This window comes from Coregonus clupeaformis, unplaced genomic scaffold (assembly GCF_020615455.1).
Source record: "Coregonus clupeaformis isolate EN_2021a unplaced genomic scaffold, ASM2061545v1 scaf0843, whole genome shotgun sequence".
NCBI classification, from domain to species: Eukaryota; Metazoa; Chordata; class Actinopteri; order Salmoniformes; family Salmonidae; genus Coregonus; species Coregonus clupeaformis.
The window spans coordinates 125071-197159 of record NW_025534298.1 but is presented as its reverse complement, the minus strand read 5'-3'; the positions used below and the strand labels follow the sequence as shown (position 1 = coordinate 197159).

General features: G+C 45.4%; 3 protein-coding genes and 1 pseudogene across 5 annotated transcripts in view; 1 reads left to right on the top strand and 3 right to left on the bottom strand.

The window, feature by feature from the left end:
* LOC123485767 overlaps window positions 1-6548 on the bottom strand; it is a 31142-nt pseudogene extending 24594 nt beyond the window's left edge.
* Window positions 6549-24342: 17794 nt separating this feature from the next.
* LOC121551889 (pentraxin-4) lies at window positions 24343-34509 on the bottom strand. Its single transcript, XM_045216891.1, has 6 exons — window positions 34372-34509; window positions 32590-32745; window positions 30571-30669; window positions 29571-30180; window positions 29244-29384; window positions 24343-25599 (listed from the first exon to the last, which is right to left on the bottom strand). Exons 1-6 carry the CDS (start codon window positions 34507-34509, stop codon window positions 24923-24925), a joined length of 1821 nt encoding a protein of 606 aa, XP_045072826.1. The 3' UTR covers window positions 24343-24922.
* Window positions 34510-40663: 6154 nt separating this feature from the next.
* On the top strand, window positions 40664-58852 carry LOC123485766 (lipopolysaccharide-induced tumor necrosis factor-alpha factor homolog). The gene is made up of 5 exons (XM_045216890.1): window positions 40664-40765; window positions 56251-56311; window positions 56520-56636; window positions 57014-57209; window positions 57379-58852. Exons 1-5 carry the CDS (start codon window positions 40664-40666, stop codon window positions 57491-57493), a joined length of 591 nt encoding a protein of 196 aa, XP_045072825.1. The 3' UTR covers window positions 57494-58852.
* Window positions 58853-64571: 5719 nt separating this feature from the next.
* LOC121551622 (ubiquitin carboxyl-terminal hydrolase 7-like) overlaps window positions 64572-72089 on the bottom strand; it is a 73879-nt gene continuing 66361 nt past the window's right edge. For all 3 annotated transcript variants that reach the window (XM_045216892.1, XM_045216893.1, XM_045216894.1), the window contains exons 29-31: window positions 71711-71782; window positions 66803-66893; window positions 64572-64927 (exon numbers count right to left, since the gene is read on the bottom strand). In XM_045216892.1, coding sequence (XP_045072827.1) covers window positions 64821-64927; window positions 66803-66893; window positions 71711-71782 — 270 coding nt within the window. In that variant the 3' untranslated portion in view covers window positions 64572-64820. The remainder of the gene's footprint in view (window positions 64928-66802; window positions 66894-71710; window positions 71783-72089) is intronic.

Genomic DNA, 72089 nt, shown 5'->3' with positions numbered 1-72089 from the left:
ATATACACACACCCACACAGGCCGTCAGATACACACCCACACAGGGCGTCATATACACACACCCCACACAGGGCGTCGGATACACACACCCACACAGGCCGTCAGATACACACACCCACACAGGCCGTCAGATACACACCCACACAGGGCGTCATATACACACACCCACACAGGGCGTCGGATACACACACCCACACAGGGCGTCGGATACACACACCCACACAGGCCGCCAGATACACACCCACACAGGGCGTCATATACACACACCCACACAGGGCGTCAGATACACACCCACACAGGGCGTCAGATACACACACCCACACAGGGCGTCAGATACACACACCCACACAGGGCGTCAGATACACACCCACACAGGGCGTCATACACACACCCACACAGGGCGTCGGATACACACACCCACACAGGGCCTCAGATACACACACCCACACAGGCGTCATATACACACACCCACACAGGGCGTCATATACACACACCCACACGGGCGTCGGATACACACACCCACACAGGGCGTCGGATACACACACCCACACAGGCCGTCAGATACACACCCACACAGGGCGTCAGATACACACACCCACACAGGGCGTCAGATACACACCCACACAGGGCGTCAGATACACACCCACACAGGGCGTCAGATACACACACCCACACAGGGCGTCATATACACACACCCACACAGGGCGTCATATACACACACCCACACAGGGCGTCAGATACACACACCCACACAGGGCGTCATATACACACACCCACACAGGGCGTCAGATACACACACCCACACAGGGCGTCAGATACACACACCCACACAGGGCGTCAGATACACACACCCACACAGGGCGTCATATACACACACCCACACAGGGCGTCATATACACACACCCACACAGGGCGTCGGATACACACACCCACACAGCGCGGATACACACACCCACACAGGGCGTCATATACACACACCCACACGCGTCAGATACACACACCAACAGGCGCCCCCACAGGGTCATACACACACCACACAGGGCGTCATATACACACACCACACAGGGCGGATCTACACACACACGCACAGGGCGTCGGATACACACACCACACAGGGCGTCATACACACACACAGGCCCCACACACGGCGTCGGATACACACACCCACACAGGGTCTACACACACCCACACAGGGCGTCATATACACACCCACACAGGCTCCCGGGTCATATACACACACCCACACAGGGCGTCGGATACACACACCCACACAGGGCGTCGGATACACACACCCACACAGGGCGTCGGATACACACACCCACACAGGGCGTCAGATACACACCCACGGGCGTCATACACACCCACACAGGGCGTCGGATACACACACCCACACAGGGCGTCGGATACACACACCCACACAGGGCGTCAGATACACACCCACACAGGGCGTCAGCACACACCCACACAGGGCGTCATGATACACACCCACACAGGGCGTCAGATACACACACCACACACCCACACAGGGCGGTATACACACACACACAGGCGTCAGATACACACACCCACAGGGCGTCATATACACACCCAACCCACACAGGGCGTCATATACACACACCCACACAGGCGTCGGATACACACACCCACACAGGGCGTCAGATACACACCCACACAGGCGTCATATACACACACACCCACAGGGCGATCGGATACACACCCACCCACAGGGCACACACCCACACAGGGCGTCATGATACACACACCACACAGGGCGTCAGATACACACCCACACAGGGCGCAGATACACACACCCACACAGGGCGTCGGATACACACCCACACAGGGCGTCATATACACACACCCACACAGGGCGTCATATACACACCCACACAGGGCGTCATATACACACACCCACACAGGGCGTCGGATACACACACCCACACAGGGCGTCAGATACACACACCCACACAGGGCGTCGGATACACACACACAGGGCGTCATATACACACACCCACACAGGGCGTCGGATACACACCCCACACAGGGCGTCATATACACACCCACACAGGGCGTCAGATACACACCCACACAGGGCGTCATATACACACACCCACACAGGGCGTCAGATACACACCCACACAGGGCGTCAGATACACACCCCACACAGGGCGTCAGATACACACCCACACAGGGCGTCAGATACACACCCACACAGGGCGTCAGATACACACCCACACAGGCGTCGATACACACCCACACAGGGCGCCGTATACACACACCACACAGGGCGCGGATACACACACCCACACAGGCGATACACACACCCACACAGGGCGTCATATACACACCACAGGGCCATAAACCACACAGGGCGTCGGATACACACACCCACACAGGGCGTCGGATACACACACCCACACAGGGCGTCATATACACACACCACACAGGGCATCATATACACACCCACACAGGGCGTCATATACACACACCCACACAGGGGTCAGATACACACCCACACAGGGCGTCATATACACACACCCACACAGGGCGTCGGATACACACACCCACACAGGGTCGATACACACACCCACACAGGGCGTCATATACACACCCCAAGGTCGGATACACACACCCACACAGGGCGTCGGATACACACACCCACACAGGGCGTCGGGGATACACACCACACAGGGCGTCATATACACACACCCACATAGGGCGTCGGATACACACACCCACACAGGGCGTCATATACACACACCCACACAGGGCGTCACACACCCACACAGGGCGTCGGATACACACACCACACAGGGCGTCAGATACACACACCCACACAGGGCGTCGGATACACACACCCACACAGGGCGTCAGATACACACACCCACACAGGGCGTCGGATACACACACCCACACAGGGCGTCATATACACACACCCACACAGGGCGTCATATACACACACACCCACACAGGGCGTCATATACACACACCACACAGGGCGTCGGATACACACCCCACACAGGGCGTCAGATACACACACCCACACAGGGTCCGGATACACACACCCACACAGGGCGTCATACACACACCCACACAGGGCGTCATATACACACCCACACAGGGCGTCATATACACACACCCACACAGGGCGTCGGATACACACACCCACACAGGGCGTCAGATACACACACCCACACAGGGCGCGATACACACACCCACACAGGGCGTCATATACACACACCCACACAGGGCGTCATATACACACCCACACAGGGCGTCATATACACACACCCACACAGGGCGTCAGATACACACCCACACAGGCGTCGGATACACACCCACACAGGGCGTCGGATACACACACCCACACAGGGCGTCAGATACACACCCACACAGGGTTATGGATGAAGACCGTTATAGAAAATAAAATAACTGTGGAACAAACAGCTGACTGGAGTGGGACGGCAGGGCATTTGTGTGGTCGAGTCCGTTTCTTGGCGTAACATGGACTCTTAACAACATAATGAAACTTTGTTGCTCCTTGCTGCAACAAGAAAATAGCAAACGGGTCTTCGGTTGCCTAGGCAACACCCGCCACAATGCAGCAGCATACAATAGAAATAGAATGAAGAGAACAGGCTTGGAACCTCTATCCTGGCAATTTGACTGGTCAACTCATGGGTACACTCACAATGGCTGTCTGGTATTGTGATGCAATATTTCCATGTGGTAATGTAGAATGTCCATTCAAATGATGTTAGTGATGTGGCTCATGCAATGGAATGTATTTTTGTAATATCAGTTGAATCAACAAATCACGCCACATATTTTACTTCCCTGCTTTGCTCCCATGGGCACCCTCGCAATGGCCACCAGTCCATCCATTATACTATAAGTTAAAGGCTTTGGATTTTCCATTTATATTTTGAGGTTGGACATTAGCACGTGGGGCGCACCGATTGGTGTCACCTCGTTAGTCAGAATGTGTTACACCTGTGATGGTTGCCATCCATTAGTGGGAAGGTGTTTCACCTGTGCTGGCCCAGGTGCTATTTTCATATTTAGTTGTCTCTCTCTCTACTTGAGAAACAACCTTTATCTGATCCCCCTGATTTCACTTTGCTCCAGCTTTTGGTTTGCTTCCTGCCTTTAAGTTTGGTCTGTTTTTTCATATTGGTTTGCCTGTTCCTAGTAAATGTAGTGGAATACAAAGTCCCTCTTCTCTGTGTCTACAGAAATACTAAGTATCTACACACACAGGGAGAGAGAACACGAACACCCCGCTCATGGTGGGTGTTAGGTCCTAGCTGTTGTTGCTAGCAAACATTCTTTGACACCCCATGGGTGTTTTCAGAACCCCTCCTAAAACCACCTGTTTCATTTTTTTGGTTGTTGTCAGTGACTCTTTGTTAGTCTTTTTAGCCGGGAACGCAATAATTCATTGACTTGAATGAGGACCCGTTTCTATTCATTCTGTTTCTATGAGCAACACAAAAAACACATGCATCAGGATGGCGGAGGACAGGAGAATATGAGTTTTTTTTGTTGTTGTTGTTATTTGAACGGCTTTACGGTGACCACGAACCAATTCACCATCATCCAAAATTCCATGACGGTCACAGCCCTAATCTCCACAAGACAAATGAACACCCCAACACACACACACACACCCCCTGAGGCGCGTACCTTTCCGAGCAGCGTAGTCCTCCGGCGACAGAGCAGATCACACCAAACACCTTCACCACTAGGGTCTGCAGGACACACAAGAGAGATCAACAGAAAAATCAAATCAACACACTGCGACCCCTGACCTATATATAATATTTTGTTCAAGCACCCAGTGATCAGTTTGACTGTGTGTACCTGGAGTCGCACTCACACGGAGGTATCTTCACCTTGGCCAGGTAACACTTTATCTGGAGGTACGCCACTTCCTGCTGCTCCTGGCTGAGGGAAGGGAGGAGGCGAGAGATAAAGGAGAGTGGGGAAGGGAGGAAATTTGTGTTGTACTGTAGAGTAACATGGTGGTTCACATTTTACATTTGAGTCGTTTAGCAGACGCTCTATCCAGAGCGTAACTTACAGCTAGTGAGAGCGCATACATTTTTTTCATACTGGCCCCCCGTGGGAAACGAACCCACAACCCTGGCGCTGCAAGCCCTGCTCTGCCAACAGAGCTACACGGGGTTCACCCCACACCTAGTGCCAACAGAGGAAGGCAGGGGTCCGATTAGATGTCACTTTATGGCTTGGGGGTAGAAGCTGTTTAGAAGCCTCTTGGACCTAGACTGCTCCCGGTACCGCTTGCCGTGCGGTAGCAGAGAGAACAGTCTATGACTAGGGTGGCTGGTCCCTCTCGACTGCCTGGTATGAGGTTGGACGCAGGGAGCTTGGCCCCAGTGATGTACTGGGCCTTACGCACTACCCTCTGGTAGTGCCTTGCGTCGCAGGCCGAGCAGTTGCCATACCAGGCGTGGTGATGCAGCCAGTCAGATGCTCTCGATGATGCAGCTGTAGAATTTTTGAGGGATCTGAGGACCCATGCCAAATCTTTCAGTCCCTGAGGGGGAATGGGCTTTGTCGTGCCCTCTTCACGACTGTCTTGGTGTGCTTGGACCATAAGTGATGGTGATGTGAAGACACCAAGGGAAACTTGGAAGCTCTCAACCTGCTCCACTACATCCTGCCGATGAGAATGGGGGCGTGCTCAGTCCTCTTTTTTTTCCTGTAGTCCACAATCATCTCCTTTGTCTTGATCACGCCTGAGGGAGAGGTTGTTGTCCTTGGCACCACACGGCCAGGTCTCTGACCTCCTCCCTATAGAGACTGTCTGTCAGAAGTCGGGTGATCAGGCCTACCACTGTTGTGTCATCGCAAACTTAAAGATGGTGCTTTGAGTCGGCCTGGCCATGCAGTCATGGGTGAACAGGGAGTACAGGAGGGGACTGACGCACCTTGAGGGGCCTACGGTGTTGAGAATCAGCGTGGCGGATGTGTTGTTACCTACCCTACCACCTGGGGGCAGCGGGTCGAACCACCATAACGATGGTATGCACACATGACTGTAAGTGGCTTGGAGCAATATACAATGATATACTGCTATGTATTGAGATATGCTAATACATGCTAAAAAAGTTACGGTTTATACTACAGCTGTTTACGCCCCTGGTCTGTTTACTACATAGCTTACGTCCCCTGGTCTGTTTACTACAGCTAAGTTTACTTCCCTGGTCTGTTTACTACAGCTGTTTACTTCCCTGGTCTGTTTACTTTCGCAGGCTTACATTCCCTGGTCTGTTTACTACAGCTGTTTACTCCCTGGTCTGTTTACCATAGCCGTTTACATCTGGTCTGTTTACTACAGCTGTTTACTTCCCTGGATCTCAGTTTACTAGCAGCCGCCTTACGCCCCTGGTCTGTTAGCTTCAGATCTCCTGGCTAGAAGCGACTCAGGTTTTCTCACACCTTGAGCACTTACCTCAAAACAAGGCCACAAACGCACGTCTCTCTTACCTCGAAAAAACGCCTACCATAACAGCCCCCACCATGACGAAGGCGGAGTTTAGCACAGCCCAGTGAGGATGAGAGCGAGATGGAGAGACCGCCGCCACCTCCGGTAAAACTTCTCGACTGTCTGGGAGGGGCAGAGGTCAAGGACCGCAACAACTCAATCACACGCCACCACGCCTGCAAGGTCCAGTCCTCTCCCCACCAACCACCTCTATGGCTTCAAACAGATCTTTTGTCTGAAGGGCTAAATATCTAAATTAGGTGGGGATGATTGGCAGTGCATCCAGATCAATGAGGTATTGATTAGATATTTATTAGGATCCATGAACTGATTCCGCAATGGCGAAGCAACCAGATTACTGAGGTCCAAATATAATGAAAAAATACTTTACAATTTCCATCCATTTAAAAAACATTAACATGTAGCGTGTGTGCAGCCATCAGTTACATATACAGTGCATTTGGAAAGTATTCAGACCCTTGACTTTTTTCTACATTTTGTTACGCCACTAGCCTTCTTTCTAAAATGGATAAAATTGTTTTTTTTCCCCCTCACTTCAATCTGCCACACAATACCCCATAACACAAATCAAAACAGGTTTTTTAGAAATTTTTGCAAATGTATAAAAAATTTAACTTTTGATACAATTATTTACATAAGAGTTTGCAGTCCCTTTGGCAGCGATTACTGCCTCTAGTCTTCTTGGGTATGACGCCACAAGCTTGGCACACCTGGTATTTGGGGAGTTTCTCCCATTCTTCTCCCTGCAGATCCTCTCAAGCTCTGTCAGGTTGGATGGGGAGCGCGCGCTGCACAGCTACTTTCTGGTCTCTTCAGAGATGTTAGATCGGGTTTAAGTCCAGGCTCTGGGCCACTCAAGGACATTCAGAGACTTGTCCCGGAGTCACCTCTGCATGGTCTTGGAAGGTGAACCTTCGCTCTAGTCTGGAGGTCCTGGAGAGCTCTGGAGCAGATTTTCATCAAGGATCTCTTTGTACTTTGCTCTGTTCATCTTTCCTCTTCGATCCTGACTCAGCCTCCCAGTCCCTGCCGCTGAAAACATCCCCACTAGCATGATGCTGCCACCACCATGCTTCACCGTAGGGATGGTGCCAGGTTTCCTCCAGACGCACACTTGGCATTCAGCCAAAGAGTTCAATATTGGTTTCATCGACCAGAGAATCTGGTTTCTAATGGTCAGAGTCCTTTAGGTGCCTTTTGTCACCTCTCCTGACCAAGGCCCTTCTCCCCGATTGCTCAGTTTGGTCGAAAGGAAAGCTCCAGGAAGAGTCTTGCAGGTTCCAAACTTCTTCCATTTAAGAACGATGAAGGCCACTGTGTTCTTGGGGACCTTCAATGCTGCAGAAATGTTTCGCTACCCCTCCCAAGATCTGTGCCTCGACACATTCTTGTCTCTCGAGCTCTACGGACAATTCCCTTCGACCTCATGGCTTGCTTTTTGCTCTTGACATGCAATTGGCCAACTGTGAGACCTTATAGCAGACAGATGTGTGCCTTTCCCAAATCATGTCCAATCAATTGAATTTACCACAGGTGGACTCCAATCAAGTTGTAGAAACATCCCCAAGGATGACCAATGGAAGCAGGATGCACCTGAGCTCAATTTCGAGTCTCATATCAAAAGGGTCTGGAATACTTATGTAAATAAGTGTATCACCTTTTTTATTTGTAATACACTTGCAAACCTGTTACGCTTTGTTTATGGGGTATTGTGTGTAGATTGTTTTTAACTTAATCTGTTCTAGTACAAGGCTGCAACGCAAAACAAAAATGTGGAAAAAAGTCAAGGGGTCTGAATACTTTCCGAATGCACTGGGTTAGTCAGTACACACACAGGGTCATGGGGGAGCGCCATGAGGTATTGATTTATTTGTTTTAAAAACCAGGGTTTAGCTGTTCATTTGCTCTTATATAAGGTGGAAGGGAGTTCCATGCACTCATGGCTCTGTATAATACTGTACGTTTCTTTGAATTTGTTCTGGACCTGGCTACTGGGAAATTACCCCGTGTGGCATGTCTGGTGGGGTAAGGGGTGTGTGTGTCAGAGCTGTGTGTAAGTTGACTATGCAAACAATTTGGAATTTCCAACACAATGTTTGTTATAAAAGAAGAAGCATGCAGCCAGTCTCTCCTCAACTCTTCCCAGCCAACAGAGACTGGCATGCATAGTATTAATATCAGCCCTCTGATTACAATGAAGAGCAAGACGTAGCTTGCTTGTTCTGGGGCCATGTGCAGCTTAACCAGGTCTTTCTTTGCAGCACTTGACCATATCACTGACAATAATCAAGACAAAACTAGAGCCTGCAGGACTTGCTTTGTGGAGGTGGAGTCAAAAAGCAGAGCATCTCTTTATTACGGTGACAGACCTCTCTCATCTTTACAACCATTGAATCTATAACGTTTTGACCATGACAGTTTACAATCTAAGGAAACACCAAGTAATTTAGTCCCTCAACTTGTTCAACAGCCACACCATTCATTACCAGATAGCTGAGGTCTAGAACTTAGGGAATACGGTACCAAAATACAATGCTCTTAGTTTTAGAGAGAGATGTTCAGGACCAGTTTATTACTGGCCACCGATTACAAAACAGACTAACTCTCTTTGTTAAGGGTTTCAGTGATTTCATTAGCCGTGGTTGCTGATGCGGTTTTTGGTGAATCATCAGCATACATGGACACACATGTTTTGTTTAATGCTGGGGCAGGTCAGTGGAATAAGAACACGAAAAGAGACAGGGCCTAGAGAGCTGCCCTTCGGTAATACACTTCACACCCTACATGTTTGACATTAGAGAAGCCTCCATTAAAGAAAACACCTCCGAGCTCCATTAGATTGATAGCCTGAATCCACAATATTCTAAACTCATTTTGGAGACAAATGTCAATGGCTGAACAAAGACAACACTGAACTGGACCTGGTCTCTCTAGGGATTGACTCCCACAATGTGTACCAATGTTCCAGCATTACAGCCTGTACTTAGACCAATGCCAGCTTAACAGAGAGAAAAGGGCGGAGTTGGGGCGCCTGAAATCCATCCAGAGACCCGCCGTAAACAAACCTGTAAGCTAGCTAGATTGTGTATTTGGGGGTGAGTTTATGCACTATGAAGATAGCTCTACAAGCTAACAACCACTGGCTGGCTGTGGCCAAAATTAGCCAGAAGCTTTCTGCCTTGACATTGTGTGTCCACTGTCATGTTTTCGAGGGATTGATTTTTAAACTCTGCTCTACCCAAACTCTTGACGTGTTGGGAGAGTGGTCTGGTCTGCAGAGTGCCCTCCCGGAATTGGCCAAGAAAATCCAACATGATCTGGGGATTCTCAGAAACTAAACTGAACATGACTGACCTGGTTGGTAGGAGTGAGAGGAAGGCTAGTCTCTTTTGGCATGACCACCGCTGTAGGATGGGACCACAGTGGAACACAGACCACCGCCGGTAGGATGGGACCACAGTGGAACACAGACCACCGCGAGGATGTGGGACCACAGTGGAACACAGACCACCGCTGTAGCATGTAACCACAGTGAACACAGACCACCGCTTGCAGGATGGGATCGCCACAGGGAACACAACCACCGTGGAGAATGGGACCGACAGTAACACAGACCACCGCTGTAGGAGGGACTGGCAGCAGTGGAACACAGACCACCGCTGCAGGGATGGGACCAGGCAGTGGAACACAGACCACCCTGCAGCATGGACCACAGTGAAACAAGGACACCGCAGGTGGACACCACAGTGGAACACAGACCACCGCAGAATGGGACCAAGTGAAAACACAGACCACCAAGGCATGGGACCACAGTGGAACACAGACCACCGCTGTAGGATGGGACCACAGTGGAACACAGACCACCGCAGGATGGGACCACAGTGGAACACACTCCACCGGCTGAGGATGGGACCACAGGGAACACAGACCACCGCAGAGATGTGGGACCACAGTGGAACACAACCACCGCCAGTAGAATGGTTGACCACTGGGACACACACCACCGCTGTAGAATGGGACCACAGTGGAACACAGACCACCGCCTGTAGGATGGGACCACAGTGGGAACACAGACCACCGCTGTAGAGATGGGACCACAGTGGAACACAGACCACCGCAGGATGGGACCACAGTGGAACACAGACCACTGCTGTAGGATGGGACCACAGTGGAACACAACCACCGCTGGGATGGGACCACAGGAACACAGACCACTGCTGTAGGATGGGACCAGTGGAACACAGACCACCGTCTCTAGGGATGGGGACAAAGTGGAAAACAGGCTACACCACCGGGCTGTAGGATGGGACCACAGTGAACACCGCTGCAGAATGGGGACACAGTGGAACACAGACCACCGCTGGTAGGGATGGGACAACAGTGGAATACGTGACCACCACTGTAGATGGGGACAACAGTGGAACACAGACCACCGCTTGTAGAATGGGACAACAGTGGAACACAGACCACCATGGATGGGGACCACAGTGGAACACAGACCACCGCCGCAGGATGGGACCACAGTGGAACACAGCCACCGCAGGATGGGACCACAGCGTAACACAGACCACCGCAGAAAGATTGTGCACAATCACACTGTTAATTTCTACACAAACAACGAAGCTGACATGACAGTTAAGAGTATGGAACACCTTCTGAACTGGGGGTCAGAGTGTGGAAGTATGGTGACAGTTCTGTGATGGGGTCAGTGTGTGGAAGGATAAGTGGATAGTTCTGTGATGGGGTCAGTGTGTGGAAGATATGACAGTTTCGTGATGGGGTCAGTGTGTGGCGGATATGACAGTTCTGTGATGGGGTCAGTGTGTGGAAGGATATGACCTTATTGTCCGGGGGGGATACGCCACTAATCTGTGTAAGATGTGGGGGTCAGTGTAGTGGGTTTTAAAGTGATATGACAGCTCTGTGATGGGGTTATGTGTGGATAGGATAAGGACAGTTCTGGGTGATTGGGTCATGTGTGGAAGGATATGACAGTTCTGCGATTGGGCCATGTGTGGAAGGATATGATGTTCTGTGGGTCAGTGTGTGGAAGGATAATGATGTTCTGTGATTGGGTAGTGTGTGGAAGGATAAGGCAGTTCTGTGGATAGTGTGTGGAAGGATACTGATAGTTCTGTGATGGGGTCAGTGTGTGTTGAAGGATATGACAGTTCTGTGATGGGGTCTGTGTGTGGAAGGATACAAGTGACAGTTCTGGTGATGGGGTCAGTGTGTAGAAAGAATATGACAGTTCTTGTGATGGGTCAGTGTGTAAAAGGATATGACAGTTCTGTGATGGGGTTACTCAGTGAAAGGATATGACAGTTAAGGGATGGGGTCATGTGCGTGGAAGGATATTCTGTTTGACAACGAAGTACTTGACCCCAGCCAGGCTCTCTTCACAGCGACCATCTATGCAACAGGCAATGAGTCCAGTCAGAACCCAATCAGGTTGACATGACCACCCACCGACTGATCTCCAAACACTTGAACCCCTGAGGAGGAGAGGGGGAAGGGAGGGGAGAGAGAGAGAGGAGACGTCTGTCAGTGTGTGTGGGGATGGGGGGTGGGGGGGGTGGAGGGGGTGGGGGGGGTGTGGGGGTGGTGGGGGTGGTGGGGGGTGGAGGGGGTGAGGTGCAGGGGTGTGGTGGGGGTGTGGGGTCTCTACTCACTATGAAGCTCATCTCGTCTCTCCTCCTCCAGAAACAGCTGGTTCTCACTGCTGTCATAGTCCAGACTCTGAAACACACACAATAACGATTTACTGTACACAATCTATACTGCTCACTGAAGAAAAACAACTATCTATATAGAGATGATTTACTGTAAACAAGCCATACTGCTCATTGAAGAAAAAACAATCGCATCTAATATTGAGATGATTTACTGTAAACAAGCTTATATACTGCTCACTGAAGAAAACAACTATCTATGGAGATGATTTACTGTACACAACTATACTGTTATGTGAAGAAAACACTCCTATCTAGAGAGATGATTTACTGTACACCAATCTATACTGCTCATGGTGAAGAAAACACACTCATCTATAGAGATGATTTACTGTAAACAAGCTTATACTGCTCATTGAAGAAAACACCCATCTATAGAGATGATCACTGTAAACAAGCTTATACTGCTCATTGGAAGAAAAACACCTATCTATAGAGATGATTTACTGTAAACAAGCTATACTGCTCATGATGAAGAAAAGCCACCTATCTATAGAGATGATTTACTGTAAACAAGCTATACTGCTTCATTGAAGAAAAACACCCATCTATAGAGATGATTTACTGTAAACAAGCCACACTGTTTCATTGAAGAAAACACCTATCTATAGAGATGATTTAATAAACAAGCTTACTGTTTATTGAAGAAAACAACTATCTGAGATGATTACTGTGAATCAAGCTTTATACTGCTCATTGGAAGAAAACACCCATCTATAGAGATGATTTACTGCAAACAAGCTATACTGCTCATTGAAGAAAAACACCTATCTATAGAGATGATTTACTGTAAACAAGCTATACTGCTCATTGAAGAAAACACTATCTATAGAGACATTTACTAAAAGCTTATACTGCTCATTGAATGAAAGCACCATCTGTAGAGGTGGTAAAACTGACACACTTTGGACTCTTGATACAGTAACAGCTAAACAAACAGATTTCATGTAAAGATAGCACTCATGTTTTGGAAACTGATTTGTGTGACAGACAGGGCTTTACAGCATATGAATATGATGTGGAAACATTGTGTTACTCTATTTTATAGAACTTTGCTTGATTTTGATTAGCTACGTTGAACACCTATTCAGACTAGGGTCCAAGGGGCCTGGAGACGCAGACGGGTTTACCTCTCTATTTGAAAGTGACAGCAGCTTGCGTGTGAGGGATCTCCTTGGGGGCAGCTCCTCACTGGGTCCTGGAAGGAGGGGAAGGATGCATTGCTTAAGTACTAAAACAGCCCCAAGGGGGGGCATCTCAATAGTGCTTTTTCACCCTCTCCTTGCCCAGTCCCCTTCACATAGTATCTCGAAGTGAACACAGATGTGGAGGGAAGCAGAGCCATGCAGGAAGGGAGTTTGATAGGTGGAAGCAGAGCCACAGGGAGGGGTTTGACAGGTGAGTGCCATAGAGTGGAGTTTGATAGGTGGAAGCAGAGCGCACAGGGAGGGAGTTTGATAGGTGGAAGCTGGCAGGGCAGGGAGGGAGTCTGAGTTAGTGGGTGCTGTTGATTTAACAGGGAGTGGAGTTTGATAGGTGGTAGCAGAGCCACACAGGGAGGAGTGAGAGGTGGAAGCAGAGCCAACAGGGAGGGAGCTTTGATAGGAGGGCTTGGTGAGACACACAAGGGAGGGAGCTCGATAGGTGGAAGCAGAGCCACAGGGAGTGGAGCCTGATAGGTGGAAGCAGAGCCTACAAGCAGGGAGGGAGCTCGATGAGGGGAGGCAGAGCCATAGGCAGGGAGGGAGTTTGATACAGGAGGAGCAGAGCCATAGGCAGGGAGTAGGAGCTTGACAGGTGGGAAGCAGAGCCATACAGGGAGGGAGTTTGATAGAAGGAAGCTAGAGCCATACAGGGAGGGAGCTTGATACGTGGAAGCAGAGCCATACAGGGAGGGAGTTTGATAGTGGAAGGAGCCATTTCACAGGGGGAGGGGAGAGTTTGATAGGTGGAAGCAGAGCCATACAGGGAGGGAGTTTGATAGAGGGAAGCAGAGCCATAAGGGCAGGGAGGGAGTTTGATACAGGGGTGGAAGTGCAGAGCCAACAGGGAGGGAGTTTGATAGTGGAAGCAGAGCTATTCACACGGAGGGAGTTTGATAGGTGAAGTGCAGATTATGCTGTCAGGGAGGGAGTTTGATAGTGGGCAGAGCCATACAGGGAGGGAGTTTGATAGTGGAAGTGCTGAGCCACACAGGGAGGGAGTTTGATAGGTGAAGCACAGAGCCAACAGGAGTGGGAGGAGTTTGATAGGTGGAAGCCAGGGCCATACAGGAGGGAGTTTGATAGGTGGAGCAGTAGCCACAGGAGGAAGTTTGATAGGTGGAAGGCTTGTTTCACACAGGGAGGGGAGCTTGATAGGTGGAATTTTTGCAGTGCCACACAGGAGAGGGAGTTTGATAGGTGGAAGCTAGAGCTCACACAGGAGGAGTTTGATAGAGCAAGCTGAGCCACACAGGGAGGGAGCCTTGATAGGTGGGAGGTCACATAGGTAGGGAAGTTTGATAGTGGCTGCTATTGCCACACAGGGAGGGAGCTTGATAGGTGGAACCAGATCATACAGGGAGGTAGTTTGACAGGTGGAAGCGGATCTACAAGGAGAGGGGAGTTTGATAGGTGGGAGCAGAGCTCATTGCGCAGGGAGGGAGTGATGTGGAACACACAGGGAGGGAGTCTGAGAGGTGGGCCACAGGGGGGAGTATTGATAGAGAGAAGCAGAGCCGTAGGGCAGGGAGGGAGTTTGATAGGTGGGGGAGAGGCCATGCAGGGAGGGGTTTGATAGGTGAAGCAGAGCCATACAGGGAGGGAGTCTGATAGGTGAGTTATTTCATTACAGGGAGGGAGTTTATAGGAGACAGAGCCATAACAGGGAGGGAGTTAGATAGGAGAAGCAGACCCACACAGGGAGGGAGTTTGATAGTGGAAGCAGGCACAGGGAGGGAGTTTGATAGGTAAGTTACAGGGAGGAAGCTTGATAGGTGGAAGCAGCAGGGAGGGAGCTTGATGGTGGAAGCAGAGCCATATTTTCAGGGAGGGGTTTTAAACAGATGCCACAACAGGAGGGGAATTGAGGTGGAAGCAGACCACAGGAGGAGTTTGATGGGTGGGAGCAGAGCCTTGAGGAGATTTTATAGGCGGTGAAGCGGGCATCAGGGAGGGAGCTTGACAGGTGGAAGCAGAGGCTTACAGGGAGTGGGAGCCTGACAGTGGAAGCTGGTGAGCCGCACAGGGAGGGATTTGATAGGTGGCAGAGCCATCACAGGAGGGAGCGACAGGTGGAAAGCAGGCCACAGTATGTAGGGAGTTTGAGTAGGTGGAAGAGACCACACAGGGAGTGGGAGTTTGATAGGGTGGAAGCAGAGCCATGCAGGGAGGGAGTTTGATAGGTGGAAGAAGCTATTTCGCAGGGAGGGAGTTTGATAGGTGGAAGACAAAGAGGGGGGGAGTTTGAGTAAGCAGGGAGGGAGTTTGATAGGTGGAAGTGAAGGGAGTGGGAGTTTGATAGAGGAAGCAGAGTCATCAAGGGAGGGAGTTTGATAGGTGGAAGCAGAGCCATACAGGGAGGGAGTTTGATAGGTGGAAGACAGAGCCACACAGGTAGGGGGTTTGATAGGTGGAAGCAGAGCTTCATACAGGTAGGGAGCTTGATAGGTGGAAGCAGAGCCACACAGAGGAGGGAGTTTGATAGGTGGAAGCGGCCGTGCAGGTAGGTTTGATAGGTGAGTGGAGCCTACAGGGAGGGAGTTTGATAGGTGGGAAGCAGGCCATGGGGGGGTTTGATGGTGGAAGCAGTGCCACAGTGGGAGGGAGTTTGATAGGACGAAGCCAGAGCCATAGGCAGGGAGGGAGTTTGATAGGTGAAGCAGACTATACAGGGAGGGAGCTTGATAGTGGAAGCATAGAGCCACGGGAGGGGAGTTTTGAGTAGGTGGGAAGCGAGAGCAGGCATACAGGGAGGGAGTCTGATAGTGGAAAGCAGAGCCATCAGGAGGGAGTTTGATAGGATCTTGGGCAGCGCACAGGGAGGGAGTTTGAGAGGTGGAAGCAGAGCCATACAGGGAGGGAGCTTGATAGTGGAAGCAGAGCTATCAGGGAGGGAGTTTGATAGGAGAGAAGCAGTAGCCACAGGGAGGGGAGTTTGATAGGTGGAAGCAGAGCCACCAGGGAGGGAGCTTGATAGGTGGAAGCAGACCACAGGGAGGGAGTGATAGGTGAAGCAGAGCCACACAGGGAGGGAGTTTGATAGAGGGGAAGCAGGAGCCATAACAGGGAGGGAGAGTTTGGGAATCGCCGCACCGCCATATGTAGATTTAGACTATTGAGACACAGCCCTAGGGTAAGCATGCAGAATAACACCATTAAGTGGATCACTGCAGAATAACACCATTGTAGATCAATGCAGAATAACACCATTGTAGATCAATGCAGAATAACACCAATGGAGATCAATGCAGAATAACTCCATTGCTGGATCAATGCAGAATACCACCATTGTGGATCAATGCAGAATAACACCATTGTAGATCAATACAGAACAACACCACTGTAGATCAATGCAGAATAACACCATTATGGATCAATGCAGAATAACGACCAATGTGGATCAAATGCAGAATAACACCATTGTAGATCAATACAGAATAACACCATTGTAGATCAATGCAGAATAACACCATTGTAGATCAATGCAGAATAACATACCCATTGTGGATCAATGCAGGCTAACACCACTGTGGATCAATGCAGAATAACACCATTGTAGATCAAACAGAATAACACCATTGTAGATCAATGCAGAATAACACCATTGTGGATCAATGCAGAATAACACCATTGTGGATCAATGCAGAACTCTTAACACCATTGTAGATCAATACAGAATAACACCATTGTAGATCAATGCAGAATAACACCATTATGGATCAATGCAGAATAACACCATTATGGATCAATGCAGAATAACTACTGCAGACCCGGTTCCATAGGGCAGTGATCAAATGTAGTGCACTACTGCAGTGGAACACAGACCACCGCGTAGGATGGGACCACAGTGGAACACAGACCACCGCTGTAGGATGGGACCACAGTGGAACACAGACCACCGCTGTAGGATGGGACCACAGTGGAACACAGACCACCGCTGTAGGATGGGACAACAGTGGAACACAGACCACCGCTGTAGGATGGGACCACAGTGGAACACAGACCACCGCTGTAGGATGGGACAACAGTGGAACACAGACCACCGCTGTAGGATGGGACAACAGTGGAACACAGACCACCGCTGTAGGATGGGACAACAGTGGAACACAGACCACAGCTGTAGGATGGGACCACAGTGGAACACAGACCACCGCTGTAGGATGGGACAACAGCGTAACACAGACCACCGCTGTAGGATGGGACCACTGAACATCCAGACCACCGCTTAGCATGTGCACAATCACATCATATTTTCTACACAAACAATAGTTGACATGACAGTTAAGAGTATGGAACACCTTCTGAACTGGGGTCAGTGTGTGGAAGGATATGACAGTTCTGTGATGGGGTCAGTGTGTGGAAAGGATATGACAGTTCTGTGATGGGGTCAGTGTGTGGAAGGATATGACAGTTCTGTGATGGGGTCAGTGTGTGTGGAAGGATATGACAGTTCTGTGATGGGGTCAGTGTGCTTGGAAGGATATGGCAGTTCTGTGATGGGGTCAGTGTGTGGAAGGATATGACAGTTCTGTGATGGGGTCAGTGTGTGGAAGGATATGAGAGTTCTGTGATGGGGTCAGTGTGTGGAAGGATATGAGAGTTCTGTGATGGGGTCAGTGTGTGGAAGGATATGACCGTTTTGTAGATGGGGTCAGTGTGTGGAAGGATATGACAGTTTTGTGATGGGGTCAGTGTGTGGAAGGGATATGAGAGTTCTGTGATGGGGTCAGTGTGTGGAAGGATATGACAGTTTTGTGATGGGGTCAGTGTGTGGAAGGATATGACAGTTCTGTGGTGGGGGTCAGTGTGTGTAAGGATATGACAGTTCTGTGGTGGGGGTCAGTGTGTGGGAAGGATATGACAGTTCTGTGGTGGGGGTCAGTGTGTGTAAGGATATGACAGTTCTGTGGTGGGGGTCAGTGTGTGGAAGGATATGAGAGTTCTGGATGGGGTCAGTGTGTGGGAAGGATATGACAGTTCTGTGATGGGGTCAGTGTGTACTGCAGACCCGGGTCCAGAGGGAGGTGATCAAATGTAGTGCACTTTACAGGGGATAATAGGGTGTAATTTGCAGTGTTTTCCATTTTAGCGGCTAATCAGCCGGTTAATTTTTCCCCACCCCGAGAGGCGCAGTGGTTCAAGGCACTGCATCGCAGTGCTAGCTGTGCCACTAGAGATCCTGGTTCGAATCCAGGCTCTGTCGCAGCCGGCCGCGACCGAGGCCCATGGGGGCGTACAATTGGCCCAGCGTCGCCCAGGGTAGGGGAGGAATGGCCGGCAGGGGATGTAGCTCAGTTGGTAGAGCATGGCGTTTGCAACGTCAGGGTTGTGGGTTCGATTCCCCACGGGGGTATAATTTTTTTATTAATAACAAACAAAAATAATGTATGCACTCACTAACTGTAAGTCGCTCTGGATAAGAGCGTCTGCTAATTGACGTAAATGTAAATGTAAATAAATATTAACTTGGCTAGTTCTCATGAAAAGGGATACTTGGGATTTTTGCTCTACTTCCCAGAGTCAGATGAACTCGTGGATACCATTTTATGTCTCTGTGTACAGTTTGAAAATACGTTTCTAACCAGCATTAGCGCAATGACTGAAGCATATGGTACTTACTAGCATGCTAGCAGTTACCATAGATTTCCAGTCATTGTGCTATGCTAGTTAGCAACTTCCTTCAAACTGTACACAGAGACATAGAAATTGTTTCCACGAAGTTCATCTGAATCTGGGAAGTAGACAAAGGGCATCATTGCCAAAATCCCGAAGTATCTCTTTAAAACGCTCGATTCGCTAGTCCTTCGAGCCCTCTCCCGCTAGAATGAAAGCTATGCATCTTCTAGCGATCTATTGATAGGATAGTTGCCGGTCAATCACAAAGCGAGCAATGATAGGGAAACGCGGTCTGCTGTCTGCCCCACCTCCCGGTACAATTTGTGCGCTGTGGTTGGTTGCAGTAGATTTCTTTACACGGAGGGAGAGCGATGATGCTCGTGAATTTGCACGTCCATGTAAGGATGAGTCGAAATCCACGACTTAGCCTAATTCTTGTTTTTTAGTGCATCCATTTATTTCATTTTGCGTGTTTCACATAACCAGCCACGCCGTAGTGGTGACTCATTGTAGGCTATCTACTGTGCTTTGATTGACAACTTAACAGAAGGGGTTGACTAGTTTATGAAAGGTGTCGAACTCACTGAATAAAGTCGATCTCCTACGTACCTTTGCCATTCAGAAATCATGCAACGTTGATGGTTACTGGTGTTTTTAAATCATTGATGAAGGATTTTGAGGCTGATTCCTTGACCTGTCAATGTTTTTAAATAGCTGTTTTATGATTGTGTTATGCTCCTGTGATTTCTATGGCTGTTTACTAGATTCCTTGTAGTTTTTCATGATGAATCATCACTGCAGGACCAATAGGTAGTGGAGAGCCTCATTCTGGTCCAAATAGCTCTTTGGCATCAACTCAACTCACTTATTTCCCTCATTAAAATGCAAATCAATTTATAACATTTTTTACATGCATTTTTCTGGATTTTTTTGTTGTTATTGTGTCTCTCACTGTTCAAATAAACCTACCATTAAAATTATAGACTGATCATGTCTTTGTCAGTGGGCAAATGTACAAATCAGCAGGGGATCAAATACTTTTTTCCCTCACTGTATAAAGGAAAAATATTGCAGTTTTGGTGCAGGTGCAGCCAACTAGCGCAAAAATAATATTGAGATATTGTCAAAACGATACATCGTCAAAAGTAATATCCCGATATGTAACTGTATCGATTTTTTCCCCCATCACTAGAATTCAGACATTTTCAGTCATTTAAAAATGGTAAAGTTGTGTCTTTCTACACAATACCAAAACAAATGTTTCCAATCTGGGAGGTAAACTCAATAACGAATTAAATCATTTCTCTGGTGTATTTCAGATGGAATCAAGGCATCAGAATGTACCAGTCTACTAAAAGAGAGCTCCTTCGGCAAAACATTTCGAACCCAGGGGGAAGCAAGCTCACCCCTGCCCCCAGGACCCAGGGGAGCAAGCTTCACCCTACCCCCCAGGACCCAGGGGAGCAAGCTACCCTACCCCCAGGACCCAGGGGAGCAAGCTCACCCTACCCCCCAGGACCCAGGGGAGCAAGCTTCACCCTACCCCCAGGACCCAGGGGAGCAAGCTTCACCTCTACCCCCAGGACCCAGGGGAGCAAGCTTCACCCTACCCCCAGGACCCAGGGGAGCAAGCTTCACCCTACCCCCAGGACCCAGGGGAGCAAGCTTCACCCCTACCCCCAGGACCCAGGGGAGCAAGCTTCACCCTACCCCCAGGACCCAGGGGAGCAAGCTTCACCCTACCCCAGGACCCAGGGGAGCAAGCTTCACCCTACCCCCAGGACCCAGGGGAGCAAGCTTCACCCTACCCCCAGGACCCAGGGGAGCAAGCTTCACCCTACCCCCAGGACCATGGGGAGCAAGCTTCACCCTACCCCCAGGACCCAGGGGAGAAAGCTTCACCCTACCCCCAGGACCATGGGGAGCAAGCTTCACCCTACCCCCAGGACCCAGGGGAGAAAGCTTCACCCTACCCCCAGGACCCTGGGGAGCAAGCTTCACCCCTACCCCAGGACCCTGGGGAGCAAGCTTCACCCCTACCCCAGGACCCAGGGGAGCAAGCTTCCACCCCTACCCCCAGGACCCAGGGGAGCAAGCTTCACCCTACCCCCAAACCAGGACCCTGGGAGCAAGCTTTCACCCTACCCCCAGGACCCTGGGGAGCAAAGCTTCACCCTACCCCAGGACCCTGGGGAGCAAGCTTCACCCTACCCCCAGGACCCTGGCTGGCTACTTTTCCTATTTGGCCGCACTCTATGTCCTGGTGGAAAACACTGCATTAGTGACACACACAATGTGTTGACATCCCCATTCCCACTAGCCAATAGGAGGAAGTAAAACTCAGAATGACAGTAGATGAAAATAACAGGGCAGAACATGCTGGATTGCCAAACCCAGGAATAGCTTGAACTAAAACTGTGCATGCAGGAAAATCCAGTTTCAGTCGGTAAAAGATTTTCCACACTGCTGTAGCTTTATAAAGCCCATGACTCAGACTGGCTGGCTGTTGGTTAGTCGTCTTGTTCACTGTCAGGTCATTTTGCAACGGTTAAGTCAAGTTTTCAGACCGCTAAGTCAGGCTTGTAGGCCTGCCGCAGTGTTAAATATCGTTAAGGACTGGGATGTTTTTCAGGATAAAAAAGAAACGGAATGGAGCTAATCACAGGCAAAATCCTAGAGGAAAACGTGGTGCAGTCTGCTTTCCACCAGACACTGGGAGATCAATTCACCTTTCAGCAGGACAATAACCTAAAACACAAGGCCAAATATACACTGGAGTTGCTTACCAAGAAGACAGTGATTGTTCCTGAGTGGCCGAGTTACAGTTTTGACTTATATCTGCTTGAAAATGGTTGTCTAGCAATGATCAACAACCAATTTCACAGAGCTTGAAGAATTTTGAAAATAATAAATGGGCAGATGTTGCACAATCCGGGTGGGGGGAAAGCTCACAGAGACGTACATTGCTCGTGCTCCACGCAGCCAGTTTGGTCAGCATGTTAGGCAGCAGCGGACTGACAAGATGTCACATTGATAATGAAAGCTGAACATTACCTCTTCTGACGTCATATCTCTCCTCTAGATCCACGTGCTCAGTCTGCCTATGTGAAACATACCCCCATCCCCAGACAACTACGGAACAAACACAGCGCAAATATGTAAAGATCAGTGTCTTCAGAGATCATATGTGTCTTCCATTTAAACTGGTAGGCCTAGCTAACATTTAGCATCACCAAGTTAACGTGTGTAAAAGAACAAACTATGTCTGTGTGTCTTCAATTTAACATGTAACATGTAGGCATAGTTGATAGCAGTCCGTTTTACTGGCCAAGTGAACGTGTGTGTAATGCCTGTGTCATTTAAGTAACATGTATTAACATCTAGCAGTCAGTTGTACTAACTCAAGTGAACATGTTCGCTTTAATGCCTGTGTAATTTAAGTACCATGTATTAAGCAGTCAGTTGTACTAACTTACATTGTCTGTGTAACTTAATAGGAAGTGGTGAATTCCTTAATAAGCAGAATCTACAGGCTAAAAGGCTGATGCCGTTAAGAAAATAGTTGTCATTACATTAGGTTATATTCTGAAACTCTGGTTTGAAGATTAAGATTTTCTCTAGCTATTTTTCTTACGTCTGCCAGTCTTTAGCATATTGTTAAATGGGCATTGATTTGTCAAACTTGCTTGTCTGAAAAGTATCCTCCAACTCCATCCTATGACGTTTGCATTTGTTGTTGTTAGCATTCGCAAACGCCTGCATGCAACACATCACAAGCGGGGCACTCTTTTTTACTGAACTGCAAATTAACTAAATCATTAATCTCACAGCAAATCAAAACATAACGCAATGTTTTACTATTAGAAAATATCATGCACACTTAGCTGGCACATAGCGGTAACGTTAGACAGTTCGGCTTGTGTTGGCTAGTTTAGCTAGCATGCTAGCCCTACCTGTCTGGTGAACCGGATTTCTTCGGAGCCGTTGAGAAGTGGGGTTCTCTCGCCGCCACCGGACTCGTCACCTCGGCTCGACCACGATACTTTCTTCGTGATATTGGCCATGATTACTCCCGGTAGTTCTCCACTCTCACAATCAGTGAAATAGTTATTATTTTGCAGTTGTGTCTGGCGAACTACCTCTCATTCAAGCTTCCTATGGGAGGATCTCAATTCGCATTCTCCTCGCGTCCTCTCTCCTCGTCTCCTTCTCAAAACCCATTGGAGGAGAAAGCCAGAGGTCCCGCCCCTCTAACGTTTTTCTCCAATGGGTTTTGAGAAGGAGATACGGAGAGAGGAGTGAGGACGCAAGGAGTTAACAAATAAGATATACCCCCATGACTAAAATTATAAGCGAACTCGTGATGGTTTCTACCGGTGGCACACAGGGCCAAACATAGCTGTTGTTCGCATGGATTTCTGGGAATTGTAGTTCTCTAACTGACAGCTGAAACTAAAAACAGAAGAAGACGCATCTTTGCCGATATATTACAGCATAAGTGAATAGGTGAATGGTGCATTCATAAGGTGAATGCACCTATTTGTAAGTCGCTCTGGATAAGAGCGTCTGCTAAATGACGTAAATGTAAATGTTAATAAGTGCCAGGCAATGATATCGATGTCATATTATGAGGAACTGATGGTTTACATGTTGGTGGTTCATTATTGAATAATCTAGATATTTTTGGCAGTCTTACATCAAGGACCTTGGAAATTGAAATGGTTGAAGTAGGCTACAGAAAAAAACTATGCTTTTCCCTCTCAAATTAAATAACATACTGACAAGACAAAACCATGCATAACAAAGACATACAAACGAACTGAGTGAATCAATGTTTATAGATAAAGGATAATTTGTCTCATGAATTATGACTTATATTTCCAGTAGAGTGGAGAGCAGCTCCAACTGATATAATATTGATTTATTAGCATGATAATAACCTGCATCAGATGTCAGTTGGTCAACTAGCCGCTAGTCTGTTGACTTTATAACAGAACAATCTGAAAGTTAACAGTCTGTCTGTCTCTCTCTCTCTCTCTGTGTCTGTCTGTCTGTCTGTCTGTCTGTCTGTCTGTCTGTCTGTCTCTGTCTGTCCCTGTCTGTCTGTCTGTCTGTCTGTCTGTCTCTCTGTCTGTCTGTCTGTCTGTGTCACTTTCTGTCTGTCTGTCTGTCTGTCTGTCTGGCCCTGTCTGTCTGTCCCTGTCTGTCTGTCTGTCTGCCTCTCTGTCTGTCTGTCTGTATGTCTGTGTCTGTCTGTCTCTCTCTCTGTCTGTCTGTCTGTCTGTCTGTCTATCTGTCTGTCTGTCTGTCGCTGGGTGACTATATATAGGATATTAAATGGTCTTTGTTTAGCCATATAACAACATTGCTTTAAGTAATAATTGATGGCTTTCATTCACATGCTCCTTTTTACAGTGTGTCAGTGGCATTGTTAAAGGTTAGAGAAGTGTTAGGGTTCCTCTTCCAGTATAGGTCCACATTAAGTCCCAGGGCCAGTCTTCTATCTCCCTGGTAGTTCATTGATTGATATTACAACATTTAGACTGCTGAATCCCAAGTCAACCCCTCAGGCCAGAGGTGTCAAACTCATTTCCTGGAGAGACAAATGTCTGCTGGTTGTTGATGTTGTTTGTTTTTAATTCATGACCGATTAAGACCTAGACAACCAGGTGAGGGGAGTTCCTAAGAAATCAATGAACTTAGTTGATCTATCAAGTACAGAGGAGTAAAAACACACACACTCTGCCCTCAAGGACTGAAGTTTGACACCACACTTTAGATCTAGGAGTGCCTATAGGGACCAGGGACGAGCGGTTAGGGTGGGTTTGGAATCAGATGCTTCAGCTACAGTGTTCCAGGCACTCGCAGGCTACCTGCTGCACCCCCCCATGAACCCCGTCTACGTCCCCCAGCCCCAGCACCACCCCCCGGGGTACCCCCCTCCCCGTAGCCACCCCCGTCACCTCCCCAGGACTCAACACCCGGTCCCACACAGTGAACCCCGCCAGGCGCCCCACGAACCCCTCGGTGGGATCAAACCCTCCCCCCTGGCTGTCCTGCTCTGCTCCCAGCACCACTGACCCCCCTGCCGGCACCTCGTACCCCTTCCTGAACCGTGACCCTGCGGAGGTCAGGCGCCGGTCGGTGTAGTGCCAGAATCGTCCCTGGATAGAGGACCAGAGGACACAGAGGTGGTGCCAGCACCCGTCCAGCACCGAGTCCACAGGGAGCTCACGGTACACAGGGTCTCCCACCACAAAGTCCAGGGTTGCTCGGCTGGGGGTGGAGGAAGAGTATGAGGAGGATGAGGAAGAGGAGGAGGAGTTGCGTCCGTATAGAACTAGTTTGTTGTCGTTGTCTTCCGTGGCGTAGGAGAGGAGCGTTCCGACGTACCCGACGTCGACGCGGAGCCACAGGCACACAGAGAGTTCTGGAAGAGCAGGGAAGCTCCGGGAGAAGGTGACGTAGTTCTCAGAGGAAGCTGACGGGAACAGGAGCATGGAGTCCACATTACAGACTGGAAGAGAGAAAGGAGAGAGACAACATAGTCAGTGAATACTGGAACAAAAAACACTGCAACACATCAGACCTGGGATACCTCTAGTTTTAACTACACTTTGTGGCATCAGACCTGAAAAAAAAATGACTACTTTTTAAAACTATCTGAATACAGATCTGAGAAAGCAACTACTTAAAAAAAAAAAATAATGGAATACGGACCTAAGGAAGTGACTATGAAACGATTGGATTGGCTGACTTCAACTAATGGCAGGGCTGTCTCTGGAATTGCATAGATATAAATTGAATGAATAGAACACACACAATCTCCTATACTATTCCAATCTATCTGACAGTCATATTTGATCTACACAATACATTTCTATCTGAACGTTCTGTAAATGTCCATTCTCCTGAATGTCCATTGCCCCAGGTGTGTATAATAACTCAGAATACAATCGAACAGGATTTTCCACCTACCTTGGCTGTAGTTGATTAAAGAATACAGTTTTGGGATATTTTGTTTCCTTTCGACACTTGAATAACCATATTTTGTTACTCTCACCGTTCTCACTAACGCTTTAACATTAAACTGTTCTTGTGCCTGTGTAATAAACTCTAATTACATTTGGAGTAACATTTTGTTATCATGTTGTTACACAATACTTTGGTAATTGCATCCTAATTACATAGTAATGAGCTGAGAGTTTATTTTTATTTTTGCGCTACTGTACACGAGGAACAATGACTGTTCCTTATTCCACTTCTGTAATAACTCCATTATGATGCAATTATAAAGCAATTTCCAAAAGTCCTATGCGACAACAACGTTGCTATTGGAATAATCACAAAGTATAACATGTATAAGAACTCGATGTCAAGAGTTGCAGCATTACTTTATGTCACTCATAATGAACATATATTTGTCAGCCATTTTGAAGCTGCAGAAGGGATCCACTCTAGTGCTGAGGTGATTCCATGTCCCTCGTGTATTTAATTCAATCTATAGGCTATATTAAGATTACTATCTGAGAGCCCTCCAAACCATGTGCTAATTATCATATATTTACATATATTTAGACTAATTCAACTAACTCTTCTAGTTTTTGTTCTCCATGAAATATTTGGCAGCCATCAAATAACTTGCATATTTTTTTTATGTATTCAAATACTATTTGGTTTTCTGAGAGGTATTTAAAATACTTTTAATATTATTAGTTTTTCTGAGTCCTGTATTTGAATATCAAATAAACTAGTTTGAAACGCTTTATGAACTATATTCGACTACAAAGAGTTTTTGAAAAGTTGGTATTTTCAAATAAACTACAAAATACAACACATTACTGATGTCACTGAAATCCCAATACTGATGCAGACTGGGAAGAGGAAGCCTGCATCTCAAATTGGAAAATACCAGAATACTGCAACCCTGTGAACAACACGACCTCCTGCTGTTACGACCATCCCCTCATATCCTCCGACCTCCTGCTGTTACGACCATCCCCTCATATCCTCCTACCTCCTGCTCATATCCCCAGATCTCTCTCTCTCTCCCTCTCTCCCTCTCCCTCCCCCCTCCTCCTCACATCCACAGGTCAGGACAAGATATTAAAAGCAGACAGTAAATCATGGTCCTCTGTAGCTCAGCTGGTAGAGCACGGCGCTTGTAACGCCAGGGTAGTGGGTTCGATCCCCGGGACCACCCATACACAAAAAAAAAATAATGTATGCACGCATGACTGTAAGTCGCTTTGGATAAAAGCGTCTGCTAAATGGCATATTATTATGAAGCCTGAAGTCTACTTTAGTCCAAGGGGGTGGTCCCTACAGGACTGTCAGTGTAACATCTTTATTCTGAATCATGTTTTATAGGTCAAACACACCATGATGACGAACAGCTAAAAGCAGAGTGGGGCCATCCAATCCCAGTCTTGAACTGTTTTTGCATTCAACAACAGCAAATGAGGAGGCTATAGGAAAAACCCACTGGCGCCCAGGCTATAGAATGGTTGGAGAGAACTTCATCTATCAGCCATTTATCAAATTGTCAACTGCAAACTGACTGCTGTTAAAACCAGCTGACTGATCATGAATATGTATTTATTGGCTAAGGCAGTGTGTATCAGTTTCTAGAGTTACAGAATATTGTGTTTCTCTAACTGGGTTTATGAATCTTAGTTTATTCAACGTGAATAATAGAGTTCGATTGATTCTTCAGATGTGAACATAACTCATAACTCTCAGATGGTCCAAACTAGACTATATCCTGTTTCCTACATCTATCAACACTTAACTCTCTCTCTCTCTCTCTCTCTCTCTCTCTCTCTCTCTCTCTCTCTCTCTCTCTCTCTCTCTCTCTCTCTCTCTCTCTCTCTCTCTCTCTCTCTCTCTCTCTCTCTCTCTCTCTCTCTCTCTCTCTCTCTCTCTCTCTCTCTCTCTCTCTCTCTCTCTCTCTCTCTCTCTCTCTCTCTCTCTCTCTCTCTCTCTCTCTCTCTCTCTCTCTCTCTCTCTCTCTCTCTCTCTCTCTCTCTCTCTCTCTCTCTCTCTCTCTCTCTCTCTCTCTCTCTCTCCTCGTCTGTTTATCTCATTTAGAGAGTAGAGGACCTTGTAGTCCCAAGATGTGTAAACTAGTTTGGGATTAGGCAAATGTAATGGTTCAACTCCCCTCCCCCTCCAGACTGAATGGAAACACACAACAACGCCTTTAACAGATATGTGTGTGTGTGTGTGAGTGTGTGTGTGTGTGTGTGTGTGTGTGTGTGTGTGTGTGTGTGTGTGTGTGTGTGTGTGTGTGTGTGTGTGTCTTTCTGGTCTCTCGTGGCTCAGCAGATGTTGTTTACGGATGTAAAACAAATCCCTTTTAGTTCTAATGAAGTTGTTTCCTAAAATAAACCATTCTATGGGATACTATGTAATGCCACACCATGTTACACCTCATAATGGGATCCTATGTGAGGTTATTTCATGTCACACCACATTACACCTCATTATAGGATACTATAGGATGTCATTTAATGTCACACCACATTACACCTCATTATAGGATACTATAGGAGGTTATTTAATGTCACACCACATTGCACATCATTATAGGATACTATGGGATGTTATTTAATGTCACACCACATTACACCTCATTATGGGATACTATAGGATGTAATTTAATGTCACACCACATTACACCTCATTATGGGATACTATAGGATGTAATTTAATGTCACACCACATTACACCTCATTATGGGATACTATAGGATGTAATTTAATGTCACACCACATTACACCTCATTATGGGATACTATAGGATGTAATTTAATGTCACACCACATTACACCTCATTATGGGATACTATGGGATGTTATTTAATGTCACACCACATTACACCTATCTATGGGATTCTATGGGATGTTATTTAAAGTCACACCACATTACACCTATCTATGGGATACTACAGGATGTTATTTAACACCTCTCTATTTTATAGTTCTTTAAATGGCACCTCATTACTGGATGCTGTGTTGTGTTGCTGACAGAGGGCTTCCAGAAGATTCCTGGAACCACAGGACTTCCAGAATCCTTCAACCAGAATTTATGGAAAACCTGAGAATTTTGGGAAAGTTACTGGAGTTTTGCTATCTTATTATTGACATCTGGAGTTACTTACTGGTAGCTTCTCTCCTGGGGATGTGCTGCAGAGGGATCTTATGTCTCACTGGAAGCTGAAGAAGGTTCTGGATTAGTGGTTCCTCTCCTTTCCTCTCCTCCTCTTCCTCCTCTCCCCTCCTCCTCTCCTCCTCTTCCTCCTCTCCCCTCCTCCTCTCTGTCCGCTCTTCCTCTCCACTCCTCTCTGTCCGCTCTTCCTCTCCCCTCCTCCTGTCTGTCCGCTTCTCTTCACTCCTCCTCCACACCTCGTCCCCCCTCCTCCTCTCCATCTCTCCCTCCTCTCTCCTCTCCTCCACAGACTGTGGTTTTGCCCCCTGTTGAGGACGACCAGGCCGGGGGCTATCCTGTCCTCTCTCCGCCAGCCTCCTCTTCTCCTCCTGGGACTGAGAAGGAGGCTGTGTGGGGTGGGGAGGTGGATGTGGAGGCTGTAGTCTTGTCCTCATCCTCCTGTCTTTGGTGTGTTTCGGCTGAGAGTGGGGTTGGGGTTTGGGCTGGGTCTGGGTCTGGGGCTGAGAGAAGGTTGGGGGTTGGGGCTGAGGCTGAATGTTAGCCTGAGGCAGGGGCTGGTAATATGTCTGGGTGTGTCCGGGCTGGGTCTGGGTGTCCTGTCTTGGGCTCTGTCCTCTGGAGGCCTGGGTTCTCCGTGGGGGTGCTGTATCCTGGGGGGTGAGGTTGGAGGTGAGGGGGTCTCCTGTCCTCTCTGATCCCCTGGAAGAGACTCCATTCCCCTGTAGTAGCTCCCCCAGCCTCCCTTCGAGCCGGCTCATCCGGAGATCCTGCTCGCTCAGGGACTCCTGGAGACCTCTCAGCCCGACCAGAAGCTCCTCTCGCTGGGCTTCCAGGGAGTCGAGACGCCCCTCCTGGCTGTGGAGCGCCAGGGTGAGGCTGGAGAGAGACTCTCCCTGCTCCTGACTCCGTCTCTGGGTCTGCTTGCTGCTCTGTGCAGAGGAGAGGAGAGAGAGAAGAGAGAGGAGAGAGAGGAGAGGAGATAGAGTTGAGAGAGGAGAGGAAAGAGAGGAGAGGAGAGGGATGAAAAAAGAGAGAGGAGGGGAGAGAGAGGAGTGAGAGGAGAGAGAGGAGAGAGAGGAGGGAGAGGAGGGAGAGGAGAGAGAGGAGGGAGAGGAGGGAGAGGAGAGAGAGGAGAGAGAGGAGGGAGAGGAGAGAGAGGAGGGAGAGGAGGGAGAGGAGAGAGAGGAGGGAGAGGAGGGAGAGGAGAGAGAGGAGGGAGAGGAGAGAGAGGAGAGAGAGGAGAGAGAGGAGAGAGAGGAGGGAGAGGAGAGAGAGAGAGAGAGAGTGTACCTGTCCCTGTCTGTTGTTGTTTAGTGTACCTGTCCCTGGCTGCGTCTCTCCAGTGAGGCCAATCTTCCCTCCATCCTCTTGTTCTTCTTCTGTAGTTTACTGCTCCAGTCTTTCAAGCCGTTCAGCTCCTGTGTTTTGGTATTTTTTTTTTATAAATGTTCCCCCACACAAAAAAACTACAGAAAATGTTTGAAGCAAATCAGGACAGCAACAAGATAAAACAATGACAAGACAGGACCCAAATTAAAACAAAATATAACCATAATAATAATATTACCATAATATATATATGACATAATAATATAACATAAATATAAATATATACAGTGGGGAGAACAAGTATTTGATACACTGCCGATTTTGCAGGTTTTCCTACCTACAAAGCATGTAGAGGTCTGTAATTTTTTATCATAGGTACACTTCAACTGTGAGAGACAGAATCTAAAACAAAAATCCAGAAAATCACATTGTATGATTTTTAAGTAATTAAGTTGCATTTTATTGCATGACATAAGTATTTGATACATCAGAAAAGCAGAACTTAATATTTGGTATAGAAACCTTTGTTTGCAATTACAGAGATCATACCTTTCCTGTAGGTCTTGACCAGGTTTGCACACACTGCAGCAGGGATTTTGGCCCACTCCTCCATACAGACCTTCTCCAGATCCTTCAGGTTTCGGGGCTGTCGCTGGGCAATACGGACTTTCAGCTCCCTCCAAAGATTTTCTATTGGGTTCAGGTCTGGAGACTGGCTAGGCCACTCCAGGACCTTGAGATGCTTCTTACGGAGCCACTCCTTAGTTGCCCTGGCTGTGTGTTTCGGGGTCGTTGTCATGCTGGAAGACCCAGCCACGACCCCATCTTCAATGCTCTTACTGAGGGAAGGAGGTTGTTGGCCAAGATCTCGCGATACATGGCCCCATCCTTCCTCCCCTCAATACAGTGCAGTCGTCCTGTCCCCTTTGCAGAAAAGCATCCCCAAAGAATGATGTTTCCACCTCCATGCTTCACGGTTGGGATGGTGTTCTTGGGGTTGTACTCATCCTTCTTCTTCCTCCAAACACGGCGATTGGAGTTTAGACCAAAAAGCTCTATTTTTGTCTCATCAGACCACATGACCTTCTCCCATTCCTCCTCTGGATCATCCAGATGGTCATTGGCAAACTTCAGATATACCTGGACATGCGCTGGCTTGAGCAGGGTGACCTTGCGTGCGCTGCAGGAATTTAATCCATGACGGCGTAGTGTGTTACTAATGGTTTTCTTTGAGACTGTGGTCCCAGCTCTCTTCAGGTCATTGACCAGGTCCTGCCGTGTAGTTCTGGGCTGATCCCTCACCTTCCTCATGATCATTGATGCCCCACGAGGTGAGATCTTGCATGGAGCCCCAGACCGAGGGTGATTGACCGTCATCTTGAACTTCTTCAATTTTCTAATAATTGCGCCAACAGTTGTTGCCTTCTCACCAAGCTGCTTGCCTGTTGTCCTGTAGCCCATCCCAGCCTTGTGCAGGTCTACAATTTTATCCCTGATGTCCTTACATAGCTCTCAGGTCTTGGCCATTATGGAGAGGTTGGAGTCTGTTTGATTGAGTGTGTGGACAGGTGTCTTTTATACAAGTAACGAGTTCAAACAGGTGCAGTTAATGCAGGTAATGAGTGGAGAACAGGAGGGCTTCTTAAAGAAAAACTAACAGGTCTGTGAGAGCCGGAATTCTTACTGGTTGGTAGGTGATCAAATAGTTATGTCATGCAATAAAATGCAAATTAATTACTTAAAAATCATACAATGTGATTTTCTGGATTTTTTTTATTTTTAGATTCCGTCTCTCACAGTTGAAGTGTACCTATGATATAAATTACAGACCTCTACATGCTTTGTAAGTAGGAAAACCTGCAAAATCGACAGTGTATCAAATACTTGTTCTCCCCACTGTATTTATATATTTTAATATAAAATATAACATAATATATAACATACATGTAAATATAACATAATATATATATATCTATATATAATATAATCAAAATGATATTAATAGTAACCTGTGTGGTGGTGTCTCTGAGTTTTGTTAGTTCCTGGGTGAGGTTTCTGTGTTGGTCGGACTGGGTCTGAACTCTGACCTCTAGGGAGGTCGACACGTTAGACATCTGCGACAGAAACTCTAACCGGCTCAGGGTCAGTTCCTGGAATCGACGGAACTGAGAAACACACACACGTACAACACAATTTCTTGGACATACACTATATATGCAAAAGTATGTGGACATCACTTCAAATCAGTGGATTCGTTAATTTCAGCCACACCCGTTGCTGACAGGTGTATAAAATTGAGCACACAGCCATGCAATCTCCAAAGACAAACATTGGCAGTAGAATGGCCTTACTGAAGAGCTGTGATTTCAACGTGGCACCGTCATAGGATGCCACCTTTCCAACAAGTCAGTTCGTCACATTTCTTCCCTCCTAGAGCTGCCCCAGTCTACTGTAAGTGCTGTTATTGTGAAGTGGAAATGTCTAGGAGCAACAACGGATCAGCCGCGAAGTGGTAGAACACACAAGCTCACAGAACGGGACCGCCGAGTGTTGAAGCGCGTAGCCTGTAAAAATCATCTGTCCTTGGTTTCAACACTCACTAGTGAGTTCCAAACGGCCTCTGGAAGCAACATCAGCACACGAACTGTTCGTCAGGTTCTTCATGAAATGGGTTTCCATGGCCAAGCAGCCGCACACAAGCCTAAGATCACCATGCGTAATGCCAAGCGTCGGCTGGAGTGGTGTAAAGCTCACCACCATTAGACTCTGGAGCAGTGGAAATGCGTTTTCTGGAGTGATGAATCACGCTTCACCATCTGGCAGTCCGACGGATGAATCTGGGTTTGGTGGATGTCAGGAGAACGCTACCTGCTCCAATGCATAGTGCCAACTGTAAAGTTTGGGGCTGTTTTTCATGGTTCGGGCTAGGCCCCTTAGTTCCAGTGAAGGGAAATATTGGCATTCTAGACGATTCTGTGTTTCCAACTTTGTGGAAACAGTTTGGGGAAGGCCCTTTCCTGTTTCAGCATGACAATGCCCCCGTGCACAAGGCGAGGTCATACAGAAATGGTTTGTCGAGATCGGTGTGGAAGAACTTGACTGGTCTGCAGAGAGCCGTGACCTCAACCCCATCGACTATGAGCCAGGCCTAATCGCCCAACATCAGTGCCTGACTTCACTAACGCTCTTGTGGCTGAATGGAAGCAAGTCCCCTCAGCAATGTTCCAACATATAGTGGAAAGCTGTCCCAGAAGAGTGGAGGCTGTTATAGCAGCAAAGAGGGGACCAACTCCATAGTAATGCCTATGATTTTGGAATGAGATGTTGGACGAGCAGGTGTCCACATACTTTTGGTCATGTAGTATACCTTACTTATGGATATATATTACTCTCTTGGAAACATTTACATTTCTTGGACATCTTTTAACTTCGAAAATGATATTCTATTTTTTTTTTCTTGTAATAAAACAATAACACATCAAGGGTGACACACAGACAGACAGACAGACAGACAGACAGACAGACAGACACACACACACACACACACACACACACACACACACACACACACACACACACACACACACAAACACCCACACACACACACACACACACACACACACACAGACACACACACAGACACACACACACACACACACAGACACACACACAAATATACACACACACAGACACACACACACAGACACACACACACACAGATACATACACATGAACAAACACACACACATGAACACACACAGACACTGACACACACAACCATACACACTGACCTGATCGTCTAGTCGTCTGAGTCTCTGGTAGATGGGCTTCCTGAACTCAGCAGCACCCTGTCCCCTACAGGCCTGAAGCTGGAGGACAACCAGGAGAATCAGGGCCAGGGCCCTCCGGCCGGCTCTGAGGCTGGGCATAGTGCAGCGTGGCTGGGTTAGGGAAGGGCCGGGGTCTGGGTGTCTAGAGCTCCGGAGGTTGTTAGCTCTGAGAGCTACCGAGGCTAACTAATAGAGGGGCGGTGCAGGGATGGGAAGCCCCTTCATTGCTGTACACACACATCTGTTTTTTTCCCACAATGCATCACTGGCAGGGAAGCATGATGGCTTTACCAGAGACCTCTCTCATACACACACAGTCAAGCACACAGACACACACACACAAACACACACACATGAACACAAACATGAACACAAACACACCATTCAAAAAGAGGTAAGTTAAATAAACTAAAAACAACAAAAGTACTAATTAATCAATTATATTTTACAAATCTAGGTCAGATTTTCTATTTTTGATTGTAGTCAGTTTAGCTGTATGGATAGATATTTACATTTTAGTCATTCAGCAGACGCTCTTATCCAAAGCGACTTACAGTTAGTGAGTGCATACATTTTCATGCTGGCCCCCCGTGGGAATCGAACTCATAACCCTGGCGTTGTAAACGCCATGCTCTACCAACTGAGCTACACAGGACTACAATTTTAGTCAGTTACAGTGGGGAAAAAAGTATTTATTCAGCCACCATAATTTGCAAATAAATTCATTAAAAATCCTACAATGTGATTTTCTGGAATTTTTTTTCTCATTTTGTCTGTCATAGTTGACGTGTACCTATGATGAAAATTACAGGCCTCTCTCATCTTTTTAAGTGGGAGAACTTGCACAATTGGTGGCTGACTAAATACTTTTTTCCCCCACTGTAGATATTAGTCAGTTAGCTGTAGTTATATGGATATATATTAGTCAGTTAGCTGTAGTTATATGGATATATATTAGTCAGTTAGCTGTAGTTGTATGGATATATATTAGTCAGTTAGCTGTAGTTGTATGGATATATATTAGTCAGTTAGCTGTAGTTGTATGGATATATATTAGTCAGTTAGCTGTAGTTGTATGAATATATATTAGTCAGTTAGCTGTAGTTATATGGATATATATTAGTCAGTTAGCTGTAGTTGTATGGATATATATTAGTCAGTTAGCTGTAGTTGTATGGATATATATTAGTCAGTTAGCTGTAGTTGTATGGATATATATTAGTCAGTTAGCTGTAGTTGTATGGATATATATTAGTCAGTTAGCTGTAGTTATATGGATATATATTAGTCAGTTAGCTGTAGTTATATGGATATATATTAGTCAGTTAGCTGTAGCTGTATGGATATATATTAGTCAGTTAGCTGTAGTTGTATGGATATATATTAGTCAGTTAGCTGTAGTAGTATTGATATATATTAGTCAGTTAGCTGTAGTCGTATGGATATATATTAGTCAGTTAGCTGTATGGATATATATTAGTCAGTTAGCTGTAGTTGTATGGATATATATTAGTCAGTTAGCTGTAGCTGTATGGATATATATTAGTCAGTTAGCTGTAGTTGTATGGATATATATTAGTCAGTTAGCTGTAGTTGTATGGATATATATTAGTCAGTTAGCTGTAGTTGTATGGATATATATTAGTCAGTTAGCTGTAGTTGTATGGATATATATTAGTCAGTTAGCTGTAGCTGTATGGATATATATTAGTCAGTTAGCTGTAGTTGTATGGATATATATTAGTCAGTTAGCTGTAGTTGTATGGATATATATTAGTCAGTTAGCTGTAGTTGTATGGATATATATTAGTCAGTTAGCTGTAGTTGTATGGATATATATTAGTCAGTTAGCTGTAGTTGTATGGATATATATTAGTCAGTTAGCTGTAGTCGTATGGATATATATTAGTCAGTTAGCTGTATGGATATATATTAGTCAGTTAGCTGTAGTTGTATGGATATATATTAGTCAGTTAGCTGTAGTTGTATGGATATATATTAGTCAGTTAGCTGTAGTTGTATGGATATATATTAGTCAGTTAGCTGTAGTTGTATGGATATATATTAGTCAGTTAGCTGTAGTTGTATGGATATATATTAGTCAGTTAGCTGTAGTTGTATGGATATATATTAGTCAGTTAGCTGTAGTTGTATGGATATATATTAGTCAGTTAGCTGTAGTTGTATGGATATATATTAGTCAGTTAGCTGTAGTTGTATGGATATATATTAGTCAGTTAGCTGTAGTTAAATGGATATATATTAGTCCATTAGCTGTAGTTGTATGGATATATATTAGTCAGTTAGCTGTAGTTGTATGGATATATATTAGTCAGTTAGCTGTAGTTGTATGGATATATATTAGTCAGTTAGCTGTAGTTAAATGGATATATATTAGTCAGTTAGCTGTAGTTGTATGGATATATATTAGTCAGTTAGCTGTAGTTGTATGGATATATATTAGTCAGTTAGCTGTAGTTGTATGGATATATATTAGTCAGTTAGCTGTAGTTGTATGGATATATATTAGTCAGTTAGCTGTAGTTGTATGGATATATATTAGTCAGTTAGCTGTAGTTGTATGGATATATATTAGTCAGTTAGCTGTAGTTGTATGGATATATATTAGTCAGTTAGCTGTAGTTGTATGGATATATATTAGTCAGTTAGCTGTAGTTAAATGGATATATATTAGTCAGTTAGCTGTAGTTGTATGGATATATATTAGTCAGTTAGCTGTAGTTGTATGGATATATATTAGTCAGTTAGCTGTAGTTGTATGGATATATATTAGTCAGTTAGCTGTAGTTGTATGGATATATATTAGTCAGTTAGCTGTAGTTGTATGGATATATATTAGTCAGTTAGCTGTAGTTGTATGGATATATATTAGTCCATTAGCTGTAGTTGTATGGATATATATTAGTCAGTTAGCTGTAGTTGAATGGATATATATTTTAGTAATGTTGTGTGTAATGTTGTCTGAGTGGTACAGGCTACTTTGATGATGGCTATCGTACGGTAGATTTCCTGAACTTGCTTCGTCATTGGAAAAAACCTCAGAACACACACAAAAATATGCATGCACACACGTATGCAAACACACACATAAAGAATGCTCATAGCCCTGTTGTGGAATGCAGAGAACATAAAACAAGGTTTGGTCTGGGCTTAGGAATGTAGTTGATCAGGCCGAACGGCAACACACACACACACCTTGCCTGAGTATAGGACCACGCCTGCAATGACAACCAGGTCAGAACAAACATCCTCCACGTCACTCACACAAACCTTCTGATGGACCTCACCCTGTTCGCTGGGAGTGGTTGGGGGCTGGTGGGGAGAAGGTGAGAGGAGGGGGAGGATGGGAAGAGGAGGGGAGAAGGGGAGAGGAGGGGAGGATGGGAAGAGGAGGGGGAGGAGGGGGAGAAGGGGAGAGGAGGGGAGAGGAGGGGAGGTGGGAAGAGGAGGGGGAGAAGGGGAGAGGAGGGGAGGAGGGGAAGAGGAGGGGGAGAAGGGGAGAGGAGGGGGGAGGATGGGAAGAGGAGGGGGAGGAGGGGGAGAAGGGGAGAGGAGGGGGAGGATGGGAAGAGGAGGGGGAGGATGGGGAGAAGGGGAGAGGAGGGGGAGAAGGGGGAGGTGGGAAGAGGAGGGAAGTGGAGGGGGAGAAGGGGAGAGGAGGGGGAGGATGGGAAGAGGAGGGGGAGGAGGGGGAGAAGGGGAGAGGAGGGGAGAGGAGGGGGAGGTGGGAAGAGGAGGGGGAGAAGGGGAGAGGAGCGGGAGGAGGGGAAGAGGAGGGGAGGATGGGGAGAAGGGGAGAGGAGGGGGAGAAGGGGGAGGTGGGAAGAGGAGGGAAGTGGAGGGGGAGAAGGGGAGAGGAGGGGGAGGATGGGAAGAGGAGGGGAGAGGAGGGGAGAGGAGGGGAGAGGAGGGGGAGGATGGGAAGAGGAGGGGGAGAAGGGGGAGAGGAGGGTGAGGAGGGAGAGGAGGGGAGGAGGGGGAGAAGGGGAGAGGAGGGGGAGGATGGGAAGAGGAGGGGGAGAAGGGGGAGGATGGGAAGAGGAGGGGAGGGGGAGGAGGGGGAGAAGGGGAGAAGGGGAGAGGAGAGGAGGGGGAGGAGGGGAGAAGGGGAGAGGAGAGGAGGGGGAGGAGGGAGAAGGGGAGAGGAGGGGGAGAAGGGGAGAGGAGGGGGAGGATGGGAAGAGGAGGGGGAGAAGGGGGGAGGATGGGAAGAGGAGGGGGAGGAGGGGGAGGAGGGGGGAGAAGGGGAGAGGAGAGGAGGGGAGGAGGGGAGAAGGGGAGAGGAGGGGGGAGGAGGGGGAGAGGAGGGGGAGAAGGGGGAGGTGGGAAGAGGAGGGAAGTGGAGGGGGAGAAGGGGGAGGAGGGAAGAGGAGGGGGAGGAGTGGGAGGAGGGAAGAGGAGGGGGAGGCAGGGAAGAGGAGGAGGGGAGAAGGGGAGAAGGGGAGAGGAGTGGGAGGAGGGGGAGAAGGGGGAGGAGGGAAGAGGAGGGGGAGGAGTGGGAGGAGGGAAGAGGAGGGGGAGGAGGGGGAGAAGGAGAGAGGAGTGGGAGGATGGGAAGAGGAGGGGGAGGATGGGAAGAGGATGGAGTTGACATCACCAATTAGTTACTATTTTATTTTTATTTATTTTTTTATTTCACCTTTATTTAACCAGGTAAGCCAGTTGAGAACAGGTTCTCATTTACAACTGCGACCTGGCCAAGATAAAGCAAAGTAGTGCAATAAAAACAACACAGAGTTACATATGGGGTAAAAAACATAAAGTCAGAAATACAACAGAAAATATATATACAGTGTGTGCAAATGTAGCAAGTTATGGAGGTAAGGCAATAAATAAGAAAGAGCATTCCAAACCTCTCTCCCAATAACAGCTCGTTTTCAGTTTTCCCCTCCCTACTCAGACCACTCCCAGACAGTCCTAGCTAAAAGATTGCTTGAGAAATGTGTCATTTTAATTTAAAACAAATCACAGCAAGGTACTTCATTGTTGCCCATAAATGATTTTATATTGAAAGGAAAACAGCTGCATTGTACCTTGAATCTGATTCTGGGAGACAGGCCCCTCTAACTAGACTGGTCACTCTAAAGGTCTCTAGCTTGTCTACCTACTATGCCACAGTCCAGGGGTCTTCTGAAACAACATGGCACCAAGGGTCAAATCTGTGTTCATAGACATTATGTAGAGAGAGAGAGTGAGAGAGAGAGAGAGAGAGAGAGAGAGAGAGAGAGAGAGAGAGAGAGAGAGAGAGAGAGAGAGAGAGAGAGAGAGAGAGAGAGAGAGAGAGAGAGAGAGAGACATGGCACCAAGGGTCAAATCTGTGTTCATAGACATTATGTAGATAGAGAGAGCGAGAGAGAGAGAGAGAGAGAGAGAGAGAGAGAGAGAGAGAGAGAGAGAGAGAGAGAGACATGGCACCAAGGGTCAAATCTGTGTTCATAGACATTATGTAGATAGAGAGAGCGAGAGAGAGAGAGAGAGAGAGAGAGAGAGAGAGAGCATCTGTCATCCTGTCACATTCCAAGATAAAGGGAAGTGTCTCGGTTGGGACGAGTAGTCAAGTAAGAATGTGTGTGTGTATCTACAGTGCCTTCTGAAAGTATTTAAACCCCTTCCCTTTTTCCACATTTTGTTACATTACAGCCTTATTCTAAAATTGATATGTAAAGTTTTTACTTTGTCATTATGGGGTATTGTGTCTAGATTGATGAGGGGAAACAAAAACAATTGAATCCGTTATAGAATAAGGCTGTAACGTAACAAGTGTGTGTGTGAGAATTCCCTCTAAGTGTGGACTAGTAGTCAGAGTATGTTATGGGTGGCTAGAAATAGGTTATCGTGAGAGTAGAGTACTGCTGAGAAACAGGCCCAGCCCTACTGACACAGCATGCCAACAAACACAAAACCCACAGAAACAAAGAACACACAGAGAAAACAGAATGAGGATGTATCCCAAATTGCACCCTATTCCCTATATAGTGCACTACTTTTGACCAGGGCCCTGGATGGAAAAGGGGATGGGTCCTGGTCAAACGTAGTGCACTATATCGGGAATAGGGTGCGATTTGGAACGCACACCGAGACGGGCCATGTGCAGTATCATCCACCCAGGAAGATTCCTATGACATATTCATGAGGGGGTGGGGCTTGGGAGTGGGTGAGGGGGTGGGGCTTGGGAGTGGGTGAGGGGGTGGGGCTTGGGAATGGGTAAGGGGGCGTGGCCTGGGAGTGGATAATGGGGCGTGGCCTGGGAGTGGGTAAGGGGAAGAGGGAAGCAGAGACAGAGTTCTCAGTACTATCAACAGCAGCTACAACACATATCTACACATCCAGACAGGTAAGAATCTCTACTGAATGACATTCATTATTATGGTCGTTAGGGACGACCTGTCGTTAGGGACGACCTGTGGCTTTCAGGTGATTTCAGGTGTAAGGTTCAGGAGATTTGATAACTTAGAACTTACCCACTGGGCAAAAACTGGTTGAACCAACGTTGTTTCCACGTAATTTCAACCCCAAAAAACATTGTGATGACTGAATCAACGTGGAAAACTGATTGTATTCGCATAAAGTAATCAACATAAGGGCATTTCATATTTTTTTCACCCAACTTTTAACCTAAATCCTGTGACATTTGTTGTTGATTTCACGTTGAATTCACATTAGTTGACAACTCAAACAAATATAAATCAAAACTAGACGTTGAACTGTGTAGTTTCCATAGATTTCACTGAAACAGTTGTAAGTGGTGTAATGTTGTTTCAAATCTGAGATAAGCTACAAAAATAGGGTCAACAGAACCAAACCAAGCTGTTGAAATACTAATCATTCACTATCTACCTGTGAGACATGACAAGACAGAGATGAGGTGTCAAGGTGTGTGATGTCATTAGGATTAGGGAGTTGTCTCTCTGTCATATGGAGTAGGTGTCTGGTCTAAGGGTTAAAGAGCGACTGCCTTTAAAAAGCAACAAATGCCTTTGAAAACGGCATCAATATGAGTCAGAACCAGTTATTCTAGTATCTACAAAGTGTAAATAGGATAATTTTGATCATAAAGTCAGTCTTGTCTAAAACTGAGTTTGGAACATCCGTGCATCACAAAGGGTAAATGAAGGTTGGGTTTTGATTTGATGATGTCCATTTGCCCACTAACATGGGGTGAACAGCTACGGTGATTGCTCTCTATCCAATTGCACAGACCTGCTCAGCAGCGCTGATGGCTTGCATGAGACAACACGTCACACCATTTTTTTTACTTGAGAAATACTGCACCAAACACCTTAGTTAGATGTAAAATTGCGCAACTAAAACATCCTCGACAAAAACGTCAAAATTAATTACAGATTTATTGAGTTATCTTAGATTCATTCTGGGGATTTTGAGGAAGTGAAATAGGCTACAGTGTCTCATTTGGACAAACATCATTAACCAAAAACATAATTGGTCAGGAAACACACCTCCAAGACTAAAGTCTAGTTTTTCTAATAAGGAACAGAAAAACACACGTGCCAATCGGCGTGATCAATGGCTCTATAAGGGTTAATTATAAACTAGGTGGTTTCAGCCCGGATTCTGATTGGCTGAAAGCCATGGTATATCAGACCGTATAACACGGGTATGACAAAACATTTATATTTACTGCTCTGATTATGTTGGTAACCAGTTTATAATAACAATAAGGCACCTCAGGGGTTGGTGATATATGGCCAATATACCACGGCTAAGGGCTGTGCGCACATTTGGCCCAGCGTCGTCCAGGGTAGGGGAGGGAATGGCCGGCAGGGATGTAGCTCAGTTGATAGAGCATGGCGTTTGCAATGCCAGGGTTGTGGGTTCGATTCCCACAGGGGGCCAGTATAAAAAAATATGTATTCACTAACTGTAAGTCGCTCTGGATAAGAGCGTCTGCTAAATGACTAAAATGTAAATGTATATTGGCCATATACCACACCTCCACGAGCATTATTGCTTAATTGTAGTCTACATTTTAAGTCATTTAGCAGAAGCTCTTATCCAGAGCGACTTACAGTTAGTGAGCGCATACATCCTTTTTTTTTTTCTATCATGTTAAATATTAGCCACGAACAGTATGGACCTTCAGTAAGCCTAAAAGCACTTATTCAACTGCCAATTTCCTGTTGGTTCCCTTCAGTTGGTATAGCCTATGTAACAGTGTTGCTTCCGTCACCACTAACTAGCTAGCCATTTCACACCGGTTACACCTACATTATCATTCCATTGTTTCATTCACCTTCATTTGCTTCCTCGTTAAACACACTCATTGCCATGTGGTTGTTGCTGAGGATCGTTAGTAACAGTTGATAATATGTATTTTTTTTAACTAATGTTGAGGCTAATTAAATCTGTCACGAGCTGAGCACAAGACGAAGTCGTAACAGTTTGACACTGACGCAGGGCCCAATACTTGGCTGTGTCGTCAACACAATCTCACACTCAATTCGTGCAAATAAGTACAAAAAGTTTTTCAGCAGATTTCGTGTGTTTTCGTGTGTTTTTTGTGTGGCTTAAATCGTGTGAAAATACACACATTTTCAGAATAATCTTTTGAAAGTTATTGGAGCAATGCATTTTGGGTATTGGTGTTCTACACTGGCTTTTTTTGTGTCCCACATTTATTTATATATTTAAAAAAAACGTGTTAACAACCCAATATTGTTAATCAACCAGGTTGTCACCGAAATATTTATAACATAATAGTAGCCTTACGTTTTTTTATTATTATTATTCATGCCAATGCTGTTTTCTATGCTTGTTTTCACTTAATACTTTGGGATAATGGTGCTATGTCAGATTTTTTTAGGGTTGCCAGATTGGAGTAAAAAAGCTTTATTTTTCTTTTTTTTGTGGTATCAATTAAGATATTTGATTAGGGAATGGGAATACATTTTCATGATAGGAAATGAATTCATAAATAAATGTAGGGAAACAGAAGACCTGCAAAAAAATCTGTTTGGCTTAAATTCCCCTGGTGAAACTGCATGGTATTTGCAACTATAACGAGTCTGGACTATGATCAATTAAGCCATACCAATGCAGTTAAACAGGTTAATGTAAAATAATGAATTATGTTGGCTTACACTTATGTCACTACCAAGGCCGTTTCATGATGATTATTACGGTCGTGTCAATCTTGTTATATATTTAGGCTATTGTAACAAGGCATATGCCAACATTGTGTGCCTCCTGCCTCTGCCCAGAGGCCTACTAGGCTTTCATGGCAACGGCAGTTAGAGCTCACTTTGCCCTGGTCAGAGTCCCTGTTGCAGCTTTCTTCCGCTACATTGGTGGCAGCGTTGGGATCACGTCCAGCTCACGTCTAGTTATGTGATCTAGTGGTGGGAAGCATTCTGTTTTTCAACATTGGGTTGGGTGTAATTGCGTCGATATATCTAGTGAAGAATGGATATGCAACAATGGGCGTTACGGATAGAAGTAGTCAATACAGGTGGGATCAAGCCTTACAACAAAGTTGCCTGAAGCTGAATGGGAAGTGCTATGCCCCGACCAGTTATTCAGAAGAAAATCCTCTGTGGCTGTCTAATTTACATAAGTTAACTTACCAGTGTGGACCCAAAACAAACACATTTACAAACGACCTGTTTAAAGTACTATTACAACCATAGTGTTAATTTTGTTACTGAAGCTTATACATCAAATAACCTGACGACCATCCACAGCATATGGGTAGACAAATAATGTAAGTGTGTTACGCAGCAAAACACAACTATCCTTTTTTTCAGGATACAAAACAGTAATATGAATCGCTGTTAAACCATCCTGTTCTGATCTAATGAGATGGATGAAGGATTTTCTACGGCCAAGAATCAAGGCCTTTCCCAGTCATGAACTACGAAAGCTAGGCCCCTCTTGGCTCTCATTGGCGAAGACTGAAATCAAGTTAGGGGTCATATGTCAGACTCTCCTATACTACAATGCCCAACATGTTATACCCCAGAGGCTGTAAACAAACCCTTTTTAAGGTGATATAACTTGTATCATTATTACAGGGCTGTGAAACCCATAGCCGAATGGCTTCAGACTGAGCATTTCTCACCATTTATTTACGGAGAACAATTTCCATTTTATAACAGCTAGTGTCCATTTATTTACAGTAGTGTGTTGATTCATTATTGCTTTCTTCAGTGGAAATACAGAATATGTATAAAAATGCCACATATACCAAAAGCTAAATCAAGCAGAGATTTACGACTATTTAACGATGTTAATCATCACTGAAACATGCAAACGACAAACATTTAACCAGTTAAAGATAATGAATACATGACAACTAGATACAAATATATTATTACAAATAATTAATACAAAAGTCATGAGTTGGCTATAACATGAGTACAAACAAAGTGAGTGTGTGTATTATGGTGTGATTTATAATTTCCCATCAAAAATGTATCCCCACTCCCCAATCAAATACCTTCACCAAAGAACATTTATTTTTCCTCCAATCTGGCAACCCTCATGTAAAATTCAACACACAGTAAGCTTTGTATCCAATGCATTATGAAAGAAAAGGTGTAATGTACATGAAAAAGTGGAGCCTTGTATAAAATGCATTAGGAAGAAAATGGTGAAGACCTACTGTTGGAGAATATAGTGTAGGTCTACTGTTGGAGAATATAGTGTAGGTCTACTGTTGGAGAATATAGTGTAGGTCTACTGTTGGAGAATATAGTGTTGGTCTACTGTTGGAGAATATAGTGTAGGTCTACTGTTGGAGAATATAGTGTAGGTCTACTGTTGGAGAATATAGTGTAGGTCTACTGTTGGAGAATATAGTGTAGGTCTACTGTTGGAGAATATAGTGTAGGCCTACTGTTGGAGAATATAGTGTAGGTCTACTGTTGGAGAATATAGTGTAGGCCTACTGTTGGAGAATATAGTGTAGGTCTACTGTTGGAGAATATAGTGTAGGTCTACTGTTGGAGAATATAGTGTAGGTCTACTGTTGGAGAATATAGTGTAGGCCTACTGTTGGAGAATATAGTGTAGGCCTACTGTTGGAGAATATAGTGTAGGTCTACTGTTGGAGAATATAGTGTAGGTCTACTGTTGGAGAATATAGTGTAGGCCTACTGTTGGAGAATATAGTGTTTAGGTTTACTGTTGGAGAATATAGTGTAGGTCTACTGTTGGAGAATATAGTGTAGGTCTACTGTTGGAGAATATAGTGTAGGCCTACTGTTGGAGAATATAGTGTAGGCCTACTGTTGGAGAATATAGTGTAGGTCTACTGTTGGAGAATATAGTGTAGGTCTACTGTTGGAGAATATAGTGTAGGCCTACTGTTGGAGAATATAGTGTAGGTCTACTGTTGGAGAATATAGTGTAGGTCTACTGTTGGAGAATATAGTGTAGGTCTACTGTTGGAGAATATAGTGTAGGTCTACTGTTGGAGAATATAGTGTAGGTCTACTGTTGGAGAATATAGTGTAGGTCTACTGTTGGAGAATATAGTGTAGGCCTACTGTTGGAGAATATAGTGTAGGTCTACTGTTGGAGAATATAGTGTAGGTCTACTGTTGGAGAATATAGTGTAGGTCTACTGTTGGAGAATATAGTGTAGGCCTACTGTTGGAGAATATAGTGTAGATCTACTGTTGGAGAATATAGTGTAGGTCTACTGTTGGAGAATATAGTGTAGGTCTACTGTTGGAGAATATAGTGTAGGTCTACTGTTGGAGAATATAGTGTAGGCCTACTGTTGGAGAATATAGTGTAGGTCTACTGTTGGAGAATATAGTGTAGGTCTACTGTTGGAGAATATAGTGTAGGCCTACTGTTGGATAATATAGTGTAGGTCTACTGTTGGAGAATATAGTGTAGGTCTACTGTTGGAGAATATAGTGTAGGTCTACTGTTGGAGAATATAGTGTAGGTCTACTGTTGGAGAATATAGTGTAGGTCTACTGTTGGAGAATATAGTGTAGGTCTACTGTTGGAGAATATAGTGTAGGTCTACTGTTGGAGAATATAGTGTAGGTCTACTGTTGGAGAATATAGTGTTGGTCTACTGTTGGAGAATATAGTGTAGGTCTACTGTTGGAGAATATAGTGTAGGCCTACTGTTGGAGAATATAGTGTTGGTCTACTGTTGGAGAATATAGTGTAGGTCTACTGTTGGAGAATATAGTGTAGGCCTACTGTTGGAGAATATAGTGTAGGTCTACTGTTGGAGAATATAGTGTTGGTCTACTGTTGGAGAATATAGTGTAGGCCTACTGTTGGAGAATATAGTGTAGGCCTACTGTTGGAGAATATAGTGTAGGTCTACTGTTGGAGAATATAGTGTAGGCCTACTGTTGGAGAATATAGTGTAGGTCTACTGTTGGAGAATATAGTGTTGGTCTACTGTTGGAGAATATAGTGTAGGTCTACTGTTGGAGAATATAGTGTAGGTCTACTGTTGGAGAATATAGTGTAGGTCTACTGTTGGAGAATATAGTGTAGGTCTACTGTTGGAGAATATAGTGTAGGTCTACTGTTGGAGAATATAGTGTAGGTCTACTGTTGGAGAATATAGTGTAGGTCTACTGTTGGAGAATATAGTGTAGGTCTACTGTTGGAGAATATAGTGTAGGTCTACTGTTGGAGAATATAGTGTAGGCCTACTGTTGGAGAATACAGTGTAGGTCTACTGTTGGAGAATATAGTGTAGGTCTACTGTTGGAGAATATAGTGTAGGTCTACTGTTGGAGAATATAGTGTTGGTCTACTGTTGGAAAATATAGTGTAGGTCTACTGTTGGAGAATATAGTGTAGGCCTACTGTTGGAGAATATAGTGTAGATCTACTGTTGGAGAATATAGTGTAGGTCTACTGTTGGAGAATATAGTGTAGGTCTACTGTTGGAGAATATAGTGTAGGTCTACTGTTGGAGAATATAGTGTAGGTCTACTGTTGGAGAATATAGTGTAGGTCTACTGTTGGAGAATATAGTGTAGGTCTACTGTTGGAGAATATAGTGTAGGTCTACTGTTGGAGAATATAGTGTTGGTCTACTGTTGGAGAATATAGTGTAGGTCTACTGTTGGAGAATATAGTGTAGGTCTACTGTTGGAGAATATAGTGTAGGTCTACTGTTGGAGAATATAGTGTAGTCCTACTGTTGGAGAATATAGTGTAGGTCTACTGTTGGAGAATATAGTGTAGGTCTACTGTTGGAGAATATAGTGTAGGCCTACTGTTGGAGAATATAGTGTAGGTCTACTGTTGGAGAATATAGTGTAGGTCTACTGTTGGAGAATATAGTGTAGGCCTACTGTTGGAGAATATAGTGTAGGTCTACTGTTGGAGAATATAGTGTAGGTCTACTGTTGGAGAATATAGTGTAGGTCTACTGTTGGAGAATATAGTGTAGGCCTACTGTTGGAGAATATAGTGTAGGCCTACTGTTGGAGAATATAGTGTAGGTCTACTGTTGGAGAACTATAGTGTAGGTCTACTGTTGGAGAATATAGTGTAGGCCTACTGTTGGAGAATATAGTGTAGGTCTACTGTTGGAGAATATAGTGTAGGTCTACTGTTGGAGAATATAGTGTAGGTCTACTGTTGGAGAATATAGTGTAGGCCTACTGTTGGAGAATATAGTGTAGGCCTACTGTTGGAGAATATAGTGTAGGTCTACTGTTGGAGAATATAGTGTAGGTCTACTGTTGGAGAATATAGTGTAGGCCTACTGTTGGAGAATATAGTGTAGGTCTACTGTTGGAGAATATAGTGTAGGTCTACTGTTGGAGAATATAGTGTAGGTCTACTGTTGGAGAATATAGTGTAGGTCTACTGTTGGAGAATATAGTGTAGGTCTACTGTTGGAGAATATAGTGTAGGTCTACTGTTGGAGAATATAGTGTAGGCCTACTGTTGGAGAATATAGTGTAGGTCTACTGTTGGAGAATATAGTGTAGGTCTACTGTTGGAGAATATAGTGTAGGTCTACTGTTGGAGAATATAGTGTAGGTCTACTGTTGGAGAATATAGTGTAGGTCTACTGTTGGAGAATATAGTGTAGGCCTACTGTTGGAGAATATAGTGTAGGTCTACTGTTGGAGAATATAGTGTAGGTCTACTGTTGGAGAATATAGTGTAGGCCTACTGTTGGAGAATATAGTGTAGGTCTACTGTTGGAGAATATAGTGTAGGCCTACTGTTGGAGAATATAGTGTGGGTCTACTGTTGGAGAATATAGTGTAGGTCTACTGTTGGAGAATATAGTGTAGGTCTACTGTTGGAGAATATAGTGTAGGTCTACTGTTGGAGAATATAGTGTAGGTCTACTGTTGGAGAATATAGTGTAGGTCTACTGTTGGAGAATATAGTGTAGGTCTACTGTTGGAGAATATAGTGTAGGCCTACTGTTGGAGAATATAGTGTAGGTCTACTGTTGGAGAATATAGTGTAGGTCTACTGTTGGAGAATATAGTGTAGGTCTACTGTTGGAGAATATAGTGTTGGTCTACTGTTGGAGAATATAGTGTAGGTCTACTGTTGGAGAATATAGTGTAGGCCTACTGTTGGAGAATATAGTGTAGGTCTACTGTTGGAGAATATAGTGTAGGTCTACTGTTGGAGAATATAGTGTAGGTCTACTGTTGGAGAATATAGTGTAGGTCTACTGTTGGAGAATATAGTGTTGGTCTACTGTTGGAGAATATAGTGTAGGCCTACTGTTGGAGAATATAGTGTAGGCCTACTGTTGGAGAATATAGTGTAGGTCTACTGTTGGAGAATATAGTGTAGGCCTACTGTTGGAGAATATAGTGTAGGTCTACTGTTGGAGAATATAGTGTTGGTCTACTGTTGGAGAATATAGTGTAGGTCTACTGTTGGAGAATATAGTGTAGGTCTACTGTTGGAGAATATAGTGTAGGTCTACTGTTGGAGAATATAGTGTAGGTCTACTGTTGGAGAATATAGTGTAGGTCTACTGTTGGAGAATATAGTGTAGGCCTACTGTTGGAGAATATAGTGTAGGTCTACTGTTGGAGAATATAGTGTAGGTCTACTGTTGGAGAATATAGTGTAGGTCTACTGTTGGAGAATATAGTGTAGGCCTACTGTTGGAGAATATAGTGTAGGTCTACTGTTGGAGAATATAGTGTAGGTCTACTGTTGGAGAATATAGTGTAGGTCTACTGTTGGAGAATATAGTGTTGGTCTACTGTTGGAGAATATAGTGTGGGTCTACTGTTGGAGAATATAGTGTAGGTCTACTGTTGGAGAATATAGTGTAGATCTACTGTTGGAGAATATAGTGTAGGTCTACTGTTGGAGAATATAGTGTAGGTCTACTGTTGGAGAATATAGTGTAGGTCTACTGTTGGAGAATATAGTGTAGGTCTACTGTTGGAGAATATAGTGTAGGTCTACTGTTGGAGAATATAGTGTAGGTCTACTGTTGGAGAATATAGTGTAGGTCTACTGTTGGAGAATATAGTGTAGGCCTACTGTTGGAGAATATAGTGTAGGTCTACTGTTGGAGAATATAGTGTAGGTCTACTGTTGGAGAATATAGTGTAGGTCTACTGTTGGAGAATATAGTGTAGGTCTACTGTTGGAGAATATAGTGTAGGTCTACTGTTGGAGAATATAGTGTAGGTCTACTGTTGGAGAATATAGTGTAGGTCTACTGTTGGAGAATATAGTGTAGGCCTACTGTTGGAGAATATAGTGTAGGTCTACTGTTGGAGAATATAGTGTAGGTCTACTGTTGGAGAATATAGTGTAGGTCTACTGTTGGAGAATATAGTGTAGGTCTACTGTTGGAGAATATAGTGTTGGTCTACTGTTGGAGAATATAGTGTAGGCCTACTGTTGGAGAATATAGTGTAGGCCTACTGTTGGAGAATATAGTGTGGGTCTACTGTTGGAGAATATAGTGTAGGTCTACTGTTGGAGAATATAGTGTAGGTCTACTGTTGGAGAATATAGTGTGGGCCTACTGTTGGAGAATATAGTGTAGATCTACTGTTGGAGAATATAGTGTAGGTCTACTGTTGGAGAATATAGTGTAGGTCTACTGTTGGAGAATATAGTGTAGGTCTACTGTTGGAGAATATAGTGTAGGTCTACTGTTGGAGAATATAGTGTAGGTCTACTGTTGGAGAATATAGTGTAGGTCTACTGTTGGAGAATATAGTGTAGGTCTACTGTTGGAGAATATAGTGTAGGTCTACTGTTGGAGAATATAGTGTAGGTCTACTGTTGGGAGAATATAGTGTGGGCCTACTGTTGGAGAATATAGTGTAGGTCTACTGTTGGAGAATATAGTGTAGGTCTACTGTTGGAGAATATAGTGTAGGTCTACTGTTGGAGAATATAGTGTAGGCCTACTGTTGGAGAATATAGTGTAGATCTACTGTTGGAGAATATAGTGTAGGTCTACTGTTGGAGAATATAGTGTAGGTCTACTGTTGGAGAATATAGTGTAGGTCTACTGTTGGAGAATATAGTGTAGGTCTACTGTTGGAGAATATAGTGTAGGTCTACTGTTGGAGAATATAGTGTAGGTCTACTGTTGGAGAATATAGTGTAGGTCTACTGTTGGAGAATATAGTGTAGGCCTACTGTTGGAGAATATAGTGTAGGTCTACTGTTGGAGAATATAGTGTAGGTCTACTGTTGGAGAATATAGTGTAGGCCTACTGTTGGAGAATATAGTGTAGGTCTACTGTTGGAGAATATAGTGTAGGTCTACTGTTGGAGAATATAGTGTAGGTCTACTGTTGGAGAATATAGTGTAGGTCTACTGTTGGAGAATATAGTGTAGGTCTACTGTTGGAGAATATAGTGTAGGTCTACTGTTGGAGAATATAGTGTAGGTCTACTGTTGGAGAATATAGTGTTGGTCTACTGTTGGAGAATATAGTGTAGGCCTACTGTTGGAGAATATAGTGTAGGTCTACTGTTGGAGAATATAGTGTAGGTCTACTGTTGGAGAATATAGTGTAGGTCTACTGTTGGAGAATACAGTGTAGCCATGGCCGAGCAGCCGCACACAAGCCTAAGATCATGCGCAATGCTAAGCGTTGGACTCTGTAGCAGTGGAAACACGTTCTCTGGAGTGATGAATCACGTGTCACCATCTGGCAGTCCGACTGACAAATCTAGGTTTGGCGGATGCTAGGAGAATGCTACCTGCCCAAATGCATAGTGCCAACTATAAAGTTTGGTGGAGGAGGAATAATGGTCTGGGGCAAATTTTCATGGATCAGGCTCCTTAGTTCCAGTGAAGGGAAATCTTAACGCTACAGCATACAATCACATTCTAGACGATTTTGTGCTTCCAATTTTGTGGCAACAGTTTGGGGAAGGCCCTTTCCTGTTTCAGCATGACAATGCACCTGTGCACAAAGCGAGGTCCATACAGAAATGGTTTGTTGAGATCAGTGTGGAAGAACTTGACTGGCCTGCACAGAGCCCTGACCTCAACCCCATCAAACATCTTTGGGAGGAATTGGAACGTCGACTGCGAGCCAGGCCTAAATGCCCAACATCAGTGCCAGACCTCACTAATGCTCTTGTGGCTGAATGGAAGCAAGTCCCCGCAGCAATGTTCCAACATCTAGTGGAAAGCCTTCCCAGAAGAGTGGAGGCTGTTATAGAAGCAAAGGGGGGACCAAATCCATATTAATGCCCATGATTGTGGAATGAGGTGTTTGACGAGCAGGTGTCCAAATACTTTTGGCCATGCAGTGTATTTAGATGGCTTTCTTCCATTGATCCCTAATATTCTGAACCCCTTCTCTCGATATATTCTGTTGAGTCTGTCGACAAAATTCTAACTAAAATGAACACAGTATTTAACCCTTAGCCTACCATGGTCGCGCCCCCGCGGAAATCGAATTAACATTATTTTAAAAATCCCCATCAAAATCCATCTGATTAAGATAGAGATATCTGTTTTTGCATGGGCTGCGTCTCAATTCATCCTATATCTCCCTTCTGCATCTGTGGTGACAGAGCTAGAGTGGTGTTTGTCAGACCATGAGACATCCCGAAAATCGGTCTTCTCACAAAACCGACTGTAGCGTCCAAACGGTTTGGCCTAAAAACCATTATGACCACTCTATTGAAAGCTGAGACTCTTTTTTGCCCAAAAGCCTTACAAGACTAGTCTGAAGGTCCCCAGTACCAGTTGTAAAAATGTAAAGAAGTGTATTATGAAGATAGTTTAGTGCCTAAAATAAGGGGATAATTTCATGTAAAAAAAAAAATTATATTAATTAGTTTCCTGATCTTTCTTATCTCTCAGATATAGGACACACACTTCAGAACAAACCTCCTTTAGATTTTTTGGGGACTATGTTGTTCCATGTAGTGAATCTGTTATTCAATTAATAATATGCATGTCAATCTCTCCTGGCTCAAAGTGGAGGAAAGATTGACTTCATCACTACTTGTATTTGTGAGAGGTATTGACATGTTGAAAGCACAGAGCTGTCTGTTTAAACGACTAGCACACAGCTCAGACACCCATGCATACCCCACAAGACATGCCACCAGAGGTCTCTTCACAGTCCCCAAGTCCAGAACAGACTATGGGAGGCGCACAGTACTACATAGAGCCATGACTACATGGAACTCTATTCCACATCAGGTAACTGATGCAAGCAGTAGAATCACATTTAAACAAATAAAAATCCACCTTATGGAACAGCGGGTACTGTGAAGCAACACAAACATAGGCACAGACACATGCACACACACACACGATAACATACGCACTATACACACACGTACACATGGATTTAGTGTTGTAGATATGTGGTAGTGGAGTAGGAGCCTGAGGGTACACACTTAGTGTGTTGTGAAATAATGTTTTTTAAATTGTATAACTGATCAAAAGCAACAAGTGCAATGTGATAATGTTTAACAATCAAAACGTTAATGTAAAGCTGTAGAGATGTACAGTATATGTTTACCTTGTATTTCCTCATTTAGGGACTGATCCCAACTTAGGAATGTATCCTACACACGCCTTTCCTACGCACGCATTCCCTACGCACTTCTCAGTATTTGGCATTCAGACTTCCCTTTTTTAGTTGTGTAACGCACTCTGAATACATTTCATTCAACCGCTGAAAACCCTCCCACTTGCTGGCCAACACATTTTGTCATGGAGTTTTCAAAGAATTGGGTTTTTAGTACATTTATCTTAAGCCATCCCTTTAAATACGGGGAAGCATCCTGCAGGACACCAGAGGAGACCGACAGGGAAGCATCCTGTAGGGCACCAGAGGAGAAAGACAGGGAAGGGAAGCATCCTGCAGGGCACCAGAGGAGACAGACAGGGAAGCATCCTGCAGGGCACCAGAGGAGACAGACAGGGAAGCATCCTGCAGGGCACCAGAGGAGACAGACAGGGAAGCATCCTGCAGGGCACCAGAGGAGACAGACAGGGAAGCATCCTGCAGGGCACCAGAGGAGGCAGACAGGGAAGCATCCTGCAGGGCACCAGAGGAGACAGACAGGGAAGGGAAGCATCCTGCAGGGCACCAGAGGAGACAGACAGGGAAGCATCCTGCAGGGCACCAGAGGAGACAGACAGGGAAGCAACCTGCAGGGCACCAGAGGAGACAGACAGGGAAGCATCCTGCAGGGCACCAGAGGAGACAGACAGGGAAGCATCCTGCAGGGCACCAGAGGAGACAGACAGGGAAGCATCCTGCAGGGCACCAGAGGAGACAGACAGGGAAGCATCCTGCAGGGCACCAGAGGAGGCAGACAGGGAAGCATCCTGCAGGGCACCAGAGGAGACAGACAGGTGTATCTGTTCTACGGGTGTATGCCTGTCTGTGTGTGTGTGTGTGTGTGTGTGTGTGTGTGTGTGTGTGTGTGTGTGTGTGTCTGTGTGTGTGTGTGTGTGTGTCTGTGTGTGTGTGTGTGTGTGTGTGTGTGTGAGCCTAAGATAGACATCCCTCATGTTGAGTATAATCTCACTGACAGCAGATGACGAGTGACTGACAGTCAAAGCTCTCTGTCTGTTCCTTGTATGATGGAAGGGTGGGCAGTGTGTGTGTGTGTTTGCAGGTATATGAAAGGCTACAGGCAGGTTACTTTGAAGGCGTAGCTCAGCTCTAGAAAAGGAGCTTGTCCGTATGTCTCAGCCTGGGGTAGTTAGATTTGGGTAGTTCCATCTCAAGTCAGGTTTAACAAACTCGGTCCTGGGGACCCCAAGAGGTGAACATTTTGGTTTTTGCCCTAGCACTACACAGCTGATTCAAATCGTCAAAGCTTGATGATGAGTTGACGATTTGAATCAGCTGTGTAGTGCTAGGGCAAAAACCAAAACGTTCACCTCTTGGGGTCCCCAGGACTGAGTTTGGGAAACGCTGCGATAGTCCGTCTTCTGGCTTCCGAACGGAACCCTTAGGGTTACAACATTCTGAACATTTGTCTCAGAATTCCCTGCTTTGCAGAAGTCCTGGTTGCAGGATTCCAGATTTAGCAGCAACACAACACTGAGCCAGTAGTGAGATGAGATTTAGTCGCTGTAGAATAAGAAAAGCTCATCTCACAATGTAATGTTCTGACGTTTTGTGGATTGGGATCAGATACAGGGAGCTCCAAAAGTATTCGGACAGTGACAACATTTTTTGTTGTTTTGGCTCTGTACTCCAGCACTTCGAAATGATAGAATGACTATGAGGTTAAAGTTCAGAGTGCAGACTGTCAGCTTTAATTGGAGGGTATTTTCATCCATATCAGGTGAACCGTTTAGAAATGACAGCACTATTTGTACAAATTTTTCTGAAACAACACCCTGGACTTCAGTGACACATCCATAAAGTTTGTCAATTAATGTTTCTTCTTTGTGGAATTCCGGAAGAGTAGCTGTTGCCATAGGAAACCAAATAAATGTGTATATAGACTACATAGTTCTCTAAATTACAGTGACTCATAACCAACACAGTGGAGCACTATTCTGGGTACCAGCCTGTTTAGCTGTCATTCCACTCCTCGACACCCCTGTCATGCTAAACATCTGACATGGAATCCAAGGACTGGAATGTCAGCTGAACAGACTGCTACTGAGACGAGTGAAGCCCTGCCTGTAACCTTTAAAAGACACAAGACCACACTCCCTAATCAACTACAGGACAATAAGGTTCTCAGCTCATTCTTACCATGACTATTAGAATGTGGAGGATGCCGAATGACAGGTTTCACCTGTGGAGTGTGTGTGTGTGTGTGTGTGTGTGTGTGTGTGTGTGTGTGTGTGTTTGTGTGTTTGTTCTCCGTACCTGGGGTTATAGCACCACCTAGTGACTGAATAGAGATGACTGAATAGAGAACTACGTCAGCCTGGGTTGGACTTGCATCGTTTTAACGGCAGCGGCACACATTTTAGAGGGGCTGACGTCATATCTAAGGCCTCACTTCAGTCCCACTTTAAACCAAGTACAACTTATGAAGGCTTTATACAGCCTACAGAGGCTTCATAAGCACTACATAAATGCTTCACAAATCATCTATATGTGTATGTAATCCTCTATAAATGGTGTGTAAACATAGCTCTTTGTCACATTTGGCAATTTAACTTATAATGGTAATTATGTCACTCTTTATAGAGGTTGACATGCGCTTATAGATGATCTGTGAAGCTTTTAAGTAGCGCTTATGAAACCTCTTCCTCCAGCCCTGCTCGAACACACCAGATTCATGTCTTGATTGGAGATGATTTGTTGATTCAGTCCTTGTGAGCCTGGCTTGCTCCAGAGGACGATGTTGATGTTATAGCGTGTATGGTAGACACAGCTGACCCTTGACCCCCTCTCACAGGAAGCCCAGCAGAGGAGAATGAGTGCAGATGGAAAAGACCCGCCCCCCTACATCATACCAGGTACGTCAACATTCTGTTGTTCGCTGTAACTTGTGGACAATAAAGTTGTATTGTACTGTACTATTACATCCAAGGTTGTATCTATACTGTACTCAGTCTGTTTTACATATTGGAGCTATCTAATTCTCTCTCTATCTCCCCATCTCCCCCCTTCCTCCCTCTCTTCCTCCTCCCCATCTCCCCCTCCATGACTCCCTCTCTCTTCCAGTTGAAGGGCAAGGTGAGGATGGGGTGAAGGTATATCATGTCCATACCCCGTTCAACCCTCCTTCCTCCACCATCCCCTCCAATAGCTTCTCTACGTCTCAGTCTCAGGCCAAGACAGGTAAGCACTTCCTGTCTCAAGCCTCATTTATACCTTACACAAGCACGCAACACCAGAACTGTAGCAACATCAGCTAGCTCATCTAGCTAGCTAAAATTACATCTCATTGGTTGAAGAATTGTTCTGACTTCAAAAAGCACTTGAACACAATCATGGCGTATTTATAACTGGTAAATTCCCAGGTTCCAAGGAGGCATCTGAAGGCATCACACGTCTCTCTCGTGTCTACCCATGAAACCATCTTTCTCTCCCTTGTTCCTACTATACCAGCAGTGTTGGAGCCAGCCAAATATAACTTGTCCTCTCCCTCCCTCCCCCCCTCCCTCCCTCCCTCCCTCCCTCCCCTCTCCCTCCCCTCCCTCCCTCCCTACCCATAGTGTACACCAGTGGAGGAGGTGGTATTGGAGGAGGTGGTGGAGCTCCTACTCAGAAGTTTGTGAGTTATGAGACAGAACTGGGCCGTTCAGCGGGTATGACCACCTGTACTTCCTGTCAACAACAGGTGATGACTAACGTCACCTATAAAGTCGGGGCCTTCGCCTGGCTCATGTGCATCCTCTTCATCCTCTGTGGGTGAGTAAAGAAGTGGGTGGGGGGGGGGGGGAGGAAAGCTGGAGGAGTTATATAATGTCTTGATTCTTCTACATTTACGTCATTTAGCAGACGCTCTTATCCAGAGACACTTACTTTTGAGGAAATTAGACATGTCTAAAATCAACTGAACGCCGTGTCTCTCTCCCAGGTTGGTAGTGGGCTGCTGTCTGATCCCGTTCTTCGTGAAACACTTCAAGGATGCGTACCACTCCTGTCCTCGCTGTAACCGCATTCTCCACGTGGACAAGAAACGCTGCTGCTGACCACCTTAACCCCACCCACCACTAGGGGAGCTGCTGCTGACTGCCATACTACCAGCAGGAGTGCTGTGGCTCTGACCTGTCTGACCTGTCTGGCCACGCTCGCAGTCTGGGCTGGATTCCATTAGACGTTTCAAGTTTTAATGTCACGTGCACTAGTACAGAAAACATGCTCCCTTTCTCACAGAAAACATGCTCCTTTTCCTTCTTGCACCCACAGCTCTGTATATGAATTTGAGAGTGGTTATATTTATCCAGCCACGTACCAATGCAGTGGCGGGGTCAGGGTGACCGTTCCATTGTTCTTTGAATTGCAGATTGCCCTTTTAAATTTCTGTCTCAGAAGGAGTTTCAATACTGCTCTTATCTACACTCTTTCAGAACAGCAAGGGAGAGGAAAGGGGGAATGTTTTCAGAATGGAATCCAGCCGAAAAGAGAGACCATAGCAGCAGCCCCACAGAAACCTACAGGATTACACAGTCATAGTATGAATCCCAAATGGCACCCTATTCCCTATATAGTGCACTACTTTTGAGAGGGATATAGTACAAAAGTAGTGCACTATATAGGGAATAGGGTACCATTTGGGACGCACCCTTAGTTTAAATGCAGATCTAACTTACGGTACAAGAGGGTTGTAAATAGTATGAATCTAAGGACTATTTTTATAAAAATTCACAAAGTTACAAATGCCGACAAGCGAGCAGATGAAGACGTGGTAGGAATGAACCTGGGCTTGTTCACAACGGAGCAGGTTTGCACAATTCTAGTAACTTTCCCAGGTTTTCCACAAACCCAGGTCGGAATATTGGAATCAGGAGGAAAGAGGCTAGCCTGGGTACCAGTCTGTTTAGATATCATTCCACTCTTTGTCATGCCAAACATGACTGGATTTCTCCAGGCTAGGAAGAGGCAGGAAATCCGGGAATCCAACCAACCGGGCTTTCTGGTTGGTCACCGGACTATTGCAACCAGTTGAGCAACCTCATACAGAACATTCAGATAGAAATGTCTTGTGTAGCACAGACATGATTCCCTGGTAAATGTATAAATTACAATCTATATAAATTACAATCTATAGTCTCTTGAATAAGGCCCTGGGTTGACCAACCGGCAGACAATGAACCCAATATTCAGATCATTATAACTACGATTCCTACACCCACTGGAATTACTGTTGTTTTGAAAACAAACTAGCACTGCTGAAGTTCACCCCTGACCTCTAGTTTATATATATATAATTCTATAAGTCAGTCAGAGCCTAGGCTTGACTGTGGGTGTGAGTTCCAAATGGTACCCTATTCCCTATATAGTACAGTGAGTTCCAAATGGTACCCTATTCCCTATATAGTACAGTGAGTTCCAAATGGTACCCTATTCCCTATATAGTACAGTGAGTTCCAAATGGTACCCTATTCCCTATATAGTACAGTGAGTTCCAAATGGTACCCTATTCCCTATATAGTACAGTGAGTTCCAAATGGTACCCTATTCCCTATATAGTACACTAGTCTTGACCAAGGCCAATACGTCCTGGTATAAAATAGACGTGCAGGGGACCATAGGGCTCTGGTCAAAAGTAGTGCACTATATAGGGACTAGGATGCCATTTGGGACTCTGCCCACGTCTTCCCCCTTTTCAGAAAGCTGTAATGGACACAAAGGACTGAACTGGGGGTGTTTTTACGTTACTTTCGAATAAACCGAAGATGATTTTATTGACCACACTAATCTGTCTAACTCTCAACTACAATGATGTGTAATACCTTACAGCAGACTAGACATGATGGAGTTCTGATTTATTGCTTATATAGATTATTATATGCCTCTAATAAAATGATATATATTACATTACATGTGTTGTGGTGTGGTTATTGTTGCATTAGACAGGAAGTTTGGTGTGGTTATTGTTGCATTAGACAGGAAGTTTGGTGTGGTTATTGTTGCATTAGACAGGAAGTTTGTTGTGGTTATTGTTGCATTAGACAGGAAGTTTGGTGTGGTTATTGTTGTATTAGACAGGAAGTTTGTTATATAACATGTGGTGTGGTTATTGTTGCATTAGACAGGAAGTTTGTTGTGGTTATTGTTGCATTAGACAGGAAGTTTGTTGTGGTTATTGTTGCATTAGACAGGAAGTTTGGTGTGGTTATTGTTGCATTAGACAGGAAGTTTGTTATAAGACATGTGGTGTGGTTATTGTTGCATTAGACAGGAAGTTCAGAGTAAATGAGAGTGGGTTCTTAACTGACCCTCCTGGTTAAAATAAATACGTTATTTCAGCTAAAGACAAATGGTATATTATATATACACACACAGAGTGCATTCGGAAACAGCTCAAGGATGTAGAAACATCAAGGATGATCAATGAAAACATGATGTCCATATAAACCTATGATGCTATATAACCACCATTTGGAAAGTATTCAGACCCCTTCACTTTTTCTATATTTCGTTACAGCCGGATTCTAAAATTGATTAAATTGCTTTTTTCGCCCCTTCATCAATCTAAACAAAATACATTTTAATGACAAAGCAAAAACAGGTTTTTAGAAATGTTTGCAAATGTATAAAAAAAAAAAAAAAATTGAAATATCACATTTACATAAGTATTCAGACCATTTACGCAGTACTTTGTTGAAAGACCTTTGGCAGCGATTACTGCCTCAAGTCTTCTTGGGTATGACACTACAAGCTTGGCACACCTGTATTTGGGGAGTTTCTCCCATTCTTCTCTGCAGATCCTCTCAAGCTCTGTCAGGTTGGATGGGGAGCATCGCTGCACAGCTATTTTCAAGTCTCTCCAGAGATGGTAGATCGGGTTCAAGACAAGGCTCTGGCTGGGCCACTCAAGGACATTGAGACTTGTCCCGAAGCCACTCCTGCATTGTCTTGGCTGTGTGCTTAGGGTCGTTGTCCTGTTGGAAGGTTAACCTTCACACCAGTCTGAGGTCCTGAGCGCTCTGGAGCAGGTTTTCATCAAGGATCTCTCTGTACTTTGCTCTGTTCATCTTTCCCTCGATTCTGACTAGTCTCCCAGTCCTTGCCGCTGAAAAACATCCCCACAGCATGCTGCCACCACCATGCTTCACCGTAGGGATGGTGCCAGGTTTCCTCCAGACGTGACGTTTGGCATTCAGGCCAAAGAGTTCAATCTTGGTTTCATCAGACCAGAGAATCTTGTTTCTCATGATCTGAGAGTCCTTTAGGTGCCTTTTGGCAAACTCCAAGCGGGCTGTCATGTGCCTTTTACTGAGGAGTGGCTTCCATCTGGCCACTCTACCATAAAAACCTGATTGGTGGAGATCTGCAGAGATGGTTGTCCTTCTGGAAGGTTCTCCCATCTCCACAGAGGAACTCTGGAGCTCTGTCAGAGTGACCATCTGGTTCTTGGTCACCTCCCTGACCAAGGCCCTTTTCCCCCGATTGTTCAGTTTGGCCGGGCTGCCAGCTCTAGGAAGAGTCCTGGTGATTCCAAACTTCTTCCATTTAAGAATGGTGGAGGCCACTGTGTTCTTGGGGACTTTCAATGATGCAGAAATGTTTTGGTACCCTTCCCCAGATCTACGGACAATTCCTTCGACCTCATGGCTTGGTTTTTGCTCTGACATACACTGTCAACTGTGGGACCTTATATAGACAGGTGTGTGCCTTTCCAAATCATGTCCAATCAATTGAATTGACCACAGGTGGACTCCAATCAAGTTGTAGAAACATCAAGGATGATCAATGGAAACAGGATGCGCCTGAGCTAAAATTCGAGTCTCATAGCAAAGGGTGTGAATACTTATGTAAATAAGGTATTTCTGTTTTTTATTTTTAATAAATTAGCAAACATTTCTAAAAACCTGTTTTCACTTTGTCATTATGGGGCATTGTGTGTAGATTGTTGAGGATTTTTTATGTATTTATTTTAATCCATTTAAGAAGGCTGTAACGTAACAAAATGTGGAAAAGGGGAAGGGGTCTGAATACTTTCAGAAGGCACTGTATACACACACACACCACAACTCCACTATATTTTCTCTCCAAATATAATATAAACTGGTATATTTCTGGAAGTAGGCAACAAGACGACTTGTTAGTCCTGATGCCGTCCTCCTACATTGACATTTAGTAGACTCTCTTATCCAGAGCCACTTACTTGTTTTAACACATACACATACAGTATATACAGATGCACACACTGAGTGTACAAAACATTAGGAACACTTGCCTAATACTGAGTTGCACCCCCCCTCCTCCCCTCCTTTTGCCGTCAGAACAGACTCAATTTGTCGGGACATGGACCCTACAAGGTGTTGAAAACATTCCACAGGGATGCTGGCCCATGTCGACTCCAATGCTTCCCACAGTTGTGTCAAGTTGGCTGGATGTCCTTTGGATGGTGGACCATTCTTGAGACACACGGGAAACTGTTGAGCGTGAAAAACCCAGCAGCGTTATAGTTCTTGGCACAAACTGGTGCGTCTGGCACCTACTACCATACCCCGTTCAAAGGCACTTCAATCTTTTGTCTTGCCCATTCACCCTCTGAATGGCACACATACACAATCCATGTCTCAATTGTCTCAAGGCTTAGAAATCCTTCTTTAACCCGTCTCCTCCCCTTCATCTACACTGATTGAAGTGGATTTAACAGGTGACATCAATAAGGGATCATAGCTTTCACCTGGATTCACCTGGTCAGTCTGTCATGGAAAGAGCAGGTGTTCATAATGTTATGTCCACTCAGTGTCTATCTCCTTGCCCCATATAATACAGGCCTGGTTTTAACTTTGATCAGATGGACTAGCAGTGAGTGGACAGGTTTTTATAGAAAATTTTATTCAACATACATTTCCCAGCAAAAAGGCAATATACAGGAGTAGTTTGTGGTACACTGCTGCTACACCGACGAGCATCAACTGGGAAAATACCAAATCAAGGAGGAGCAGGGGGTGTGATCAGGGGCCGTATCCACGAAGCGTCTCAGAGGAGGAGCAGGGGGTGTGATCAGGGACCGTATCCACGAAGCGTCTAGGAGGAGCAGGGGGTGTGATCAGGGGCCGTCTCCACGAAGCGTCTAGGAGGAGCAGGGGGTGTGATCAGGGGCCGTCTCCACGAAGCGTCTCAGAGGAGGAGTGCTGTTCTAGCATCAGTTTGACTTTTTAGATCATAATGAATAAGCTTGTACGGACAGATCATAGGTTGGCACTCCTACCCAAGACCCTTTGTGGATACGGGCCCGGATCTCATCTAGGAATTCCAGTAACTTACCCAAAATTCCCATGTTTTCCAGAAATACCTGTTGGAAGATTCCCGGAATCAGAGGAGAACAAGCAGGTAGTCTGGAATCCTCCCAACTGGGATTTCTGGAAAACCTGGGAATTTTGGGGAAAGTTACCCGGTCCGTACCGCAGCTCGCCATCTTAAACTGAACCTTAACATCACTATTAGAACCAACTGGTGCCATTAGTTCAAACAGAAAGGAGAAAAGAAAACTGAACCAAAAAAACAACAATAATCTAAAGAATCAAGGAACCCTGGAAAAAAAAAAATAACACAAGGAATATGAACACCTGAATCTTTTCAATTTGTAGCCAACCAATAACAAAAGTTCTGTGTTTTTCCATTTTACATGTTTTTTTAATGTTTTTTTTTTTTTATATACAATTTCAAATCTCATCACAAAGCCAACTATGATGGCCTTTAAGGGGAGGGGGGAGCATTCCACCTGTGCTTAAGAAAAATTCAGTGTGTTTGTTGTTCTAATAATAATAATAATAATAACTATAGCAATACTGGTTCTGCGTGTATATACGGTGAAACCAGATGGCTTGTTAATGGCCGAGGCTTCCTACTAAAGCAGCACAGCTCAGTCAAACTCACCCAGCACAAAACACCGGAGGATATACAACCCCCATCACAAACCCTCAGGGGGAGAGGGGGACGGAGGGAACGTAACAGGACAGGGAAACAGGACGGAGAGGAACAGGAGGAGCAACGGAAATCAAAAAAAGGTACAACCAAAGTTGACATTTACCAGTCCTGAGAAATGTCAAAGCTTTGATATGAAGTGTCAACGTGCAAGATGAAAGTACGGACGACTTACTCTTTTTACATTTATTTTAAACAGATGCTGTGGTTTTTTATTTTATTATACAAGAAGATATTGCAGAAAAAGACAAAAACTGATTTATTTTAAAGATGGAAACAGTTTGACTAGTTGACTAAAGGGGAGGGGGGATATGAAGGGCACCACATCAGGACAACTAGTCTCAAGCCTCAACCCATCTGCACTGGTTCTCTTCTTTAAAAAAAAAAGACCTAATCACCCTTATTTTCTGCAAATGACGACTTCTATCTTTTCTTTACCTCGTCACCCCCCACTATATGCAGCAGCGCTCATTGCTTTTCGTAACAACTCTTATTATTAAAAACAAAAACAAACAAAACATAAGTCTAGTAGTTCATCATCCTGTCCTGTCCTTTTTCTCCAAAGTCATTTATTTCTCCCAGACAAAAATAGGCAGTCAGAGTTAGAGAAGCCAAAAACCTAACAACCTAAAAAAAAAGTAGAAGGGGGGTGGTGGTTTGGGGGGAGAGGGGTTCGGGAGGAAGGGGGTGGTGGTGGTGTGGGGGAGAGAGGGGTTCGGGAGGAAGGGGGGGTGGTGGTGGTGTGGGGGGAGAGAGGGGTTCGGGAGGAAGGGGGGTGGTGGTGGTGTGGGGGGAGAGAGGGGTTCGGGAGGAAGGGGGGTGGTGGTGGTGTGGGGGAGAGAGGGGTTCGGGAGGAAGGGGGGTGGTGGTGGTGTGGGGGGAGAGAGGGGTTCGGGAGGAAGGGGGGTGGTGGTGGTGTGGGGGGAGAGAGGGGTTCGGGAGGAAGGGGGTGGTGGTGGTGTGGGGGAGAGAGGGGTTCGGGAGGAAGGGGGTGGTGGTGGTGTGGGGGGAGAGAGGGGTTCGGGAGGAAGGGGGGTGGTGGTGGTGTGGGGGAGAGAGGTTCGAGGGCGTTTGGGAGGAAGTTGGGTGGTGGTGGTGTGGGGGGAGAGAGGTTTGGGAGGAAGGGGGGGTGTGGGGGAGAGAGATTTGGGGGAAGGGGGGTGGTGGTGGTGTGGGGGAGGAGAGAGGGGTTTAGGAGGAAGAGGTGGTATAGTTTCATCATCATCATCAGCAGCAGCCTGCTAATGGATGGATGGATCCATGTGACAGAGACATCACAGTGTCTGTCTGTAGGGGGGTTAGAGCTGGAGGACACACACTTGGTTGGTTACAGTCTGTGGTTATGGTGGGTTAAGGAGGAGGAAGAGGAGGGAGGAGAGAGAGGAGGAGGAGAGAGGGAGGGAGGGGTGCTCAGTTGTGGATCTTGATAGCTTTCTCCAGGTAGGTGTAGCGCCCTCTCTTCGGGGCTTTGTTGAAGTGGTCCAGGCCTAACCAGGGTCGAGGGTGGGACATGTTACCTAGAGGGGAGAGGAGGAATGGTAGACAACCATAGAACATAGTTAACATTCTGAGAGAGAGAGAGAGAGAGAGAGAAAGCGTGGTGTTGGTAGTAGTAGTAGTAGTAGTAGTAGCAGCAGTAGTATTTAGTAATGGCAGTAGTAGTGGTAGTGGTAGTAGTAGTTAGTAGTGTTACGATACCAGATGTTACTTTGATAGCGATACCTGGTTTAGTATTATAATGTATTCAATTAATAGTTTAGTTCCAAAATGACAAAACACACATTGAAACTCATTTCTGAAGCTTCTATATTGCAATAATCTACTCTACATGCCATAGAAATACAATCTAATTTACACAGCATACTACGATTCCCAGGGTGCATTTCATTTCCCAGGGTGCAATGCTCTGCCCAGGGCTGCTGGCTGGCTAGTGGCTACTGCTAGCAAGCCCAGACAAACGTGAAGTAGTCAAGTTCTGAGTGCATTTTACCTTACTGTTGGGTTGGGTAATCATATTATAATGCTCACATGTTCATGTCATTGTCAACCCAAAAAAATATTCAAATTTAGTAGAATAATGACAACGTTACAATGTGATGTGTAAAATATTTCTATGTTGTCATTTTGGAACTAAACCTCCCCCTTGCACTGCACTGCTTTGTTCCACCTTTTGTTTAGTTGTTTAGGTGGGCTGGACCTCATCATCTGCTCTGTAATCAAAGTATTCCCATAGTTCACTTCTGCAGACAGTTTTGTCAACAAGCTGCGGGCGTGGAGCTAATGTTTTCATTTGAAGAAGCCATGCTGTCGGCATTCTCTCTCGCTTGCTTCAAAAGTGGCAAATATACTGCCTGGCTAGCTATTGCCCCCTTGAGAAGATTCAAACAAATTACTAGACAGACTGGATCCTCTCAATCCGTACACGACACGAGACATTTGACAGAAGTGTAGTACCGAACCGTTTTTCATGTTCTATTCTCAGTTTTGGTATACCATGCAAAACTAGTAGTTAGAAGTTAGTAGTAGTTAGTAGTATTAGTTAGTAGTAGTCGTTAGTAGTAGTAGTAGCAGCAGTTAGAAGTTAGTAGTAGTAGTATTAGTTAGTAGTAGTCGTTAGTAGTAGTAGCAGTAGTTAGAAGTTAGTAGTAGTAGTTAGTAGTATTACATTTACATTACATTTTAGTCATTTAGCAGACGCTCTTATCCAGAGCGACTTACAGTTAGTGAATACATGTTTTTTTTATACTGGCCCCCCGTGGGAATCGAACCCACAACCCTGGCGTTGCAAACACCATGCTCTATCAACTGAGCTACATCCCTGCCGGCCATTCCCTCCCCTACCCTGGACGACGCTGGGCCAATTGTGCACCGCCCCATGGGTCTCCCGGTCGCGGCCGGCTGCGACAGAGCCTGGATTCGAACCAGGATCTCTAGTGGCACAGTTAGCACTGCGCAGCAGTGCCTTAGACCACTGCGCCACTCAGGAGACAAGGAGACAGTATTAGTTAGTAGTAGTCGTTAGTAGTAGTAGTAGTAGCAGCAGTTAGAAGTTAGTAGTAGTAGTTAGTAGTATTAGTTAGTAGTAATAATAATAATAATAATAATAATAATAATAATAATAAGCCATTTAGCAGACGCTTTTATCCAAAGCGACTTACAGTCATGCGTGCATACATTTGTGTGTATGGGTGGTCCCGGGGATCGAACCCACTACCACGGCGTTACAAGGGCCATGCTCTACCAGCTGAGCTACAGAGGACCACAGTACTACCACAGTAGTACTTAGTAGTAGTAGTAGTAGTAGTAGTAGTAGTAGTAGTAGTAGTAGTAGTAGTAGTAGTAGTAGTAGTAGTAGTTAGTAGTAGTAGTAGTTAGTAGTATTAGCAGGGTACCTGGCTGTGGCTGGAAGTCTTTCAGGTTGACCTCGTACTCATCCTCAGTGATGTACTGATGCCGGCCCATCATCACTATCGCAAACTTGAACTGCAGACAAAACAAAGAACACAGTGAGTATTCATAAAGCAGTTTATACTCAACCCTCCTGGTTATACCTGCTCTTGTTATGAGGAACAAAGCAATACTGGGGCGGTATTCATTAGGCCAAACAGTAGCAAAACATTTTAAAAGGGAAAACGGAAACAAGCGGTCCAGGTAGTCTCTCCCCGCTTCAGTTCGTTAAGTATCTAATGAACAGGACCCAGGTGAGAAGAGAGGTGAGCGAGAGAGAGAGGTGAGAGAGAGAGCGAGAATCTGCAGGTTCCATTAAGTTGAATTTAAGACTTTTTAATGCCACTTGGAATGCAATTTAAATACCAATTTGGGAGGTCTGCATGCCACACACCTGCTAATATTCCTCTCCAGAAGTCAGCTCATGTTGGCCAAAAGTAGTAATTTAGTGCTGGCCTTTCACCAAAGGCTACAGCCTACATGGCTCATATTATAAGGCAGGTGTGTCATTTTAGCAATGAGCCTTCTCCTGTAGCCTAATGGATGTAGTAGCATAGTGGCTAGGCTATAGATGGCTGATGGATGTAGTAGCATAGTGGCTAGGCTATAGATGGCTGATGGATGTAGTAGCATAGTGGATAGGCTATAGATGGCTGATGGATGTAGTAGCATAGTGGATAGGCTATAGATGGCTGATGGATGTAGTAGCATAGTGGATAGGCTATAGACGGCTGATGGATATAGTAGCATAGTGGCTAGGCTATAGATGGCTGATGGATATAGTAGCATAGTGGATAGGCTATAGATGGCTGATGGATATAGTAGCATAGTGGATAGGCTATAGATGGCTGATGGATATAGTAGCATAGTGGATAGGCTATAGATGGCTGATGGATGTAGTAGCATAGTGGATAGGCTATAGACGGCTGCTGGATATAGTAGCATAGTGGCTAGGCTATAGATGGCTGATGGATATAGTAGCATAGTGGCTAGGCTATAGATGGCTGATGGATGTAGTAGCATAGTGGATAGGCTATAGATGGCTGATGGATGTAGTAGCATAGTGGATAGGCTATAGATGGCTGATGGATGTAGTAGCATAGTGGATAGGCTATAGATGGCTGATGGATGTAGTAGCATAGTGGATAGGCTATAGATGGCTGATGGATGTAGTAGCATAGTGGATAGGCTATAGATGGCTGATGGATGTAGTAGCATAGTGGATAGGCTATAGATGGCTGATGGATGTAGTAGCATAGTGGCTAGGCTATAGATGGCTGATGGATGTAGTAGCATAGTGGCTAGGCTATAGATGGCTGATGGATGTAGTAGCATAGTGGATAGGCTATAGATGGCTGATGGATGTAGTAGCATAGTGGATAGGCTATAGATGGCTGATGGATGTAGTAGCATAGTGGCTAGGCTATAGATGGCTGATGGATGTAGTAGCATAGTGGCTAGGCTATAGATGGCTGATGGATGTAGTAGCATAGTGGCTAGGCTATAGATGGCTGATGGATATAGTAGCATAGTGGATAGGCTATAGATGGCTGATGGATATAGTAGCATAGTGGCTAGGCTATAGATGGCTGATGGATGTAGTAGCATAGTGGATAGGCTATAGATGGCTGATGGATGTAGTAGCATAGTGGCTAGGCTATAGATGGCTGATGGATGTAGTAGCATAGTGGATAGGCTATAGATGGCTGATGGATGTAGTAGCATAGTGGATAGGCTATAGATGGCTGATGGATGTAGTAGCATAGTGGCTAGGCTATAGATGGCTGATGGATGTAGTAGCATAGTGGATAGGCTATAGATGGCTGATGGATGTAGTAGCATAGTGGATAGGCTATAGATGGCTGATGGATGTAGTAGCATAGTGGATAGGCTATAGATGGCTGATGGATGTAGTAGCATAGTGGATAGGCTATAGATGGCTGATGGATGTAGTAGCATAGTGGATAGGCTATAGATGGCTGATGGATGTAGTAGCATAGTGGATAGGCTATAGATGGCTGATGGATGTAGTAGCATAGTGGATAGGCTATAGATGGCTGATGGATGTAGTAGCATAGTGGATAGGCTATAGATGGCTGATGGATGTAGTAGCATAGTGGCTAGGCTATAGATGGCTGATGGATGTAGTAGCATAGTGGATAGGCTATAGATGGCTGATGGATGTAGTAGCATAGTGGATAGGCTATAGATGGCTGATGGATGTAGTAGCATAGTGGATAGGCTATAGACGGCTGATGGATGTAGTAGCATAGTGGCTAGGCTATAGACGGCTGATGGATGTAGTAGCATAGTGGATAGGCTATAGATGGCTGATGGATGTAGTAGCATAGTGGATAGGCTATAGATGGCTGATGGATGTAGTAGCATAGTGGATAGGCTATAGATGGCTGATGGATGTAGTAGCATAGTGGATAGGCTATAGACGGCTGATGGATGTAGTAGCATAGTGGCTAGGCTATAGATGGCTGATGGATGTAGTAGCATAGTGGATAGGCTATAGATGGCTGATGGATGTAGTAGCATAGTGGATAGGCTATAGATGGCTGATGGATGTAGTAGCATAGTGGATAGGCTATAGATGGCTGATGGATGTAGTAGCATAGTGGATAGGCTATAGATGGCTGATGGATGTAGTAGCATAGTGGATAGGCTATAGATGGCTGATGGATGTAGTAGCATAGTGGCTAGGCTATAGATGGCTGATGGATGTAGTAGCATAGTGGATAGGCTATAGATGGCTGATGGATGTTGTAGCATAGTGGATAGGCTATAGACGGCTGATGGATATAGTAGCATAGTGGATAGGCTATAGATGGATATAGTAGCATAGTGGATAGGCTATAGATGGCTGATGGATGTAGTAGCATAGTGGATAGGCTATAGACGGCTGATGGATATAGTAGCATAGTGGCTAGGCTATAGATGGCTGATGGATATAGTAGCATAGTGGCTAGGCTATAGATGGCTGATGGATGTAGTAGCATAGTGGATAGGCTATAGATGGCTGATGGATATAGTAGCATAGTGGATAGGCTATAGACGGCTGAAGCATGGGGTTGCCCATCTGCATTTCTTTAGGCTACCCCAATGGGCTAATCATTAGCTAGATCACACTCTTAAGTGTTCAGAATTTTGGAATCGATACCAATACCAGCTTAGTATAATGATACTTAATACCATAACGATACCACTGGGAAGAAATGCCTTAAATCACTGCTCAAAGACATCCGAGTCAGCTTAACCAGGTCCCGTTGAGCAGTCGATTTGTAGAATCTGGTGTTAAAGTAGGGCTGGAACAAAAGCCTACACATCCGTTAACTCTCCAGGAGATCTTATACTAGAACATTAGAATATTAGACTACAACCAAGAAGTCTAATATAATAATTCCCTCATTCAGTGAATTAGGTATCAAATGGCTCTACTTAGCAGCAAGGTAGCTGAGCAGGAAGGTTCTAGACCGACTTTACCAGCGCCAAGTAAGACGTTAAAGAAGTTAGCCAAGTAAGACGTTAAAGAAGTTAGCCAAGTAAGACGTTAAAGAAGTTAGCCATTTAATCTAACACGTTCTGGGAGTGTATGATGGATATTTTGATGTGCAACATGTCAAAATACGATCCCGGATAATGAGATATTTTTGAGAGATGAATGTACCTGCATGTTTTTAGTGAATATTGTCCCAGCCTATAATATGCTACATAATTCTCCACCTGAGGAACTGGGAAATCCAAACACATTAGCTGTATTGCTAACTGTAAATATGATATCGCAATTACATACTCCACTAGTAAAGCAGTGTTATTTCCTTTATATTGACAGTTGAGAAATACATTGTTTATACTCACATAAAGCTGAAATGACTATTTTTTTTAAACAACACTAACAGTAGTCGTTTACATTTCCAAAAATGTTTCTCAACTATCAGTATGCTTGCGTGTTTCAAAACGCTCCCTTCACTCCTTGTGCAAAGTGGGGAGAGGGAGTGAGAGCCAGCAGCATCCCAGCCTTAGCTGGTGGACACCATGGAAAGGGAGAGAGCAATGAAGAGGGAGGAGAGAGAGAGGGGAGAAGGAGAGAGGGGGAGGAGAGAAGGAGAGAGGGGGAGAAGGAGAGAGGGGAAGAGGGGGGAGAAGGAGAGAGGGGGAGAAGGAGAGAGGGGGAGAAGAAGAGGGGGAGAAGGAGAGAGGGGAGAAGGAGAGAGGGGGAGAAGGAGAGAGGGGGAGAAGGAGAGAGGGGGAGAAGGAGAGAGGGGGAGAAGGAGAGAGGGGGAGAAGGAGAGAGGGGGAGAAGGAGAGAGGGGGAGAAGGAGAGAGGGGGAGGGGAGAAGGAGAGAGGGGAGAAGGAGAGAGGGGGAGGGGAGAAGGAGAGAGGGGGAGAAGGAGAGAGGGGGAGAAGGAGAGAGGGGAAGAGGGGGAGAGGGGAGAAGGAGAGAGGGGGAGAAGGAGAGAGGGGGAGAAGGAGAGCGGGGGAGGGGAGAAGGAGAGAGGGGGAGAAGGAGAGAGGGGGAGAAGGAGAGAGGGGGAGGGGGAGAAGGAGAGAGGGGGAGAAGGAGAGAGGGGGAGGGGGAGAAGGAGAGAGGGGGAGAAGGAGAGAGGGGGAGAAGGAGAGAGGGGAAGTGGGGGAGAGGGGGAGAAGGAGAGAGGGGGAGAAGGAGAGCGGGGGAGGGGGAGAAGGAGAGAGGGGGAGAAGGAGAGAGGGGGAGAAGGAGAGAGGGGGAGAAGGAGAGAGGGGGAGAAGGAGAGAGGGAGAGAGGGGGAGAAGGAGAGAGGGGAAGAGGGGGAGAAGGAGAGAGCGAAAGAGAGACTGAGGAAGATGGAGAGAAGAAAGTGCTGACCTTCTCAAACTCTTTCTCCTGGATTTCCAGCATGCTCTGAATCCTCCTCATCACGTCCCTGAACGGCTCACCCTGAGAACACAGAGTTAGTCAAACACACGTGAAAAACCCAGCAGCGTTGCAGTTCAAACCGGTGCGTCTGGCACCCTGTTCAAAGGCTTTTAAATATTTTGTCTTGCCCATTCATCCTCTGAATGGCACACATTCACAATCCATGTCTCAAGGCTTAAAAATCCTTCTTTAACCTGTCTCCTCCCCTTCATCTACACTGATTGAAGTGGATTTAACAGGTGACATCAATAAGGGATCATAGCTTTCACCTGGATTCACCTGGTCAGTCTGTCATGGAAAGAACAGGTGTTCATAATGTTTTGTATAC

What these genes read in the sequence shown, in the direction of transcription:
- LOC121551889 (XM_045216891.1), bottom strand. Translation starts at nt 34,509, where the DNA reads ATGCCCAGCCTCAGAGCCGGCCGGAGGGCCCTGGCCCTGATTCTCCTG. An exon ending in AGAGACGCAGCCAGGGACAG is followed by an intron (nt 30,181 to 30,570) that starts GTACACTAAACA and finishes TCCTCTGCACAG; the next exon opens with AGCAGCAAGCAGACCCAGAG. An exon ending in ACAGGATAGCCCCCGGCCTG is followed by an intron (nt 29,385 to 29,570) that starts GTCGTCCTCAAC and finishes GGAGGAGGGGAG; the next exon opens with AGGAGGAAGAGGAGGAGAGG.
- LOC123485766 (XM_045216890.1), top strand. Translation starts at nt 40,664, where the DNA reads ATGGGGCGTGGCCTGGGAGTGGGTAAGGGGAAGAGGGAAGCAGAGACA. An exon ending in ATATCTACACATCCAGACAG is followed by an intron (nt 40,766 to 56,250) that starts GTAAGAATCTCT and finishes CCCCTCTCACAG; the next exon opens with GAAGCCCAGCAGAGGAGAAT. An exon ending in ATCCTCTTCATCCTCTGTGG is followed by an intron (nt 57,210 to 57,378) that starts GTGAGTAAAGAA and finishes TCTCTCTCCCAG; the next exon opens with GTTGGTAGTGGGCTGCTGTC.